General features: G+C 43.4%; 1 protein-coding gene and 1 long non-coding RNA gene across 2 annotated transcripts; one reads left to right on the top strand and one right to left on the bottom strand.

Annotated features, from left to right (window-relative positions):
• Window positions 1–5,240: 5,240 nt before the first annotated feature.
• On the bottom strand, window positions 5,241–60,555 carry LOC309539800 (uncharacterized protein). The gene is made up of 24 exons (XM_082236136.1): window positions 60,367–60,555; window positions 57,229–57,407; window positions 55,804–55,860; window positions 53,434–53,571; window positions 50,666–50,783; window positions 49,900–50,042; window positions 48,931–49,086; window positions 46,642–47,024; window positions 33,910–34,079; window positions 32,059–32,234; window positions 30,473–30,586; window positions 29,806–30,048; window positions 29,044–29,178; window positions 28,720–28,837; window positions 27,406–27,548; window positions 27,013–27,180; window positions 24,611–25,009; window positions 16,235–16,408; window positions 15,379–15,426; window positions 13,710–13,847; window positions 12,424–12,541; window positions 10,774–10,916; window positions 9,080–9,247; window positions 5,241–6,132 (listed from the first exon to the last, which is right to left on the bottom strand). The coding sequence occupies exons 2-24, from the start codon at window positions 57,388–57,390 to the stop codon at window positions 5,728–5,730; spliced, it is 4,017 nt and encodes a 1,338-aa protein (XP_082092262.1). The 5' UTR covers window positions 57,391–57,407; window positions 60,367–60,555; the 3' UTR covers window positions 5,241–5,727.
• On the top strand, window positions 40,482–41,627 carry LOC309538847. Its single transcript, XR_014222388.1, has 2 exons — window positions 40,482–40,551; window positions 41,225–41,627. It is a non-coding gene; the product is annotated as an uncharacterized lncRNA (long non-coding RNA).
• Window positions 60,556–64,780: the final 4,225 nt, after the last annotated feature.

Genomic DNA, 64,780 nt, shown 5'->3' with positions numbered 1-64,780 from the left:
TTGCCATTAGAATGTTAGTCTACCAACACTTCTATGATTGATTAGAACGCGCTTTGAAACATAAAATGTGTTAAGCCCAATACATAACACTGATTTATTGTATTTCCTTGGTGGTGAGAGAGGTTGTGTGTTCGGGGAGCTAGGGTTATTCTACGAACACGAATGTCTCCCAACAAATGGAATTGATCCCTATAATAATAATAATAATAATAATTTATTATTTGTACCCCGCCCATCTGGCTGGGTTTCCCCAGCCACTCTGGGCGGCTTCCACAGAAACCAAAAAACACTAAAATATCATACATTAAAAGCTTCCCTGAATAGGGCCGCCTTAAGATGTCTTCTGAATGTCAGGTAGTTGTCCATCACCTTGACATCCAATGGGAGGGCATTCCACAGGGCGGGCGCCACCACCGAAAAGGCCCTCTGCCTGGTTCCCTGTAGCTTCGCTTCTCGTAATGAGGGAACCGCCAGAAGGCCCTCGGCGCTGGACCTCAGTGTCCGGGCAGAACGATGGGGGTGGAGACGCTCCTTCAGGTATACTGGGCGGAAGCCGTTTAGGGCTTTAAAGGTCAACACCAGCACTTTGAATTGTGCTCGGAAACGTACTGGGAGCCAATGTAGGTCTTTCAAGACCGGTGTTATGTGGTCTCGGCGGCTGCCCCCAGTCACCAGTCTAGCTGCCGCATTCTGGATTAGCTGTAGTTTCCGAGTCACCTTCAAAGGTAGCCCCACGTAGAGCGCACTGCAGTAGTCCAAGCGGGAGATAACTAGAGCATGCACCACTCTGGCCAGACAGTCCGCGGGCAGGTAGGGTCTCAGCCTGCGTACCAGGTGGAGTTGGTAGACAGCTGCCCTGGATACAGAATTGACCTGCGCCTCCATGGACAGCTGTGAGTCCAAAATGACTCCCAGGCTACGCACCTGGTCCTTCAGGGGCACAGTTACCCTATTCAGGACCAGGGAGTCCTCCACACCAGCCCGCCTCCTGTCCCCCAAAAACAGTACTTCTGTCTTGTCAGGATTCAACTTCAATCCATTAGCTGCCATCCATCCTCCAACCGCCTCCAGGCACTCACACAGGACCTTCACCGCCTTCACTGGTTCTGATTTGAAAGAAAGGTAGAGCTGGGTATCATCTGCATATTGATGGACACCCAGTCCAAACCCCCTGATGATCTCTCCCAGCGGCTTCATATAGATGTTAAAAAGCATGGGGGAGAGGACGGAACCCTGAGGCACCCCACAAGTGAGGGCCCAAGGGTCTGAACACTCATCCCCCACCACCACTTTCTGAACACGGCCCAGGAGGAAGGAGCGAAACCACTGTATAACAGTGCCCCCAGCTCCCAACCCCTCTAGACGGTCCAGAAGGATGTTATGGTCGATTGTATCAAAGGCCGCTGAGAGATCCAGCAGAACTAGGAAACAACTCTCACCTTTGTCCCTAGCTCGCCGGAGATCATCAACCAGTGCGACCAAGGCAGTTTCAGTCCCATGATGAGGCCTGAACCCTGATTGGAAGGGATCCAAATGGTCCGCATCCTCCAGGCATGCCTGGAGTTGTTCAGTAACCACACGCTCAATCACCTTGCCCAAGAATGGAAGATTTGAGACTGGGCGATAGTTGGCCATACTGGCCGGGTCTAAAGATGGTTTTTTAAGAAGCGGTTTAATGACCGCCTCTTTCAGCGGATCTGGGAATGTTCCCTCACAGAGGGAAGCATTCACCACCCCGCAGAGCCCATCGCCCAGCCCTTCCCGGCTTGCTTTTATTAGCCAGGATGGGCAAGGATCAAGGAGACAGGTGGTTGGTTTCACGCGTCCAAGCAGCCTGTCCACATCCTCGGGGGTAACGGATTGAAATTGATTCCATGCAACTTGACCAGACAGGGCTCTAGCACTCTCCCGCCCCGGCCCTGCTCCCACGGTGGTGTCTAGCTCCTTCCGAATATGAGTGATTTTATCTGCAAAAAACTTTGCAAAATCGTTGCAGGAGATCTTGGGGTCTTTACAAGGCCCCGGTGGTAAAGGTGGTTCCGTTAAATTGCGGACCACCTGAAAGAGTCTCCTGCTACTATTTTCTGCAGATGCAATAGAGGCGGTGAAGAAAGTCTTCTTCGCCGTCGCTATCGCCACTTGGTAGGCTCGACGTTGAGCTCTAACCTGTGTCCGGTCAGATTCGGAGTGAGTTTTCTGCCACCGACGCTCTAGCCGTCTCAGCGATTGTTTCATCGCCCTCAGCTCCGAAGAAAACCACGGGGCTGTCCGGGCTCCATGCAATCGGAGAGGGCGCTTCGGAGCCAGACAGTCGATAGCCCTGGTTAACTCCGCATTCCAGCGGGCCACCAGGGAATCAGCTGAAAGGCCATCAACATGGGATAAAGCATCCCCTACCACTCTCTGGAAACCATTTGGATCCATTAAGTGGCGGGGGCGGACCATCCGAATTGGTCCCACCTCCCTGCAGAGGGGAAGGGTCGCGGAGAAGTCCAGTTGCACCAGGAAGTGATCTGACCATGGCACTTCTTTGGTTTCACTTTTACTTAGTGTCAGATCACCCACGTCACTAGAGGTGAATACCAGGTCTAAGGCATGTCCATGACTATGAGTTGGGCCCAACTTATTCAGGGACAGCCCCATGGAGGCCATGCTTTCCACGAAGTCCCGAGTGGCCCCTTGTAAGGTCGTGTCGGCGTGGATGTTAAAATCCCCTAGGACAACCAAACTAGGTGTCTCCAGGAGAACATCCGCCACGACCTGAAGCAGCTCGGACAGGGAATCCTTGGTGCAGCGGGGAGGTCGGTACACCAAAAGGAATCCTGTACTGCCCCTATTGCCCAACTTCCAGAACATGCACTCAGAAAACTGGGTCTTCCCAGTAGGACGCCTGGTGCAAACTAATGACTTCCTAAAAATCACTGCAACCCCCCCTCCCTGCCCACATGACCTGGGTTGCTGTGCATAAGAGAAACCTGGTGGGCAAGCGGCAGCAAGGACAGGCCCATCTGCCTCATTCAACCAGGTCTCTGTCACACAAGCCAGGTCAAATCCTCCATCCACAATCAGGTCGTGGATGGCAGTGGTTTTATTCATCATTGACCTGGCATTACACAGCAACACCTTCAGGTTATGTGGGTTTCCCCTGTTGATTCCAGTATCCATCTGGTCAAGGCCAGACCCGGAGGCAGGGATAGTCTTCAAACAACGACTAAACCTGCCTCCTCGGTAATGACATGGTCTGGTCTTAGCGTAACTCCGCCTCCTGCCCATGATCACCGAGATCGGATGTCCCAGTGCTTCCCCCCCCTGTGGAGCTTGCCCCAGCCATCGTGTTGGCTGGGGCCTCACTCCCAGGCAGCCCCGATCCCGCCCCTTAAAAACAAAACACAAACTATACAGAACCAATAAAACAAAAGAAAACAAAAACATAACAATTATACTAAAATTAATCCCCAACCAAATATCCATTACACCCACCCACCCCCAACAAGAGAAAAAAGGGAAAAAAGAAATACAAATTTAAATTGCCACCGACTGCTTGAGGACATTTTAAAACACATTGGAACAGGGAAGCAATTGCAGAACACTTCCCAGCTTCCCCAAAATACATTTTCCCTAGAAAATACAACCTGAAAAAAGAGACGATACACGTACTTCTGTAAACCAATGAACCACTATGACCTTCGGCTGAGATCAGCTTCTTTGAGGTGTACGATACAGATATGCAGGTCTGAATCCTTCTGGCAATAGTGAGTGTTGAAATATCTTTTTCCTGGGCATGCTGGGGGAAGGATGGGAACATCCAGTCTGATTTTTTGAGGACTGCAATATTCTCCGGAAAGGCTGGGTAAGCTTGTACAGTTCAGAGGAATCTCTGGGTATGTGGTGATTAATCTGTGAACTGTTCTGGAGAAGTGTTGGGATTTGGGTGTCATGCCCATAAGAGTGTGTTTATGAGAATTATGAGGAATGTTGAAGGAGTCCCATCTCTTCAAATGAAAGCACTGTGGGACACTTTGATCTACTGAAAGTGACCAGATTTTTGTTAACCATGTGGGGAACCTGGGCAATAAATGATATTTATGGCTTCAATTTGTTGCCCAATACACACAATTACGATGCTTAAAACAAAGGTCAGACTACCTGCGTGAGATTATGATGCCCTGTTAGAACCATGTTGAGGCCTGAGAAGGAGATCCTGCTATAGTTTCTAAGACCATTGGTAGTGGGAAACGAGGATGGGAACCAGTTAGGATTCTGACCCTGGTGATGCTGTGTTGCAACTGAGTAAGGTTAAGCATAATGGACAGTTTGTACATAAATGCAGAGGACAAAGTTCTAATGCCTGAAATGCAAGCGAGCCGTGAGGAATCAGAAGTACCAGAATGTGCCTATCAGTGATGCAGAAGGAGAACTCAGATCACAACGCTTGCAGAAAATACAAATTTCTTGAGACTCGAGTCAATTACAACTTGCCAAAGGACTTTCTCCCACAAGCTTCTGGATTTTGCATGCATTCCCAAGTGCAGCATAGTGTCTCAACTGGTCTGTAATATATCCTCCAGTTTGGAACATGTTTCATCTAATTGCTCTAGCTTTCTACTAATCAGCTAGTGAGATGATGAATATATAAAATAAATAGGAGTGTTGTCAATTATTTTAATTGAAGTGGGCTGCACTCCGTGTCATGTAGCACAGGGAGAGAGGATAAGAGCTTTTAAAATACGAATGTTTTGCATAGTGGAAACATACCAAATTTTTCCGTGTATAACACGCCCCCATGTATAAGATGCCCCTATTTTGGTGGACTCAAAATTTAGAAAATTGTGGGAGATTGCCCAGAATTGTTGAGCTTTTTGCGGGGAGGATTGCCAAAGTTGTTGAGCTTTTTTGGAGGGCGATTGCCCATTGCCCACAGTTTTAAAGTTGTTTCGGGAGAGGGGGTTTAACGATAAACACTCATCCACCGGAACAACGAAAACAACCACTCACACTGCAGAAGAAAATCTCCTGCCCGCACGCTGAAAGCAACAGCCTGCCCAGTTGACGAGGCAGCACCAAATTTAGACTAGCCCTTGATGCTGCAACCAATCATCAGCCAAAATGGCCGCTGAAATGCTCCGTGCCAGCGACCAATCCCATGTCCCCACTCAGCACTACCCATGTATAAGACGACCCCCAATTTGAGAGATTCTTTTATCTGAAGAAAAGCTCATCCAATACACGGAAAAGTACAGTAATTTTCTAAAATAAATTTATTGATTTAAAATGCATGTTTTACAGACAATGATGACTGGCATTTAGAGAAGAATTAAGAATGTTATGCTGCACACTCTTGTCATGTACAGAGACAGATTTGGGCAACAGAAGGAAGGCAGAAAAGCTTATATAGGTTATGCCTAAAACAGCATTAGGCCTAAATGTGAGGCCTATGGCATTTCAGCCTGCTCCTAAGCATTTATATTCAGATTGGTCCAACCTTTTTGGACCAATGAGGACATTTGGAATTTTGAGAAACTGCTATGGTGCCAATCACAAAATGGCAGCCATGGGGCGTGTGGCATGACACAAAATGGCTGTTGGCAGAGGAGAGAAAGAGAGGCAAAGCTGGTGTCAACATTAACTTGGGAGGAAGGGCAAGAAGTTCTCTTATGCATTTTTTATTTTTGAGGGTGTATTTACCAGGGGAGGTACTGGTAGGTTCATTACATTGGCAACCGCATTCTATGGAGAAGAGAATCTGCCCAAGAAGAGGGTGTTTTTTGTTGCCTTGTGCTTGATAAAGAAGATAAAAGGATGGTTTGCTTCAAATTTTATGGGCTTCTGAGATGACCTTATTACAACGGTGGCTGCTGAGGCAGCTGCTGCCTCAGTGCCCTCTTCATTGATCTCCACAAAGGACTTGTGATACACCTCTGACAAAGCCAAGTCACCTTTTTTTGACATTCCCAAGAAGTTAGCTTGGCCTGGAATGAAAGCATCCTTCATCCCCATACTGCTTAGGGTGGACTTGAGGTCGAAACTCTCTTCCAGTTTGATCCTTGGTAGGTGAAGCTCCACCTTCCTTTTCTGCATCATATCCGAACTCGTCCATATCGACAATCTCTCATATGTCAGTTCTTTTTCCAGCTGTGGTCGTATAATAAAGCAAGTTAGACAGCAAAACGAAAACAAAAGTCACTCTTAAAAACAACATCCCTACAACCAGTAACTCTTCTCACCACAAAGTTATGAGGGCTTTCGAAACAAAGCCTGCTGTTTACTTTGCTAGGGAATGTGATGCAAGGAGAAAAGGCAAGTGATGTGGGACATAAAATAATGTTTGAAGACTGGGAAAGGTTGTGGAGGAAAGGGGTCAAGTTCACTGCATGTACTGTTAGAAGGGGATTATCCACTGGTGGCAGATGACAGAAGACTGTGACACCACGAGACTGGTGTAAAACCAAATCAAATAAGGACTTTATTTCAAAACAACAAACAGCAAAGCTTGTGGTTGTTTTTCCTGCAGGCAGAGTTCAAACTGCAGCTTTTCTCTTTTTGTAGCCATTGCCAGCTGCAACCAATGAGCCCAGAGCTCACAAAAACTGTTCTTAAAGGTACAAACATCTTTACTGTTTCTGTGCAGAATGTTTCTTTCCCAACATGTACAGTGTTAAAGGAAAATATTATGAAAATGATGTATAGATGGTATTTAACCCCTGTAAAATTAGCAAAGATATATCACAATAGTGATAATCTATGTTGGAAATGTAAAGAAAAAGAAGGTACCTTTTATCATATGTGGTGGACCTGCCCCAAGGTGAAAGACTTCTGGGAGAAGATTTATAATGAATTGAAAAAAAATGTTGAAATATACATTTATTAAGAAACCAGAGGCCTTTCTTCTTGGAACAATAGGTTTGGAATTGCCCAAGAAAGATGTTAGATTGTTTTTGTATGCCACAACTGCAGCTAGAATTTTGTTAGCCAAGAATTGGAAAACACAAGAAGTGCCAACACTGGAGGAATGGCAGATGAAGATGATGGACTTTGTGGAGCTAGCCGACCTGACTGGAAGAGTCCACAACCAGAAGGAGGAGGAGCACCAGGAGGAATGGAGGAAATTCAAAGACTATTTAGTTAAATATGCTAAGATAATTTAAATAGGAATACCTGCAAACACTAGATAGGCTTAGGATTTAAATATGTGATGTTATAGAATAACATGTTTAAATTTAATATGAAAAGAAAGAAAGACATTAATTGATTAAGTAAATTGCATGAGAAATTTGTTTTGGAAAACTGTTACAATGATATATTTTTAAACTCAACCAGGGGGATTCGAGGAAGTCATGTAACAATGTTATTAAGAGTGGAATAATTACAGTTAGGATTTACGTTTGTTTGTTTGTTTATAAATTTTGGAAAATCAATAAAATTTTTGAAAAAAGAAAATAAAAGGCATTTCCAAGCTTGAAGAGCCCATAGTGCTTTCACCACCCCACTCTACCCCCAAATCTGGCCACTGTATCTGCAACCCGCTCTTGTCGCTGCTAAATACATAAGGTTACTGCATGTTATTTTCTTTCGTTTTTCTTTTAAAATTGGGTGATTATGCTCACAATGCAACAAGCCCTTCTATGCTGATTCATATACAGTTGTACCTTGGAAGTCGAATGGAATCCATTCCAGAAGTCCGTTTGACTTCCAAAACATTCGCAAACCAAAGCACGGCTTCTGATTGGCTGCGGGAAGCTCCTGCAGCCAATCAGAAGCCACAGAAGCCCGTCGGACATTCGGCTTCCAAAAGAACATTTGCAAACCAGAACAATCACTTCTGGGTTTGCGACATTTGGGAGCCAAAAGATCCGAGTTCCAGGGCGTTTGGGATCCAAGGTACGACTGTATGCACTTGAGATTAAGCCCCACTGATCACAATGGGAGTTACTTCTGAGTAAACAAGCAAAAAATTGTACTTTCGTGGACTTGGGCTAGCCTGTGGTTTATAAGGCTCCATCACATTCACACCTTACATTTAAAGCACGTGGCTCCCCCCAAAGAAACCTGGGAACTGTAGTTCATTAAGAGTGCAGGGAACTGTTGCTCTTTGGGGAATAACCTGCAGTTCCCAGGATCCTTTGGGGGAAGTCATGTAGTGATCAGGTGGGATTGTTATGAGGAATTATAACAATAGAGTAAGCCATCTGTGTCAGCAATGAAAGCATTGTGTTGACTGGGTTTAAACTATTTTGATATGTTTTTTGATCAATCCACACCTCTGCACCCCTGTTCCATTTCTCTGGCTTGACAAGTCACGTACACAGCCAGGTGCCAGTTGCTGCATCATGCATCCTGGGCTGTGGAAGATAGTGGGCAGCTTCTTTGAAGTAGCCTTTCCAATATGTTAATCTCAGGATGTTGATCTTAGGGTCTGGAAATAGTTTCACAGGAAGGTGATAAAGATGCTTATCTCCTTGCCATCCTTCCATCCTCTCCTGTTTACTCCTGTTTGTGATCTCCGGAGTTTCTCTAGTCCTCTTTTATTTACTCTCAGATTATGTATGCATGCTCAGAGTAGTCTTTGTAGTTAAAAGAATTTCTTTTGATCTGACTTTGTCCTCACGTGGGGTTTGTTGAAATGCTCAGAAGAAATCTGATTGGTTCTTACGAACACTCTGTAAAAAGTTCTTTTGTGAATAAAACGACATGGGCTGGAGGGTGGAGATAAATATTATTATATGCACCCTTCCCAGAGTTTTGCTGGTTCAAGCCTCTGTGCGTACTCTTATTAATCAGAGTTCAATCCTTCCTTTACTTTGAGAATGCCTCAAAGTCATGTGCTTTAAATGTATGGAGGTGGATGTGACAATGCGGGAAAAATCAGACAATGTTTTGTGCGTCTATCTCTGTTTATATAAATCAGGGGTGAGGAACTTGTGGTCCTCTATGTGCTAGTGAACTACAACCCCACCACCACCTCTGTCCAAATGTTGTCCAGGAACATTTTGGAGGCTCACAGATTTTCCCACCCCTGATTTATTTAGGAATGAAATGAAATGTCTAACAGTCTCTGGAGACATGAAAGCAAGTGTTTTACCATTTCCAGACCAGTCGACTCATCTTCGATGTCGTCTGGAAGCATGATGAACATGCTGACATCATTGTTCTCATATGGGAGCTCAAGAATACGAACCCTCAGGATATCAATGTAGAAGGTTGGCAATGTACCTTTTAGAAACATCATTTGCACAGGCTTTGACTGGGTCTGTAATAAAAAACACATGCGATCCTTTTCCCAACTGAAATGAACTGCCATTCAGATGTGTCAGAGACCAAGAAGCTTGAAGCATTAAAACTAAATAAAGGGCCTTTCTCTCTCAAACACGGGTAACTTCCCACCCCACCCCTCATTACTTTTCTTTGGGGGGGATGGTTGTTATGAGAATGGGAACAATGGAATAGTGTTGTTTCCACCAGCGAGGAGCACTGAAAAGCTAAAAACAAGCACTCGTATCTAAACCTGGGGCAGATCTACACACATGGTTTTTAACGTTAAGGAATGGTTTTCCTAACGTATTTGGACACATGACACTCTACTTTTTAATGTTCATAATGTTTTATTAAAAATGGGACACCAGGTGGCACTACAGAACAACCAGCAGTAGGGAGACAGTGTTTTGATGGGGGGGGGGGGACAAAGGTAAGAAACACTTTGATTTACAAGTATGCCCTGTTTTAGAATGATGTACCTGGTATCATAGGACGCGGGTGGCGCTGTGGGTAAAAGCCTCAGCGCCTAGGGCTTGCCGATCGAAAGGTCGGCGGTTCGAATCCCCGCGGCGGGGTGCGCTCCCGCTGCTCGGTCCCAGCGCCTGCCAACCTAGCAGTTCGAAAGCACCCCCGGGTGCAAGTAGATAAATAGGTACCGCTTACCAGCGGGAAGGTAAACGGCGTTCCGTGTGCTGCGCTGGCTCGCCAGATGCAGCTTTGTCACGTTGGCCACGTGACCCGGAAGTGTCTCCGGACAGCGCTGGCCCCCGGCCTATAGATGTGAGATGGGCGCACAAACCCCAGAGTCTGTCAAGACTGGCCCGCTCGGGCAGGGGTACCTTTACCTTTACCTTTACCTGGTATCATTCTAATTACATTAAACAGGGCGATGTAGATCTAGCCCTGGGCAATCTGAGGTGGCTTTAGATTAGTCCAAAAGGTGCAGAGGGAGTGTGGTTGAGTGGGTGACATCAGGGTTTTCTGCCGCACTGGTAATTCTTTGGATAGCAATGAGAGCAGCTGCTGGTGCACAGTCCTTCTGTGTTTGAATCCTACTTGTTTCACTATATTTTGCTTTGCTCCTGGCCACTTTAATTCAGAGTGCTATATCATCACATGTTTATTCCCCCCCAACCAAGTTTCACCATCATATTAGTAGCAATTAAGGTAGGCATAAGTCACAATGCCAGATTTAAGCAGAATTCATTCTTTGTAAGTTTAATAAGAATAAAGCCACAATCTAAAACACGCTTTACCTGGGAGCAAGCCCTCATTGAAATCAGTAGGACTTACGTCTGGATAGACATGTTTAGAATTGCACTGTAGCTTTTCAAGAGATACACTCAATTAACGACAACACTTTCAAACCAAGAATAAACCCACAATTCTCTTTCTTAATATAAACATTTAGTGGTTTTCCTTGTGCACAGAGCTCTGAATAATTTTACAGAGAATTGATACCAGCAGAATGTGTCATATTCATGGAAAAACACACCTTTTATTTTATTAACACATGCGTACCTTACTCAGTCTGAAAGGCTTCTCAGTAGTGTTTGCTTTCTCAAATCTTTTCTCCCACTTTCCTTTGAAGTAAATGGCATTTACTATGACCAGTGCTGTTTGAGCACCAACCGAATCTTTAGGCAGAAGATTCTTGATTTTGTCTTTTGGAAAACAGAAGGGTGTTGTTAATGTACTGGCATCCCAGTGTTGCTATACAAATAGGATATGGCTCTAAAAGGAATGGTGTTCTTAGTCAAGCCTACGAGTCGCTCATCTGAACTCTTTCCCAGTTCTTCTATAAATCTCATGACTGCTTTCCCCATGACTTGTGGGGTGCTTCAGGTGAAATGGAAAAGTGAATTTCTGTCATTAAAGAACCTTGCTTTTCCCAGACCCAGGCCCTAGCTGGCTGATTCACCTGCATGAATATTACTTGGTGCTTTAAAGGGGAAGCAACTAGCATGATGGGAACCAATTATTAAGCCATTACAGGGAGAAACTAAATAGAACAAATGGATTTCAATATTTAAGCAGCTAGGGATTGCACATTATGCCCAGAAAGTCAGTTCTTAAAAAAAAAAAAACTCAGAAAAATGTGTCGGTTCCTCAAATACATTTACATTGGAATTGTACATGGTTTCCTGTACAAATGGGACGATTTGGATGTAGAACTAGCTTTAGCAATCCTCAGTTTCATGCGCTTCCCTTGCCCCCGGTGTACCTCCAAGGAAGAGTTAAGAAGCTTTTATTTAGATTACTGCAACTTGCTGTATCAACTAAACTCAGACAAGCAGAGATCTTTAGTTAAAACATAAACTGCACTTTTTGAAGCTGACTTGTTTCAGCTGACTATAGTTAAGATTAACCATGGTTCAGGGTTTGGCTAACACACTAACCCACGGTTAATCCCAATTGGAAGTGCAAACTTCTGATCTCACAGGTGCATCAGAGAAGATGGGGGTGGACAAACCAGGGCCGCCTTACCCATAGGCGCTAGGGGTGTGGGGCACCCGGACGCTGGGCTCTCAGGGGCGCCAGGCCGAGAGTCCGGGGCCCAAGAGTTGAGTCCGGGGAAGAGCCCGCCCGTCAGTTGGAGCACCGCGGCGGGCTCTTCTGCTGCGCACGGCTCTGCGCTGCAAGTTCGGGGGCAACTGGACCAACAAGATGCTGAGGTGGCTGGCTAGCTCCGCCCTCCTGTGTGCCTGGGACTGGGCAACCTGGGGGGGGGGCATCGGGCGGATCTTTGCACCCTGGTGCCGTATATGCTTAAGACAGCCCTGGGACAAACCCAAGATTTGCTGTAGCTCTTTCTCATAACGCTCATCAAGGGTATCCTCCAGATGTTTAAGATTAAAACACATGTCATCCCTGACCACTGGACATGCTGTCTAGAGGTGATGAAGCATTTTCAGGGTACCAGAACTGGACCATTCTATCCCTCTATAGAAATCAGAATCCAGTTTTCAAGCCTGGAGATACGGTGGATTTTGTAAATCTTTAATTAACTTTAAAACTGTTTTCTCTGCTTTTCTTGTAGCTTAGGGTTTATTCCCTTGACTGCCTAAGTGGTTCTAAGGACATTAAGACTCAAGGACAGGTCTGGAACTGAGCATTCAGTGGAGTAATACTTGGAATTACAGTCTGCAGTGGCTGAATAAATAAGCTTACTGTCAGTTTGTTTTTCAACCCAAACGTTGATCTGGTCTCTGACTTGTTCTGCAGCATTCAAAAAATCAACCGGTTGTAGTTCTGCATGATAGTACTTCTTAGTGAGCTGAAGGTACTCCTGAAAATTATTGGGGCAAAAATATAAATTGTTATGAGTTTCTCTCTTTTGGGGGGAAGGGGGAAGGGGGAGCCCGGTTGCATGCAGAGACCCTTCTAACCCCTGGATCCAGAAAGTGTCAAAATAGAAGACAGCTTTCTATTAAGGTGATAGCCTGGGTGATGGGTCATTGGGGGAACAAAGGAAGTGGATTTGGGTGAGGCAGCAAATGGCTGCCCACCCCTGTCCCTCAACTGGCTGGTAGAAAAAGACAAAGATGAGAGCTGAGAGTCTGCAGTGATGTGGGCCAGATATAAACCAGCAAGCTGAGAGAATGCGGAGAGACAAGACCAATGTTTGATTTTGGTTTGAATTTAAGGCAGAAGTTTTATACAATCTGAAGAGAAACCAAAATGTCTAAGGTTGCGGCTATGAGAAAAACATAGGTGTAGCTGTCAACTTTTCCCTTTTCTTGGAAGGAATCCTATTCGGAATAAGGGAATTTCCCTTAAAAAAAGGGAAACGTTGACAGCTATGCCCATGGGGTGTTGATGCTGTGAACCCCTCAATTTTAGGCTAAGGTTGCAATATGCGTAAATAAACCATATAGCATAAAGACGCCACAGTCTGTGCAGTGCCTCATTTCCAAAGGTAACACAACCCCTGGAATCTCCAGAATCTCACACCGCTCAGAGATTGGGGTGGTGTGCAATCCACATATGGATTCACCACAGAGCAGGATATCAGACTGCAGTGGAAACTCAGGTTAGAATCCGGACTCATTTGTAGCTGCTACTCATTGTCTTTGGAAAGCCCAACCTACTTTACAGAATGGTTGTAAACACAAAAAATGAATAAATCCATATATATCATTCTGAGATCCTTGTAAGAAAAGCAGGATACAAACATGTTGAATAAAAGCAAATGTTTAAATTGGCGTCGTGAAATTATTACTGTGAAAAACAGATCTAGAAATAAGCACCACACAAAAAAAGTATATTAAATTTAATAATGATCACCCTCTAGCTCAGTATTATTGCATCACATACCGCATACAACACTTTCAGTTTTTCTTAGCACCATATTATCTAATGATACTGTGTGGAAGTAATCTTTGTGATTAGAACTATATTTTTATATATGTAACTATTTTCAAATGAAACATGGCGGCTTAGTATAAAATACTCACGCTGTTAAAATCGAAAGTCTTTTCTCCATATACTCTATTAGCAGTTTTCAGCAGGTAGGTGTTATTGGGTTGGTTGATTTTAGAAATCAGTTCCTGGAATTGACTGTTGATGGTTTCATCTTTACTGAGTCCTGGTTCCTTTACAGGGAGACACCATTGCATATAAAAATCTCAGTTGCATTAGAGTTGATGGTACTGCATAGGTAGATAACAATTCCAAATAGTCGTACCTTGAAAGTCGAACGGAATCCATTCTGGAAGTCCGTTTGGCTTCCAAAATGTTTGGAAACCAAAGCACGGCTTCTGATTGGCTGCAGGAGACTCCTGCAGCCAATCAGAAGCCGCAGAAGCCCCATTGGATGTTCCTCTTCCAAAAGAACATTCAAAAACCGGAACACTCACTTTCGGGTTTTGATCATTCAGGAACTGATTTGTTCAGGTGTTTAAGATCCAAGGTATGACTGTAGCAGTTTAGTTGGGGGTGGGGATTTGCCAGGGGAAAATTGAATGATTGCCATTTGTGATTAATTTAGTCTAAGAATCAGCAACTGGAGGCTCTAGGGCCAAATCCAGCCTTGCTTGACATCATTTTAGGGTAAATAGTGTGAAGGTCTGCCTCACCATCCATATCTTGTTCAGAATGACAGTCATGCAAAACTAGTTGCTGCCCAGAGTTTAGCTTTTCTCTTCCATCCTCCTTTGGAAAATGACTAAACTTTAGCATGCTCAATGCAATAATTTATATTATGTTCTAATTAACATATGTTATGTTTTATGTTATGTTTTTATGATATGTTATGTTATATGTTCTGCTTGAACTGGTTATGTTGTACGGATGCCTGATTATCATCTTCCAGAAGAACTATTTCATTCCAAACTTAAAAATGGAAAGTGCGTTTGTTGCTGGTGGTCAACAAGAGGTTTAAAGACTCACTCAAGGCAAATCTTTTTAAAAATGTAATATAAACACCGATAATTGGGAAACACTGGCCTGCAAGCGCTCCAATTGGAGAACAGCCTTTACCAAAGGTGTCATGGGCTTTGAAGACACTCCAACTCAGGATGCAAGGGAGAAACATGCTAAGAAGGCACATTTGGCAAACCCTCACCATGATCAGCTCCCGCCCAGAAACCTATGTCCCTACTGTGGAAGGACATGTGGATCCAGAATTGGCCTCCACAGTCACGGAATCACTGCTAAGATAAGGTTACCAGACATCCCCATTTCCCGGGAACAGTCCCCAGATTTACAGATCAGTCCCCTGACAAAATCCACTGAATTTGACTGAAGTTGAAAAGTGTCCCCAGAGTCATTGGAAAAATACCTGGTAACCTTATGCTAAGACTGTGTTCATGGGAGACAATCTTACTCAGTTACAAGTGATTGCCAAAGAAGAAGATGGAGAAATTTAATTTTATTTGCATTTGAATGAGAAGCTACCTAACTCCCACTTGTCCAGCCAATATGCTAACCTGAACACAGCTATCCTTCAAAATGTCCACATCTCCAAATTTTGCAATGCAGCTCTTCAAAGTGTACAAAAACACAAATATTGGAGGGGTTGTAAATTTCATAGGACTGCTGCCTTACCAGTAAATCCCATGGAAGGCAACATAACTTACTTCCAGAGTGTTTAGGATTGCCAAACCTGTTATAGAATGATATTACCTGTGAAGGCCTTTCAGACTCTTCTGATGAGGCATTGAAACGAAGCACCTGTAAGCAGAGTTGTAAAGATTTATTTTTAAGATAATTACATAAAACAGATACATACAATAATTTCTTAGTAATTCAGCAATTGAACCTAGACTGATAAAATATTTACATGGCATTCAAGATTACGACCAGCTTGTTTTCAACACTGAAATGTTTTTCTCAAATCGTAGTTTTAATTCTGACAATTTCAAATTATAGTTTCATTTTCTTCTGTGGCTAAGCTGTGGATTTGTTTGCACGTGCATGTTGACATTATTAGTATCAGTTGGTTATCTGGTTTCCCATCTTCCTCCTGTTCGTGTACACAACAATGTTCTTCAGATCAGTGTTCTTCAATCTTGGGTCCCCAGATTCTGCTGGCCTACAAAACCCATCAACCCCCAAAAAACTTAATCAATGGTTAAGGAAGATGGTAGTTGTAGTCCAATAACATCCGGGGACACAACGTTGCAATAAAGCACTTTAACAGATGGCGTATGTAGCAACAGCATTTATTGTACAGTGGTACTTTGGTTCCCGAACAGCTTAGTTGTTAAACAAATCAGCTCCTGAATGCTGCAAACCTGGAAGTAAGTCTTCCGGTTTGTGAATGTTTTTTGGATGCCGAATATTCAACACAGTTTCCACTTGAGTGCAGGAAGCTCCTGCAGCCAATCGGAAGCCGCGCCTTGGTTTTTTAATGGTTTCGGGAGTCAAACGGACTCCCAGAATGGATTAAGTTTGAGAACCAAGTTACCACTGTATTATATCTCCAAACTATGTGCAAGATTGAAATGTGCGGTGGTCGCAGACAAATTCAAGAGCCTACCTCAGCCATCTGGCTGGCAGTTCTACCTCTTGCTCCCATGTGGACCATGGCTAGAACAGAAGTGATGCTCCAAGGAGAAAAGAAAATATTGCCTTCAGATGTCTGGATCAGCTTTTTGTAAAGATCTAGAAGAAAGCTGCCGTTGGCTACTGAGAGGGAGTCCATTACTGCAACCTGTGAAAAATGCAATAGACAGGACAAATCATTGCTCTGACAAAAGAAGTGTTTCTTTCTTTCCCACAAAAATAGCACTTTCGTTAGTTCGTCCCAACGTTAGATGCTAAAGCATTCATGCAGCTGGATAAAAAATAACCCCACCCCATACATTCCCAATCAATCCATGCGCTCTGTATATGACACCTAATCCTAATGTTCTGTAAACCTCATTGAACTCTAGATTTGTTACCACACATAACTTGGCAATATTGGTGCCTTAGGACCCAATTCTCTGTATGTTAACAAGGAAGAAAGGCTAGCTGTGTTCAGTGGGATTTTCTCCCAAACAATTTTTTAAGTTTGCAGCCCCAATGAAATATTATGTGCTGTGCCTGCAATTTGTATGTTCTTAATAAATTGCAAGTACATTTCCAACAAAGGATGAATGGATACAAGAACGTATGGAATATACAGAAACTTACTGGAAGAATAAGAAATCAAGACAACAAACCTTTTTATTAAAGAATGGAAATGGTTTATTGGGGATTTACAGATAAATTGTAAACAGATAAGAACATTGGCAGGGTTATTGCAATAACCTGCAGTTTTATGAGTATATAGTGGTACCTCGGTTTAAGAACAGTCCAGTTTAAGAACGATTTGGTTTACAAACTCCGCAAAACTGGAAATAGTGTCTTGGTTTGAGAACTTTACCTTGGTCTAAGAATGGAATCCGAACGGTGGAAGGGTACCGGCAGCAGGAGGCCTCATTAGAGAAAGCGCTCCTCGGTTTAAGAATGGTTTCGCTTTAAGAACGGACTTCCAGAACGGATTAAGTTTGTAAACAGGTACTACTGTATATTTAAAGAAGATGAATAAAAAAGCAAATTGAGTTAATTTGGATATGCAGAAGATATTAAAAATAAATTTAAGGAACCACAGAAAGAAGGGGAAGGAAGTCAAGTTTTGAAATGTTAAAATGATTGTAAAATTAGTAAAATTTATAATTCTGAAAAGCATAAATAAAACAAATAAAATAAAAAAATTGCAAGTTCAATGCAGTATACCTTAAGAGAGGTGAAGGAACATACCTGGTCTGTAATACATAGAATTACAGCGCATTAAGTTCATCAAGGAGGTTCTGAAGCAGTTAAAATCTTTCTTTTGTTTGGTGATGCAATGTGCAACCATATGTGTTACCACATCCTTTGAAAACCGCCTGAAAATAACTGTCTTGGTAGTTTCTGCCTGCTGTGTGCATGAAGAATGTAGTTGACCTGAGCCATATGGCAAGACTTCCATGTTATTTATTAGCAATTACCAGCAACCTCTGGTGGTAGCACAGAGAACCTACACGGTGTGGATGATCCATATGGTAAGTTAGAGACACTTTCTCCTTTGCAGTTGCAGCCAGGGCCAGCCTGAGACATTTTTGCACCTGATGCAAACCACAAAATGGCACCCTCCCCCCCCCCCGCCAGGGAAGAAGGGGTGAGTGAAGATCTACATCAGGAACAAAAGGGAAATAAAGATCTACGTTGGGTTCTGCTGCCCTGCGGATCCTGCCGCCTGAGGCACCTTGCCTCACCTTGCCTCATGGGTGCAGCGTGGAGAAGTAGGGTACACAGAGCCTTGCAGTTGGTTCAGTGAGCTCAAGGTCCTTGTATTTTGCAATCTACTGAACAGCAACAGCCTCTCAAGTCATTTGAGAAATTGTGTTGAGAGGCTAGTGGGAGTTTGAAAAGCAGTATGTTGCAGATCATAAATAGCTGTTTGGTCCTATTTGGCACATATGTTTATCCGGGGAGCTGCAGTGGGGACCGTCAGCCCTTACCTAGAATCCCCCTGCATCCCCCCAGAAAAAGCACTCTATCTATCTATCTATCTATCTATCTATCTATCTATCTATCTATCTATCATCTATCTATCATCTATCATCTATCTATCTATCTATCTATCTATCTATCTATCTATCATCTATCTATCTTTGTTCATTTGAAGTTTCACCTTTCTACTTATAATGCCCAAGGACATCCTGGTCACCCTATATCCTTGCCTAGCATTATCTACTTGACAAATGAAGGCACTGTTGCCAATTGTTTATGCACTTTTAATAAGCAAATTAAATCCTGCTCTTCCGTTCTAAGCACAAGGAATATCTGACACTTGCAACATTGCTTTTTTCACATTTATAGATAGCAATCTTTTGCCCTTTTCACCCAAGTTTAAGGTTTCGTGGCAAAACAAGTTATACAAGCTTAAAATGTCACAGTACCTGCAGCTGCTACGCTTTCGGCGATTCCTCTGACAGGTTGTGGTGTTTGTGAAGACACAGTTCTGTAGCAATAAATACAGAGCAACCTTCACTTCTCCTCTTTTATATCCTCCATTTCAACACCTTGCCCATCCTCTCTGCCTCTATCAACTGACAGCATTGTCTGCTGCGAAGCTGAAAGACTGTCAGCTACGTTGTATTATCAGAGCTATTACTAAACTATTTTATTTGTTTGTATAAGAGCAGTTCTGCATTAGTCTGAAAGAGGAAAAAGTTCTTCAAATAACACATTTAGAGATCAATCCTATAGCAAGATCTGCTGGAATGAGAGGGTTGGAATCTAGTGAATATCCAGTTGACCTGGGAGGTTCCTGGCACAGTCAGACTAAACCAGATTAGATCCCTCATCTTTGGCACAGTCAGAGAGATATGTCAACATATCTCCTCTATCCAAGCTCAGATGGGACAAAGCAAATCGTAAACTGGCATAAGGCTTGGGAAAGGGGCATTCTGGGGTTGGACCAGAGAGGGTGTGGTTAGGCTTGACCCATTCAGGTCAGACCTGGAAATCCAGTGTAAATTAAGCTGGCGAAAAAGGTGGTATAACTCAAACACTATTTTAAGGACTGGCTTTCACTCTGCCAGCCTTAGGCCTGCTCAGCCAGCAGTACTCCCACTACTGAACAGAGTTTGGATCCACTGTAAATTTACATCAGCTTAACTTATACTGACTTGCTTTACACCAGTGTCTTGTGGATAGGATTGTTCACTTAGCTGGATCAAATGTAGGAGTAGGATAGCAAGCTTTGGAATCCCATAGAACTCTTCTTTACTGCATGAAATATGGGAATTGGATAGCAAGCTTTGGAATCTCGTAGAGCTCTGATTTACTGCATGGAAAATGGCTCCCTGCTATTCAAACCTTGTGTGCTATTTGCTCCTGGTGCATCCACCCAATAATTTTGGGGGGCTGCCCCCCAGTGTTCCCTACTGTCGGGGCAGAGGAAGCTGAGTTGAGTGTGGCTTTAGTGACTGGCTCCACGTTCTGCCATGGAAAACTGCATAGCGTGAGACAGGAAGAGCCCTCGGCCTCTGCATTCAGCTCCATCCCCTGGCTCCTCCTGAAACGTCATGTGACATTGTGCGTTGCATGCCATGTGGGTGACATCACCCATCCCCCTCGATCTTTGGTGCAAGTTGGCACCTCTGTGTACTGTAGTGGTTTGTATCACAAATCGGTCTGGCATTTCTGAATCTTTCATGAAAAGGAGAACCAGGTTCAACTTAGTTTGGTTTAAATAAAAAAATTCCTTCCAGTAGCACCTTAAAGACCAACTAAGTTAGTTCTTGGTATGAGCTTTCGTGTGCATGCACACTTCTTCAGATACACTGAAACAGAAGTTGCCAGATCCTTCTATATAGTGAGAAGGTGGGGAGGGGTATTACTCAGAAGGGTGGTGGGAATGGGAGATTGGCAGATAGCTGAGATGAGCCTGTTGACGACTCTTAACGACTGTAATAGGTCTTACAGGAAAAGGCAAGGGGTGAGAAGGTGAGAAATGGCTTAGTCATGTATAATGAGATAAGAATCCAATGTCTCTGTTCAGGCCAGGTCTCTCCATGGTTTTAAGTTTGGTAATGAGTTGCAATTCAGCAGCTTCTCTTTCCAGTCTATTTCTGAAATTCCTTTGTAGTAAAACAGCTACTTTGAGATGTTGTATAGAATGTCCTGGGAGATTGAAGTGTTCTCCTACTGGTTTCTCTGTTTTGTGATTCTTAGTTTGGTTTGTAAACACGTTTGGAGTTAGGCAAGGGTTCAAGCTGCAAAACTAAGCAACCAGCAAGGTTTCCTAAGAGCCGAACTGAAAAGAGGGGAAGAGGATGGATGCAGGTTTCATTGGTGTGTTGTGGTTTCATCTTCCTCTTCTACACCATCCTCCTTTCAGGCATGACTTAGCTGAAAAGTGGCAAGGCTTGTCTCCAGTACCAACCTGCCATTTGGATCCACCATTTTGTTTCAATTCCCGCATCTACCAGACATGAAACATTCTGCATTCCTGATGGTGTAGTAAAACTAATTTTATTTGCTATATTACACATTCTGTTTATCTATGTACACAAACACATTTCAACATGGGGGGAAATGACAAGTGATCGCCACGCACAATATAAATTACAACCCTACATTTATGGTATTTAATGCAACATTTATACATGAATGCAATGCAATAAATCTTCTTCTTCTTTGTACACCTTTAGGCGCAAGGTGAAATCGTTCCTCTTCAACCAGGTGTTTAGCTGATTAATATCCCATAACACGGGTGGATCTACACGGGGGCGGGGGGGGATGCTATAAATAAGTCAGAAATTAGATAGTTGTAACAAATGGGGGGGGACTATGGGAAATCATGTATAAAAAATTCCTGCTCCTCATGTATAAAAAAATTCATGCTCTTCTGAAGTTTACTATACAGCGGAAAGGAGCAGCCAAGCATACTAGGACTCAATTTCTTGACTTTAAGAAAGCCGACTTCATAAAACTTAGGGAAGTGCTGGGTGAGATCCCATGGACAACAATACTAAAAGGAAAGGGAGTTCATGATGGCTGGGAGTTTGTTAAGAGGGAGATACTAAAAGCACAACGTCAGGCAATACCAATGAGACGGAAACATGGAAGGTGCCTAAAGAAGCCAGGGTGGCTATCTAAAGAACTTTTAACTGAATTAAGATTAAAAAAGGATGTGTACAAAAAATGGAAAAGGGGGGAAACCACCAAAGAGGAATTCAAACAAATAGCCAGCACATGTAGACACAAAGTCAGAAAAGCTAAAGCACAGAATGAACTCAGGCTTGCTAGAGAGGTTAAAAGCAACAAAAAAGGCTTTTATGGGTATGTTCGTAGCAAAAGGAAGAACAAAGAAACTGTGGGGTCACTCAGAGGAGAAGATGGTGAAATGCAAACAGGGGACACAGAAAGGGCTGAACTACTCAATGCCTTCTTTGCCTCAGTCTTCTCCGATAAAGAAAACAATGCCCGACCTGAAGAATTTGGAGCAAATGATTCAGCAAAGGAAACACAGCCCAGAATAACTAAGGAGATAGTACAAGAATATTTGGCTAGTTTAGATGTATTCAAGTCTCCAGGGCCAGATGAACTGCATCCAAGAGTATTAAAAGAACTGGCAGATGTGATCTCAGAACCACTGGCAGTCATCTTTGAGAATTCCTGGAGAACAGGCGAAGTCCCGGCAGACTGGAGGAGGGCAAATGTTGTCCCTATTTTCAAAAAGGGGAAAAGAGAGGACCCAAATAATTACCGCCCAGTCAGTCTGACATCAATAGCAGGGAAGATTCTGGAGCAGATCATTAGGCAAACAGTCTGTGAGCACCTAGAAAGGAATGCTGTGATCACCAATAGTCAGCATGGATTTCTGAAAAATAAGTCATGTCAGACTAACCTGATCTCGTTTTTTGACAGAATTACAAGCCTGGTAGATGAAGGGAACGCAGTGGATGTAGCCTACCTTGATTTCAGCAAGGCATTTGACAAGGTGCCCCATGATATTCTTGTAAAGAAGCTGGTAAAATGCGGTCTTGACTATGCTACCACTCAGTGGATTTGTAACTGGCTGACTGACCGAACCCAAAGGGTGCTCATCAATGGTTCCTCTTCATCCTGGAGAAGAGTGACTAGTGGGGTGCCACAGGGTTCTGTCTTGGGCCCGGTCTTATTCAACATCTTTATCAACGACTTGGATGATGGACTCAAGGGCATCCTGATCAAATTTGCAGATGACACCAAACTGGGAGGGGTGGCTAACACCCCAGAGGACAGGATCACACTTCAAAACGACCTTGACAGATTAGAGAACTGGGCAAAAATAAACAAGATGAATTTTAACAGGGAGAAATGTAAAGTATTGCACTTGGGCAAAAAAAATGAGAGGCACAAATACAAGATGGGTGACACCTGGCTTGAGAGCAGTACATGTGAAAAGGATCTAGGAGTCTTGGTTGACCACAAACTTGACATGAGCCAACAGTGTGACACGGCAGCTAAAAAAGCCAATGCAATTCTGGGCTGCATCAATAGGAGTATAGCATCTAGATCAAGGGAAGTAATAGTGCCACTGTATTCTGCTCTGGTCAGACCACACCTGGAGTACTGTGTCCAGTTCTGGGCACCACAGTTCAAGAAGGACACTGACAAACTGTTCAGAGGAGGGCAACCAAAATGGTCAAAGGCCTGGAAACGATGCCTTATGAGGAACGGCTAAGGGAGCTGGGCATGTTTAGCCTGGAGAAGAGGAGGTTAAGGGGCTATATGATAGCCATGTTCAAATATATAAAAGGATGTCACATAGAGGAGGGAGAAAGGTTGTTTTCTGCTGCTCCGGAGAAGCGGACACGGAGCAATGGATCCAAACTACAAGAAAGAAGATTCCACCTAAACATTAGGATGAACTTCCTGACAGTAAGAGCTGTTCGACAGTGGAATTTGCTGCCAAGGAGTGTGGTGGAGTCTCCTACTTTGGAGGTCTTTAAGCAGAGGCTTGACAACCATATGTCAGGAGTGCTCTGATGGTGTTTCCTGCTTGGCAGGGGGTTGAACTCGATGGCCCTTGTGGTCTCTTCCAACTCTATGATTCTATGATTCTATGATTCTATGCTTTCTGGCATCACCTGGTGTTGCATGTTTATAGAGCATTCAAACAGTTGTTTCTTTACTAATGTAGCCGAGTCCAAGTTAAATATGTTTTTAGGAAATGAGGGTTATTGTTTTGTTTTTGTTTTTATTATGTACCTTGTGTCACGAGTGCCAACTTGAATAAAATATTGGGGGGCAGGTAAGCCCTGCCCCACATAATCACATGATGTAGCACATGCACACCATTTGAATGGCAATGCTCTTTAACTTGGGGGGGGGCAGCACCTCAAATATTTTATTGGGGGGCTGAAGACCCCTCGGCTCCAATGAGTTGGCTCCTATGCTTTGTGTTCTTTTATCTTGTATTTTTATGCTACGAACCGTCCCGAGATCTTCATATGAAAAGTGGTATACAAATTTAATAAAATAAATTTGAAAAATATATAATTACTAGGGTGCAGGTCCACTGACAGCCATGGGCTAGTTTTTGTTTTTCTCCCGTCAGCAAGTCTATTGTTGAAAAGGATTGCATCAAGGCCCTGTGTATACCAAACAATGCAATTTAGAAAGAGACATAGCAAAAAAACCCAAGAACCCTAGAGACTATTTTATGCATGGTTTGAGAGTGAGTTGACTTGTTGCTGAGCACATGTCAGCTGTGGCCATATGCACTCCCCCTGCAAGCATAAAGGAAAGACAGGCAAGAACACCATATTTAGACGTAACTTTGAAAAACAGTGCCTCTATTGTGCCACATTCCTGCTGCCGCAAGATCCTTCCTGTTTGCTAAGAGAAAGCTGAAATACTTTAAATTCCCCCCCCCAAAAAAAAATTATTAGTTTTCTCTTATAACACATAGACAAAATGACAAAAGAAAAACATTACATTTGACACAACATAAAAACTTAACAATAATAAAAACCCATAAAATAACATAAGAATTTTTTCTTCTTATTCCCTGGTGTATTTACATTGCTAAAAGACTTCCTCAACACCCTCCAATCTGGATTTCATCATATTACATATTTAGCAGTTCCCAATTTCATATTTATAACATCAGCATCTTCTTTCATTACAAACTTCTTAACCTTACTTCTGATTGTCATCCATAATCATCTTTATTATTAATCTTTTTTCTATTCCTTAGCCTAATCTGTTACTTCTAGGGATTTCCTAATTATCTTATATTACAGTAGATCACTAAATCTTCTTTAAATTTCTTCCAGTCTTCTTGCGTTTCCTCCTCTTTCTGGTTGCGGATTCTTCCAGTCATGTCGAAAGCTGAAATACTTTAAGGGCAACAGAATCTGCCCCAGAAGAGGAGGCTTTTGGTTTCGTTATGCCGGATGAAAAAGAGGAAAGGGTGATCAGCCGCAAACAAAGTCGCACCCCCAGTACTTCGCCCATCTATAGTAGCACCTGTCGAAGCAGCAGCCTCTGTGCCCTCTTCGTTAATGTCAACAAAGCACTTGTGGAAAACTTGGGACAAAATCAGGTTCCTTTTTTCAGACATTGCAGTGAAATTGGCTTGGCCTACAGTGAAGGCGTCTGTTATCCCCATGCTGGTCAAAGCTGTCTTTAACTCATAGTGATCTTCTAACTGGGTCCTAGGAAGATACACATTTGCTTCAATTTCTTCCATTTCTTCTGGGCTGGTCCACTTGGATAAGGCTTCATAAGTCAATTTATTTTCTAGCTGCAGACACAAAGAAAATCAAACGATCAGTAAGTTGGAAAAGTTATCCAGGTTTGCTAAATTAAATGTACAGCTGTGTTTGAATGCCGTTTTGGGGAATATACACTAAACTGACTGATGAACAGCAAAACACTGCAAGTATCATTATTTCTTGAAGTCCAGGCTAGTTTACAGAGCCTTTCAGCTATGATGCAATGCATTCTTCTAGCACTGAGCGCAATGTCAAAGGTTTTCAACAGTCAACACAATATATCACAAGATGAAATATACATGTCTGCAAAAAGAAGAGGTGAAATGGAACAGGATTTTCATCAACAAATATCTATGGTGTTATTAAAGCAGGATATGACTAATTCAGATGAGAAGCTAACACTTGAACAAGCCCAACTGAATACAGTGGTACCTCAGTTTTCAATCGTAATCCGTTCTGGAAGACCATTCGAGTTCCGAAATGTTCGAAAACCGAAAACTCAATACAGAAGCCTCAAAACGGAAAACTCAATAGGGAAAACTCAAAACAGAAGCCGCGGGTCATGTTTGACTTCTGAAAAGTGTCTGAAAACCAAAGCATTTACTTCCAGGTTTACGGAGTTCAGAAACCAAAGCATTCATCAACGGAGATGTTGAAAAACCGAGGTACCACTGTATAAGTCATAATGCCAAGGAGTGGCATTTTAGTATAGTTGCTCAAGATAATTTGAAGAAGCAAAGAGCCTTTGCATTAAGAAGGAGAAAGAGATTGGCTGGAGACCTGTATGCAGTACAATGGGATAATCTTCAAAAACTTCACACACTCCCCTAGGTAGAGGCATTGATTGTTAAAAGACTCTGGGGATCGTAGCTCTCTGATTAGGGATTTGAACTTGAACTCCTAAGTTCAAGACAGGTACTGTATCCACTTCACCACAAGAACCTAAGCAGAGTTCTCACAGTGGCTAATCAAATGTCTATGGGGAACCTGAAAGTAGGAAATGAGCCCGCCTGTAATTCCCAACAACTTGTTTTCAATAGAAATAGTGCCTCCAAATGTGGTGGTGGTGCATAACTAGCATGGTTAGTAGTTACTGGTTGCCTTATCTCCCATAAATTAATTCAAACATCTTTTAAAAAGCTGAGACCATATAACACTAGTCCTGAAATCTACATTGGCTCCCAGTACATTTCCAAGCACAATTCAAAGTGTTGGTGCTGACCTTGAAAGCCCTAAATGGCCTCGGCCCAGTATACCTGAAGGAGCATCTCCACCCCCATCGTTCAGCCCGGACACTGAGATCCAGCTCCAAGAACCTTCTGGCGGTTCCCTCATTGCAAGAAGTGAAACTACAGGGAACCAGGCAGAGGGGCCTTCTCGGTAGTGGAACACCCTCCCATCAGATGTCAAGGAAATAAACAACTATCTGACTTTTAGAAGACATCTGAAGGCAGCCCTGTTTAGGGAAGTTTTTCATGTGTTCCTGATGTCTCTCCCAAATCTTCCAGCATTCTGATTCATTGGATCCCCCAGGTCCAAGTAATATGGGTGGAGGTTTCCCTTTCAACTTTCTCCACGCAACACTGGCTGCCGAAATGATTACACAAAATCTGTATTCTTGGCCCAAACACACGAACGTCTGTTGAGAAATCAGCGTGCAACATCCATATACACCCATCACCTTTAGATGTGTAGAAATGTTCTTTGAATGTTATGAAAACACACTCATTTGCAAAACCTTCGGAAAGACAAGCTTTTTCTCTCAATGTTCTTGGGTTTTGGATAACTAGAAATGAATTTTCTCTTCTGAGTTTTGTGTGATTCCCCACATGGCATGATGAATGAACCCATTTTCAATACATCAAGGGTCATTTTCAATCAAGACAAAGTTCCAAATCCATATCTTTCTATATCCTAAGCAATTCAGTCATTTTCCTACAAAATATGCCAAAAGAAGCACTGTCTACACACACAGTGAATAACTGGAATTTAAAAAAATCAAAAAAATCTAAATAGTACTACTTTTCTTTACCATTTCCAGGCCAGTGGTGTCATCAGTGATGTCATCAGGGAGGAGTATAAACATGCTGAGGTCATTGTTGACATATTGGAGCTCAAGAATCTGAGTCTTCACTTCTTTTATGTAGTTCCAATTGAAGTTACCGTGCTGGAACATCATCTTCACCGGCTTACTTGTTCGCTGCAATATGACAAATATGCTTTCATGTCCATGAGCCTTAAACTTCATGGGGGAACTGGGGGGAAATGCATTTTATATATGCTATTTGGAGAAGAGATCTCTCTCCCTTACATTACTTCACAGTGCAGAACAAGGTACATGATACCATCATAGGCATGGCAATGGACTATAGTAGCTTGAAGTGCCTTATTGCCTTTTTTTATTCAGCAGTATGAAATTATTTACCTTGTTAAGTCTGAAGGGCTGCTGTGTTGTGTCTTGTTTCTTAAATGGCTTTGCCCAGTTTCCTCTGAAGTACAGTGCATTTACCAAGATCAGCTGGGTAAGCGAATCGATAGACCCCTCATTCAACAGATTCTGTATTTTACCTTGTTTGGGAGAAGAAATAGGAGAGAGAAAGAAGTCATCATATGTTTTGTCAGCTGCACACATCTGAAAAAGTGTAGGGTTTTCTTTAGATAACAAGAAATGTGACTTTACCTTAAAACTTTCTGTGGACTTGCCCCAACCTATCTTTCTAATGTTTTGCTAAATATACACATTTTTGCACAACATTTCCCACTACAAGAATGCATTTTCTATTTCACTAATATGTGTGTTTTTGCCAACCTAGCAGTTTGAAAGCACGTCAAAGTGCAAGTAGATAAATAGGTACCGCTCCAGTGGGAAGGTAAACAGCGTTTCTGTGCGCTGCTCTGGTTCGCCAGAAGCAGCTTAGTCATGCTGGCCACATGACCTGGTACACCAGCTCCCTCGGCCAATAAAGCAAGATGAGTGCCGCAACCCCAGAGTCGGTCACGACTGGACCTAATGGTCAGGGGTCCTTTTACCTTTTTACAGTGGTATCTCGGGTTACATACGCTTCAGGTTACAGACTCCGCTAACCCAGAGATAGTGCTCTGTAAAACTGCTCGGCTGAGGCAAGGGCAGCTGCACGCTCCTCAGCCAAGCAGCTTAAAGAAGCAGAGGAAGAAAGAAACTGTACTGGCACATCACCGATTCAGCTTGATCCTCCCTCTGCTGGGGCAGAGTGCAATGGCTGTTTCACCAGCGGTATATTGCTGGTGAAACCGGCACTGCTCTTGAGTCCCGCTGCCTCCAGCTCCCAGCTAGTTTCTTTGTCCCTCAGCACACTGGGCAGAGGGACTCAAGAGCAGTTATGGTTTTACCAACAATATACTGCTGAGTGAAGTTGTCATCACAGTCTGCACCCACATATCGGTCCTGGGCGATATATCAATATATCGCCCAGGCCTATAGCAGAGCAACCATTTTGTTTTTGTTTTTTCCAAAAAAAATATTGGTTTTCTCTTATAATACACAAACATAAACACAGAAAAGAACATTACATTTAACACAACATAAAATCTTAACAACAATAAAAATGCAAAAGATAAAATAAGATTCCCCCCCCCCCTCTTCTTATTCCCTGGTATATTTACATTGCTAGAAGACTTCCTCGACACCTTCCAATCTGAATTTCATCATAACACATATTTAGCAGTTCCCAATTTCGAGGAGAAGCCATTTTGAGCTCACCTTCTGTCTGGTGTTCAACCCAAGAATTGATCTCTTTTCTGACTTCTTCCGCAGCTTCTTGAAAGTTTACTGTTTGTGGCTCTGCATTATAGTATTTCTTCATTGACAATATGAATTCCTTAAAGGTAAAAAAATACTCTTAAGGCATTGCAGCCATGCCAATGAGGGTGAAACCAAAGTTTACAGGATACTAAGATCATCCTACACACACAGAAGCAAATTAAAATTTTGAATACACTCCTATTGTTGTAATAGGCACTTATTCCACGTTTTTATTAAATTCTCAACTCTGATCCCAGAGTCACATCTACAGGCTCCACTCACTTTTTGGAAAGGCACCAATTTGTCTGCGTATAGCTGGTTGACGCTTCGAAGCAGAAAATGCTTTGTAGGTTTGTTGATTTCTTGACTAAGTTCCAGGAATCTTGAATGTATGTTGCTTGATGTTTGAGGAGAGGGCTTAAACAGAGAATTGCAACATTGATTAATCCCACATTCAGCCATTACCTCTTACTGCAGTTTGTTTTGTCCCCGCATTACCTCTCATTTATCCCCCTTAGGCCACACATTTATGTTAACCCGCATTGTCAACACATCTTGTCTCCTTTCCCCTTTCCCCTTCTTTTCCCGTGGTCAGAATTTGAAATTCACAATTCTCTGGATTTTGTGATTTACTTCTCCAACCAAAGAAGTGTTCATAGCAGCGGTAAATTTGCCTAAAATGCAGGTATTAGTAAAAAAATAATATCAGATGCATTGAGTGAGGGGAAATTGCCTGCAAAAAAAGTATGTGAGAAGCAAAACTGCATCTAAAAAGATGTATGTTAGGAGAATGCCGATGAGGTGGACTCACGAAAATCCCAAGCAGATGCAGAAATGTGGAGAACTTTATCAAAAATTGGAAAAAATTAGAAACCAAAATTGATAGATTCTCCTGTCTCCACAACAGATGCAATAAGGAACCACTGCTGGAATAGGGTGTTAACATGCAAACAGCTCCACTTGTGTGAAGGCTCTTAATATTTTCCTTGTTAGCTACAAGATGAAGCAAAGAGTTCTCCAAAGTTTGTCTGGGGAGGTTAATACCTTTTTAAGTTTCCACGTGGAACTGGGGTGTGGTCTGCGCCAGTTATTTCCCTTGGAATATATCCCAGAAAAGCATACCCAGATACCCATATCTAGGTTTCTCCATGACAAGATACATCCGGAGAGACTTAAGAATGCCCAAGTCATATTCATTGCAATGGATGTAAATGGGAATATATGCTTAAGTTCCACAGTTCTTTTATTGCAGCTTATATTTCTGTTGACTCTAAGACATCCAGATTTCTGTCAAGTAACAAAGCAGTGTTGTTAAAAGAGACTATGGCTGCTTCCCTATGCACACTTAGCTGGGAGTAATTTCTTACAATCTTGCTTGCCAGTAAACATCCATATATTCAAGCTGCATGTTACTCAATTGCCAATGAATGTACATTGCATGGTATTTTTAAAGGGAGGGGAGACGTGTCATGGTTGCTCTGTCACGTAACAGTGATAACTATTCTCTCTGTGCTTGTCCACATACTTGATGGTTTAAAGTGTTGGGTTTTTTGAAAGCTAAAACTGTATCTACTCGGACATTCTTTCCAAATCGCCAAGGACAAAGTAGGCTGGAAAAGAAGTTAACACCAAAGTCTGTTTAAAACAAAAAACAAAAAACCTGGCCTGCATACATTCGTCTGAAATGAATTTTGGTTTTTCCAAAAATTACCTTCCGAATAGTGATGCAGGGGTTATTCAACAGCTCCTCCATTTTGGAGTACACGCGTGGGTGTCTCATAGCATGGGCATCCTCACTTCTCCCAGATTTGTTAAAGTGAAGCACCTGCAATTCAAAACAAACCCAAAGAAAAACATAAGCAATAAGAAGTTGTTACGTGAGGCGTATAAAGTCATGCGCTTACAATTGCACTCATTAACTGTGGTATGTAAGTTGATTTATAAACGTTAGTTGATGTTCACCATAGTGAACCCTCCCAAAAGCTAAAGATCTCTCAGCTTTATCTATCTCCAATTGTCTCCTTTTTCAAAATTAAGCTGTTCACATTTCTGTACAGTGGTACCTTGGGTTACATACGCTTCAGGTTACATATGCTTCAGGTTACAGACTCCGCTAACCCAGAAATAGTGCTTCAGGTTAAGAACTTTGCTTCAGGGTGAGAACAGAAATCATGCTCTGGCGGCGCGGCGGCAGCAGGAGGCCCCATTAGCTAAAGTGGTGCTTCAGGTTAAGAACAGTTTCAGGTTAAGAACGGACCTCCAGAATGAATTAAGTACTTAACCTGAGGTACCACAGTATTGGTTTGCATTTTTAAACAAAGGGTTCGCCTGAAAATTTCCCAGAATTTTGCGTGAATTTCTTCCATTATACCCATTCTTGTATGCAATTTTGCCGAATATACACATTTTTGTTAAGCAATTTTCTTAATATAAAGTATTTTTCTGTATGGTTTTCACTAATATATGCATTTTAAAGCAGACCTTAAGCTAGAATGTGCATTTCTGTAAACACTATAGTTTAATTAGTTGACCACAAAATTCAGATGAGTGCAAATTTCAAAGGATCATTGTGTTCTCATATTGGCTCTCGCATTACTCTGGAAAGTTGAAATGGATACATTGGCCTGTACACGCAAACTGAATCTAATTTCTCCCCAGCCTCAAATGTTAACTACGGCTTAGCAATCTGTGCAAAGCAGGACAATGCAATTCCAGGCACAGCGGGATCCAACGCTGCTGGTAGGATTTACATGCTCCAGAAACTATGCAAGTAGAATGAGTTAGGCCTCTGCTCTTGAGAGTGCATAGACAAAATGACATTACACCCCGGGGACCAGGAGCAAGGTTGAGCAGCTGTTTCTCTTGTGTGTAATTTATATATACCACTTCACCCCATATGAAGTCTTAATATGTGCACTCTGCATGAGAAAAGTGTGGAAGGTGACCACATGAGAACAGGTCTTTTCAGTGGTGGCCCCCCATCTATGAAATGGGAGATCTACCTGACGCCATTTCTGTCAGTTTTTAGGCACTGGGCTAAGATTTTTCTGTTTACCCAGGCCTTTGCTTAATGGAGGTGCTCATCTTTTTTAGCGGGGTGGGTAGGACTTGGTTCTTATCCATTCATTGCACAATGGGTCACCTGATGTCATTCTGAGATCAAGTGGACGACAGGTGGAGATAATCTCACCCACTGTCAAACTTGACCCAAACTTATCTACAGAGATAAGACTCTAGCTCGTTGGCCACACCCAGTTCCCTAACCCCGATTTAAGTTATTAATAGCACAAAGCTTACCTCTGCTATCTGCTCTGCAGTATGGCCTTTAGCCCCAAGGTACAGTGTGGCCATAACAGACGAGATGCTCCATGGTGAGAATAGGATGTTTTTGTTGCTTTGAGCCTTGCACACGTGTTTGAAAAAATCAATGGCAAAACCACCATTGGCTGTACTCAGTTCCTCCATTGCTATTTAAACCTAGTTAGAGAGAGAGAGAATAAGCTTTAAAACTGTTTGTATGTTCACCAGCGACCGTTGTGCATGCCTCTTTCCTACTGAAGAAATTCTGGAAGCTTTTGATGATCAGGCAACTGGCCTGAAAGATAAGCAGTCCGGAAAAAGCCATCAGTCATTTGGACCACAGAAACTGTCTTCCTGCCTGTCTTGCGTTAATTTTGTAGCAGTAGATACTAGTAATGTGGTTTGAAGTCTTTCTTCTGCCAAAAGTCTTTCATTATGGCACATTGATCCTGACTTAAGAAATTAAAAAGGCCAAGCTTTCGGTTTAGGAGAGTCGCAAATAGTTCATTTATCTGTTCAGTTCTTAATTACATCATATATGTGGATGCAACTTGAACAATGCATTCCAGATGTTTCTACACATTTTGTCAAGGGCTGTTGCCACATGACTTGGTGACGGACTGTTTACACAAGCAAGTGCTAAGAATATAGAACCCCTCTGGCACAGTATTATGTACTCTATGCTGGCAGTGGCTCTCCAGAATTTTAACCCTACCTGGATATGCAGATATTTCCCGGACATATCTGGAATACTGCATTTGGAAGCAGTGTCTGGGCAGAAATCACAGAAATGTCCTGGAAAATCCTAACGTATGGCAACCCATGTCGGCAGTGTCGTTTTTGCCACTTTTCCTTAAAAAAACGTCTAAAACGCCTTCTTTTGCAAAGTCTCCAAAATAGCTCAACAACTTTGCTCAAAAATGCAAACAAATTAAGCTCAACAACTCCCCCCCCAAAAAAAAAGCTCAACAATTTATCTGTCTGGATTTTCACTGATTGAAATATGGCAACCCTATCATGACCCTACCAGTATTCCATCTTGGTGAGAAAAATATACATTGGCTAGAAAGTTCATATTCTCTCTGCAAGAAGAGATGGACCAGTGTTTCAAAAACCTTTAAAACCCCAGGGCACAGTTCTTTTCCTGCATAATAAATGGAAGCTCATGCCATTATTATTCTCAGTTGTCTACCTGAACACATTCTACCTGGGTACACATTCTCCTTTCAATGATGGCCCTTCCCTTTCCTCATTCAAGTCAGGTTTCAGGGTAGGACCATGCTTTCCAGACAGTGGTGATATTTCTAGAGTTCCTCTGGGCCTGCCAGCTTAGTCCCACATCCTTTTCTCACAGTAGCCAGCCAGGTGCCTATGGGAAGCCCACAAGCAGCACCTGTAATGATCTCTGGCATGCAAGCAGCTTGAGAAGCAGTAACGACTCTCCATCAGTTTTATGCAAGTTTATTTACAAGAAAAACACACATTCAGAGCACGGCCTCCTGGATGCTCTCATTAACAGTAGTTGCTCAGTCTGACTCACCATCTCTCTCCCAATAACAACAACAAGAAGAGTTTGGATTTGACATCCCGCTTTGAGACCCAAAGGAGTCTCAAAGCGGCTAATATTCTCCTTTTCCTTCCTCCCCCACAACAAACACGCTGTGAGGTGAGTGGGGCTGAGAGAATTCAAAGAAGTGTGACTAGCCCAAGGTCACCCAGCAGCTGCATGTGGAGGAGCAGGGAAGCGAACCTGGTTCATCAGATTATGAAACTACCACTCTTAACCACTACACCACACTGGCTCACAGGAAGAACGCCAAAATATCTCCTTTCTTCTCCTTCCCTTACGTCGTTCACTGAGCTTCTTCCGCCTCCTAGTACAGGGACTGAATGTCTGGTCCGTCTCCTCCTCACTCCCAGAAGACGCAGCCTCAGACTCTGGCTTATCTGCTAGTTGCCTGGCAACACTCGGGCCAACTTCCAACTCTTCCTCTCCTTGGTAGCTAATAGCTTTTTCGCTGGGAATGAGGAGGGCTGGGCTGTCCTCTCTAAACTCTTACACACAGCTCTCCTCTGTCCCTTGCTCGCTTAGCTCAATTTCTGAGGCTGACTCTTCCGCTGTGCTCTAGTGGGGCTACGTTCCTGACAGCACCTGAGTGCAACAGCACTCCTCCGATTCCCACAACTAGTGTACAGATGCAGACTGCCTTAGACAGTGGGGTCAGAAGAAGGCCATCACAACTAGAATGATGGGGTTACTCACCATGTGTGTTTCTCTGATTGTGAGGCAGGGTATGCAATTGTGCCACAGGGTTAGGAAATCACAGCAGTGGCAGACCTTGGGGTCTCAAATTTCAGCGCCACCCTGTACAATGCCAAAATCCATCACCTGCCTGCCTCTCGCCTTCCGTTATGCATCATAATTGTGGCACCTGCTGCAGTGCCCTTGAGACTGCACCCAGTGTGACCGAACCAGTCGTGCTCCCCTAAATCCGCCTCTGACCACAGCCCACAGGAAACTGTATCCTGTTCTTTGTATGAATATGTCAAGCAAAGAATTGCTTACCACATACTTCCTGTTACCGTAAGATAGCATTTCCTAGGTTTAATCATCTTGGGACACATGTCTTCATGAACCTAGCACTTTTGTAAACACCAGCAGCTTGCCACTGTTCTTTCCTTGGCAAACACTTAGCTCAGGCACACCAGAGAGGTTGTCTCAAGCTCTCAGCAGAATTTGCCCTGGAGAACTTTGGGCTGGGCCGCTTTGGAAGAAGTGTTGCCATCCGTAGTGCTTGGCAGATTCCTTTGTTTCATGGCTTATCTATCCATTTGAAGCATCCTGTTCTTGTCCTGTCAGGTCTAGTTTTGCCTCTCACGCTCCTTCTAGTTTTCTAACAACAGGTCTTGCCATTCACAGTTCAGTTCCACCCAACTCAGCTGGCTATGTACTGTATTGCACTCTGCCCAACCTTTCACAGGTTACGTCTTGTAAGATGGTTGTGGGAATAGCCCCTGTTATAGGCTAATGGCATGAAGGAGGCCCACGTGCAGTTGGCCCTGCTTCTGAGGTTGTATGAGGTTTAGGGTGTGGCTCAGTGGTACAGCATCTGCTTTGCATTGAGAAGGACACAGGTTCAACCCCCACAGTCTCCAGGCAGGGCTGGGAAGAGCTCCTGATAGCTCCATCAGTCAAGCATGAGACTCTTAATCTCAGAGTCGTGGGTTTGAGTCCCACGTAGGCAAAATATTCCTGCATTGAAGGGGATTGGACTAGATGATGCTTGTGGCTGCTTCCAACTCTGCAATTATATGATTTCTGCCCTGAAACCCTTGAGAGCTTCTGCCAGTCAGCGTAGGCAAAACTGGCAATACTGACTCACACACTTTCCTATATGACCCCCTCACCCTGAACCCCAACATCCAGGGCCCCAACATCCAGGATTAGATGATGCTTAGGTGTCTTCCAACTCTTATGATTCTATGATCCATGTGTGGACCACTCAGAGGTCTTTGCAGCTAGATCTCTCTGTGTGTTCATTTTTTCAGGACTCTGGGCTCAGAGGCTTCATAATCCCAATGTTCTGAGGTATCTATGAAACCTTATCCAGAACAAAGTGAAACACCATCAACACACAAGAGATAAGTACTAGCAGGCTTGGCAGAAAACCCCAGCTTGCAGAAGTGCAAAGCTTATTTAGTGGAAATCCCTAAAGGTGTAGGAATCCCAAAACATCCCAACGGGGACTGAGATTGCTCAGTGGGCATGGAATATTCACTATCTGGGAGGAGAACCAGGTGAGAGGCAGAAGGAGGAAAAGTAGGAGGAAGGCATGAATGGAGAAGTCAGTGAGTACATTGTGCTGAAGGTCCCAATTGTATAATATATTTTCTCTCTTCTCTTTCTAAAGGCAGGTTACCTTTGGCTTGCTGCCTTTTTCTGACTGAAACTGGACCATACACCCTCTACATATAATAAATAATAATAATAATAATAATAATAATAATAATAATAATACTTTATTTATACTCCACCCATCTGGCTGGCTTTCCCCAACCACTCTGGGCGGCTTCCACCAAATATTAAAAAGGCTCACCCTCCCTCTGTGCCATTGGTTCCCTTGTCAAATCACTCTTACCATCAAGAACTTTCTCCTAATATTCACACCACTTAACTCTCCCCTGCTGTAATGTAATCTCATTAGATCTAGTCCTGAGTTCTAAGTCATATTCATCTCTAATAGAGCACATTTTGATGTGGTTTTTATGATAGTTCCCTGTTGAACTGCCGCAATCTTAAGCATATTTACCTGGGAGTAAGTCCCGTTGAACTCTGTGGGGTTTACTTCCGGATAAATATGCACCAGATTCGATTGTAAACTCTGTCTCTGACACAGATTGATCTTAAGACATGCATAAACCTCAGCAAAAACAGAGAGAAGATGAGAATTGTAGTTTTACATACCTTGCTTAATCCAGCTGTTAAAGCAGGCACTCTCTTCACCCAAGTGTAACTCTAAGTGCAGGTCAGGCTGAATATATAGGATTTCTCACCACTCCCAGTGAAACTTTCCTCAGTAAGTGTGATGCAATATATATTTGCCCTAAGGCTGTGATCCTATGGAATGATTGAAGCATCTTAGGCAAGAGTCGGTGACCTTAAAAAAAAGAAAGAATGCAAGCATGACATCACTGTCATAGAAATATCAGTGTTTTCCTGCTGCTATGCTGTGGGGCTGATACACAATGTATCACCGGGTCTTTGAGCAAGAGCTTTCAAAGCAGTTTTTCCCCTCTGTGAAATGTGGAAAATCTCTTGAATTTGTCACCTATTAAATATTGAGATGGCAGTCCTCAAATACACATGGATATGTCGATACATGCAACAAATATGAACATTTCTCACAGGTCATTGTTGTTTAGTCATTCAGACATGTCCGACTCTTCGTGACCCCATGGACCAGAGCACGCCAGGCACTCCTGTCTTCCACTGCCTCCCGCAGCTTGGTCAAACTCATGCTGGTAGCTTCGAGAACACTGTCCAACCATCTCGTCCTCTGTCGTCCCCTTCTCCTTGTGCCCTCCATCTTTCCCAACATCAGGGTCTTTTCCAGGGAGTCTTCTCTTCTCATGAGGTGGCCAAAGTATTGGAGTCTCAGCTTCAGGATCTGTCCTTCCAGTGAGCACTCAGGGCTGATTTCCTTCAGAATGGATAGGCTTGATCTTCTTGCAGTCCATGAGACTCTCAAGAGTCTCCTCTAGCACCATACAGTGGTACCTCGGGTTACATACACTTCAGGTTACATACGCTTCAGGTTATAGACTCCGCTAACCCAGAAATAGTGCTTCAGGTTAAGAACTTTGCTTCAGGATGAGAACAGAAATCATGCTCCAGTGGCGCTGAGGCATCAGGCATAAGCCTGCATTTTATTAATGTTTGATCAGGACTTGTATATTAAAGAGAGCTCAAAGATTTTCAAAAGTTTCATGCCAGGCAGAAGACCAGCAGCTCACAGAACCTTGGTAATGTTTTCCTCCTAGACAAGGGGCCCCTTGATTGATAGCAGAAAACAATTCTCAAAGTCGTAAAAGCTGGAATTACAGACTGAGTGAGGACACTGACCCTACATGTTACAGAAGATAAAAAGGGCAGAGACCAAACATAATTAGGAATGGGTAGATAGTAAAATAAAACCGTTAAACTTGAGCCACAGGACAAAAGGCCAAGAGCACATGGAAATGAGGCTGTAAACTGTTTCTTCCTTTTTACTTTGAGGAAGTTTATCCTTTTAAAAGGCTACCTATGTTATGTATTAAATATATTGTCTTAAATGTAATTATGCAAAAGATTTAAGAAATGCTAGATTTCATATAGTTGTATTTTGAAATTAAGTCAGCCATCAGCCTAGCCCCCCCCCTGCCAGACAGGAAGACGCCATTCAAGCAGTCCTGATATATTAGTTGTCAGACATTTGTTTAGAAACCTTCAAATGAAGGAGATCTTTCAATGTTGATGTGAAACTCAAGATCCTTGACATATGTTTAAGATGAAAATTATTAACCATCTGTTTTGGAGGGCAAGGAAGGCAAGAGGTGAGCTGGTAATTAAGATTCCTTGTTGAGACACATGTAAGATATATTACTACTTATTTGTCATTTATAGATGAAACAATATATAGCTCTTTGTGTTCCATATAAGGACAGGAGGATATGGGTGTATCTCTTAGAATTAATTATAGCAATCAGCCAATAGGAAATCCAACCAGGCTGATTGAACAGAGGCAGCCACAGGAGGAGCAAAGGGGGCTGGATTAAGGGAATATAAGTGCTGGCCATAATGGCAGGAGGCAGGCCAGAGCTTGGTAACCATATACCACTGTGCCTCTTATTTATTTGTCTGACAAATAAATTATTATTTTAATTTCTCTGTTGCTGCGTTGAATATTTCATTCCAGCTAAGCGTTAACCACAAGCAGGGTGCTACAGCGCAGTGGCAGCAGGAGGCCCCATTAGCTAGAGTGGTGTTTCAGGTTAAGAACCGTTTCAGGTTAAGAACAGACATCCAGAACGAATTAAGTTCTTAACCCGAGGTACCACTGTAATTCAAAAGCATCAGTTCTTCGGTGATCAGCCTTCTTTATGGTCATAAAGGTAAAGGTAAAGGGACCCCTGACCATTAGGTCCAGTCGTGACCGAATTTGGGGTTGCGACGCTCATCTCGCTTTATTGGCCGAGGGAGCCGGGGTACAGCTTCCAGGTCATGTGGCCAGCATGACTAAGCCGCTTCTGGCGAACCAGAGCAGCTCACAGAAACGCCATTTACTTTCCCGCCGGAGCGGTACCTATTTATCTACTTGCACTTTGACGTGCTTTTGAACTGCTAGGTTAGCAGGAGCAGGGACCGAGCAATGGGAGCTCACCCCGTCATGGGGATTCAAACCGCCGACCTTCTGATCGGCAAGTCCTAGGCTCTGTGGTTTAACCCACAGCGCCACCTGCATCCCTCTTTATGGTCATATGCTCACATAAAAAAAGAAAACTGAAAATAAATGAGACATACTAAAGAGAGAAATCCATGGACTGAGTGGGACATGTTTTGAAGGCTAGTCAGTAGCAGGCAGTTTGATGGGATGGCGGCGCTCACCTGACCTCCCAACAGGTGAGTCGCTGCATCTTCAGGTTAAGGGGAGGGGCAAAGCTGGTACAGCTGTAGCATTGGGCTGTCTCTGTCAGTGTGTTTGTTCTTTGCTGGTCTCCTCGCCACCTACTACCTCCCTTTCCTGCTTCCCCTCTCCCAGGAAACAGAAATCACCTCCTGCTGAGAAGCTAGCTTAGCAGCTCTACCCTACCTGACTTCTGATATAAATCCTGCAGAGGTAAGCCCCCCCAAATATCCATTCAACAGAGGTGCCAAGTTGCCCCCAAGATGGAGGGGGCCCATCGCATATCACACACATGGTGCGCATGGGATGGAGGAGGCGAAGCTCTATGGAGGACCTGTGACGTGTGTTATGCATAGCACCCATGACGTTGTGTACATGATGCACTCTGGGCTGCCTCAAGATTGAGGGGGTCCAGAAAGATGTTAAATTATTTTTGTATGCCACAACGGCCGCCCTAATATTACTTGCTAAAAATTGGAAAACACAAGAACTACCAACAGTGGAAGATTGGCAGATGAAGATGATGGACTTTTCAGAGCTAGCCGACCTGACTGGAAGAATCCGCGACCAGAAATAAGAGGAGTTTCAAGAGGACTGGAGGAAATTCAAGGACTATTTGAATAAATATTGTAATATAAAAAATTAGAAATTACTTGAAAGAAACAAATAGGCCGAGGATTAAATTAAGTTATAATTAAATAAATGGGATTTAGAATGTTAAGAAAAGTGAATAAGATGGAATATAATTGGAAATTGTTTTAGTTTAATAATGATATTGGAAAGCTGTTACTTTTAATTACAAGGAAACTCAGAAGGGAGGGATTTGAGGAAGTCAACCAAGATGTTTAAAAGGTTGGATTTGTGAAGAATTAAGTTTGTTGTTATTGTTTATCTGTTTATTGTTTCCCCCTTTTTTTCTTTCTTCTTTTTCCTTTTCTGTTTTTGTGTATCATTTTGCTTTGTGGTTTGTGTTATCACTGTGGAAAATCTAATAAAAAATTATTTAAAAAAAGATTGAGGGGGTCCAGCCCCCTTAAATCAAATACTGAGGGACCCAATGCTCCTTCAACCACCTAGAGTTGACACACCTGCCAATCAGTCAAACCCGATCTTTATGAGTTTCAAATCTGGGTATGATACTGTAGTTTGACATGTGCTTCAATGGTTCTTAGAATCAGATTTTCATGTGAAGAGTGTTTGTTCCCTTGTTGCTAGGTAACAAGCAGGCATCAAAGACACATTCCATTCCATATATAACACACCTTTCATCTCTAAGAAACATGACAGAGCCCGGTTGACTTTCACTTTGAACACCTCAGCACTAAAAGTATGCACACGCTATGTTGTTAATATCCTTTCTGAGCGGCTTTCTGTGATTCATACATACACAGAAAGGCAGGATTTACGTACCAAAACCTCATTCCTAATCCTGAGCAAATATTTCTGTAGGTGTGGCTTCGTGGGAGCTGCCTCTATGCTGCTTCAGAAACCTACATGTTGTGTGAATAAGATTTAATTTTGATTTCTCAGAGTTGATTCACCGAGTGTGTGACTGATCCGTTTTTTTTTTAAACTGTCGGGAGCTTGCATGGAGAGAACCAGTCAATATGCAGTTTTCACTATGGACCTAGTTTGCTATCATCATCATCATCATTATTATTTGCAAATGCTCCTCATTTTCCCAGGTGAGACTCACCTGACAACTTCATTACATATCTTTAGGCACCAGGCAAAAACATTCCTCTTCTGCCAGGCCTTTGGCTATTTAAACAATCTATAACCTTTTAAACTGTGTGCTGTGAGGGGGGTGGGTTATTGTTTTGTTTATTATTAAGTTATGATTTTTTGTGTTTTTAAACTGTAAACCACCAAGTGACCCTTGAATGAAGGGCAGTATATAAATTTATAAATAAAATAAATAAGTGGGGGAGAAGTTCTGCTTTTATTAGATGTTGAAACAGTGGAAATTTGTGAAATTGCTTTATTTACAAATACATCAGCAGATCACATAGGATGCAAAGAGACACTACTTCAGCAGGTAGCAATCACCCACCAAGAACTCAGCTGATATGCCTCAATCCTTTTCTCTTTTCGCTGACCATGCCCCTGCTACTTTTGAACTCTTCACTGTTTCTCAATCTGATGATGGGCCAAATCAACAGAAAACTGAAGAAAACCTAACTACGACCTTTTAAACTCCTTCAAGTTCCATGTGGTTCATGCATTGTGCTGCAAGTTCCTCTCTCTCTCTCTTTTTTAAAAATAATTTTTATTGGAATTTTATTTACAACATAACATAACCCCCCCACCCCAATACACAACCCACCCTCATTAAACGTGAGCATAACATACAGTGAGCATAACATACAACAATACAAACAATGAAATAAAAGACTTCCTTTATCCTGTATCTGGCCTCCTTATTTACTTCTTATAAATATGTTTCCTTTATGAATAATTATTAATATTTTTTCTAATTATAACTTAAATATACACAAAGTTTCCTGCAGACATTAATCGAAACAAGTCCAGGTATGTATTTTAGGGCACTGTTTTCTGAAGTATTCTCTGCATTTCCCCCATGCTTTTTGAAACTCTTGTCTAGTGTGATCTCTAATTGCCTCTGTTAATCTAGCCAGCTCAATATACAGTGGTACTTTGGGTTACATATGCTTCAGGTTACATATGCTTCAGGTTACATACACTTCAGGTTACACACTCCACTAAGCCAGAAATAGTGCTTCAGGTTAAGAACTTTGCTTCAGGATAAGAACAGAAATCGGGTTCTGGTGGCGTGGCGGCAGCAGGAGGCCCCATTTCCACCTCCATCATTCTGCCTGGACCTTGAGGTCCAGCGCCGAGGGCCTTCTGGTGGTTCCCTCGCTACGAGAAGCCAAGTTACAGGGAACCAGGCAGAGGGCCTTCTCAGTAGTGGCACCCGCCCTGTGGAACACCATCCCACCAGATGTCAAAGAGAAAAATAACTACCAAACTTTTAGAAGACATCTGAAGGCGGCCCTGTTTAGGGAAGCTTTTAATGTTTAATTATTGTATTTTAGTGTTCTTTTGGAAGCTGCCCAGAGTGGCTGGGGAAACCCAGCCAGATGGGTGGGGTATAAATAATAAATTATTACTATTATTATTATTAAATGGGGAAATGTGGGAGGGAGTGGGAGGGAGTTTAATGGAGGCATGAGAGGATATAGGACAAAGTTAAGCCACACACCCAAATCCTGAAGGTGAAATAAAAGGAAAGTTATGGAGAGAGAGAGAGAGAGACCCAGGAGCTTCCTTGTTCTCTGTGTCTCTGCAAGTGACCTTGGAGTGGGTCTTCCAAACCGGCAGCCTCACCATTGCTTCACGTGGGAGATTTGCTGGGAGGGGGAGGATACCCCCCCCACACACACATGGTGGGGAAGTGAGAGGAGCACTATGCTTAAGGAGAAGGCTCAAAGGAGGAGAGGGTGGATGTGTAAGGGGGAAAGCGTGAGACACCATGGGCTAATCTACACTCGTAGTTTATAATGCTAGGAAAGGGTTACGGAAACATTTCAAAATGTAATGGTTATACGTATTATGTTTCGCTTACAACATTAACGATGCATTGTTAAAATGTGACACCTAGGATTGGAATTGCCCAAAAAAGATGTTAGATTATTTTTGTATGCCACTACAGCGGCAAGACCGCTACTAGCTAAAAATTGGAAATCTCAAGAAATACGAGTAGTAGGAGAATGGCAAATGAAGATGTTGTAGTTTTTGGAGCTGGCCAACCTGACTAGAAGAATCCGCCATCAGAAAGAAGAAGAACACCAAGAAGATTGGAAGACATTTAAAGATTATCTAGCTAAACATTGTAATATAAGATAATTAGTAGGTACTTGAAAGTATCAAATAGGCCGAGGATTAGACTAAGAATGTGGCATACAGTGGTACCTCGGGTTACATACGCTTCAGGTTACATACGATTCAGGTTACAGACTCCGCTAATCCAGAAATAGTGCTTCAGGTTAAGAACTTTGGTTCAGGATGAGAACAGAAATCATGCTCCGGCGGCGCGGAGGCGGCAGGAGGCATCATTAGCTAAAGTGGTGCTTCAGGTTAAGAGCAGTTTCAAGTTAAGAATGGACCTCCGGAACAAATTAAGTACTTAACCTGAGGTACCACTGTAGTAATATGGGGTTAAGCCAATAAGAAAAGAGATGAAGACAGTTAATTGAAGGAGTTGCTGGTATTAGAAAGATGATCTTGGAGAACTGCTACAAAGGTGTCACAATGAAATTCAGTTAGAGGAGATTTGAGGAAGTCAGATAACAATGAAAGTTAATTTGGATTTTAGAAGTAACAAGTGTTTTTATTTTTCTTCCTTTTTTCTTTTAGTGTTGTAATGTGTTTTGTTTTGTGTCTTTTATATGTTATATTTGTTATAAATGTGGAAAATTAATTTTAAAAATTGAAAAAAATAAAAAATAAAATGTGACACCAGAGGGTGCTGCAGAGCTATCCCATTCCAGAAACTGGGTACAGTGGTGCCCCACAAGACGAATGACTCGCTAGACGGAAAACTCGCTAGACGAAAGAGTTTTCCGTTTTGGAGGTGCTTCGCAAAACGAATCTTCTATGGGCTTGCTTTGCAAGACGAAAATGTCTTGCGAGTTCCTGCGGGGTTTTTTACCTCCCCCCCCTTTTCTAAGCCTCTAAGCTGCTTATCAGCTGATCTGATAAGACGCTAATAGCGCTAATCCTCTAATCTGTCAATGGGCTTGCTTTGCAAGAGGAAAAAACCGCTAGACGAAGAGAATCACGGAACGGATTCTTTTCGTCTTGCGAGGCACCTATGCTATATGTATGCTTTTGTTGTTGTTTAGTTGTTTAGTCGTGTCCGACTCTTCATGACCCCATGAACCAGAGCACGCCAGGCGCTCCTGTCTTCCACTGCCTCCTGTCTTCCACTGCTCACGTTCGTAGCTTCAAGAACACTGTCCAACCATCTCGTCCTCTGCTGTCCCCTTCTCCTTGTGCCCTCCATCTTTCCCAACATCAGGGTCTTTTCCAGGGAGTCTTCTCTTCTCATGAGGTGGCCAAAGTATTGGAGCATCAGCTTCAGGATCTGTCCTCCCAGTGAGCACTCAGGGCTGATTTCCTTCAGAATGGAGAGGTTTGGTCTTCTTGCAGTCCATGGGACTCTCAAGAGTCTCCTCCAGCACCAACTCCAGTATATACACTAAGCAGGCTTTATTTCCTCACCAAGTTCTAGGTGATCCCCCTTCCCTTTCCCTCCAGTGTGTTCACTCATCCAGTAATTTTACACAAAACCTGATATCGTTTATTTATGGCTTTTTCATTGGTCTCTTTCTTGTTTGATATTCCTCTTGTCTAAAACCAATAAAAACGATTTTAAACAAGATTCCACATTTGAAAAAAATTCAGATGCTTTTGTTTGTTTTAGATTTTATCCTTTCGAATTGTGCAGGGATGGGGGAGAATTTGAGCTGCATGAAGGGACGTGGGTGGCACTGTGAGTTAAACCACAGAGCCTAGGGCTTGCCGAACAGAAGGTCGGCGGTTCGAATCCCTGCGACGGAGTGAGCTCCCGTTGTTCGGTCCCTGCTCCTGCCAACCTAGCAGTTCGAAAGCACGTCAAAATGCAAGTAGACAAATAGGTACTGCTCTAGCAGGAAGGTAAACGGCGTTTCCATGCACTGCTCTGGTTCGCCAGAAGCAGCTTAGTCATGCTGGCCACATGACCCGGAAGCTGTCGCCGGCTGCCTCGGCCAATAAAGCGAGATGAGCGCCGCAACCCCAGAGCCGGCCACGACTGGACCTAATGGTCAGGGGTCCCTTTACCTTTACCTTTATGCTTTACTGTGGGTCATGCTGCACAGCAGGCCTGACCCCAGATTTCAGGGAGCACTCGGCACAGTGCCCCGCAAGCCAAACCTTTTTGGGCTGCATCAGCTTTTAGCTCAGGGAAGGGTGAAATGCGCTGCAAAGCACTTTGCATGTTTACGATGAATCATGGTTTGAGGCTCTAAGGGAAACCTGTTCTTGTGACAGCCAACGAGAGGCACCTCCTTTGAAAAAGCAACTTAAAAGAGCTTGAAACAATTGCCAGGAGTGACACTTAAACCTGGAAGTTGTAAATTCTTTGGAGCTTTCAGCACTAAAGAAACCACCCAACTTTGTAAGAGGAATTTTGTTCCTCTTTTGAGGACTATGAAGGAGGACTGAAAGATTCATAGATTTCCCCTTCTCTGTTCCAGACTCTTCTCAAGAGTATCCCCTTGCATAATTTTCAATGCTGGCAAAAAATATTTGATACTGTCAGTGGGGCAGGTCACTCTGTAAATTGACTTTGTATCACGGGATTAAGGAGGGGGGAATTTGGCATGCCTCTTTAAAAACCAACTCATGAGGCATTCCAACTCAAGCCATTAATCCACCCCATCAGTTGAACTGGGACTCAGTTCAGGGATATTTTCCACAAATGCCCTCCCTTTTCTCCCTCACAAAACAGAATCTCAAGAAAATATCCATTTCTGGACTTGAAATCTGGGCACAGTAGTCTAAACAGCTCACTCTTCCCTCTTGGTTCCCTTTTGAGATCACCTGTGGTTTCTGCATTCATTTAAACACCAGCAATATGAGGACTGAGAAGCAAATGGTCTCTGCAGGGTCCAGGACCTCCGTATTTAACAGAAGAAAAATCCTGACCATGCAACAATAATCCAAGTAAAGGAATCAAAACCTACATGGCTGCAGAAGATCAAGATGACTTCTTTTTCCTCACATTGGCTTATGGTTCAGTGTGTGCTACAGTCCCTCACTATATTTGAAAAGTCGTGTGAAAATAGATGTGTGAAAGAATTGGCTCTGGAAGACAGATCTTAAAGTGAGGAACATTGAGAGGGAATTGGCATATTTTTGGTGTATGCTTCCATTGAAAACCATTTCTGCAAACATTAAAGAATCAGCACTGAAAATAATCTGTAGGTAGCATTGGATTTCTGTACACCTCACTACTTATTAAGGACCTGGAATCACACAACAAAACCAAATATTTTGAATAGCTCACTTTATTTAGATTGTTGCTTTGGGTTTCGTTTTTCCTTCTTCGAAACTTTGAGATTCTTCTCTTTTGGTTTTTAGATATGCATTTTATTTTTATTTTTTGAAGCAGGGCTGCTCCCTCCTTATCTCCCTCTCCCCATTTCCTCTGTTTAAAGCCCCATGTTGTACATTAAAGTGAGTCTGCCTACATAAGCTGAAAGAGGAGATGGAAACCCGGAAATATTAGCTAAACAGAAAAAAAGTAGAATATATGATTTTTGTTTCGGCACTTCTAACACCCTGGGCTTGCAACAAATGCAAAGGGCATGCATGTGATCATTTAAGCACCTGTTAAGGTGAATAATACCCGCCCAATAATAGGATGCTCTTGGTTTTCTTGTCTCTTACAATGAAAGTGAAGGGGTGATCAGCTATGAATTGCATTGGCATGCTTGTGGTAAAAACGCCCACCCCAGTGGCAGCTGCTGCCTCTGTGCCTTCTTCATTGACCACGACATAAGATTTATGAATGGCCTCGGACACAAACAGGTTTTTGCTTCCTGACATGCCGGACAAATCAGCCTTTCCTCGTGTGAACACATCTGTCATTCCTAAAGCTACCAAAAGTTTGTTGAGCTCATAAGTTTCTTCCAGCTTGAACTTCGGCACATAAATGTCTATCTTTTGCTTTTGCATGTTTTTCGAACTGGTCCATTCTTGAAATTTTGCATAGGTGAGTTCCTTTTCAACCTGTCAAGTAAAAATAATAATCAATGCCAATTAAATATCTGCCCCCAGAAAAAGACGTGAGAAAAAGAGAAAGACAAATGTTTATTTATTAAAGCGTAGGCAAAGAATATGTCTAAAAGCTCCAATATTGTTTACACCCTCCCCCCAAAAAATGTTTTGGAAAACCATTAAATTTGTCTGTGAAAATGGTGGTTTCTTTAAAAAAATATCGGTGGAAATGTTTTCACAAATGAGGAGAGGAGAATCCTTAAGTTCAGCAGCATGTATTGTCTCTGCTTTAGAGTCCTTGATTTAACTTCTGATTTAAAAGACACAATGGGCACATTCTGGGTCATTGAAAAGTGTACTAATCCTATACACATTTCCCAGGGCATAAAGTCCCAAGGAGAACAATGGGATTCTATGAAATTGCACTATAAACATAACAGTCCAAACCTCCTTTGTGCCAAGGGTGTGGTGTCCCTCTGTCCCACCTATCAGACAGAAGTTGCAGAGTAATCAAGAATATGGTTGTTAATAAGTCCCCTTGCTGCAGCCCCATACAAGATGGTAAAGGTAAAGGGGTAAAGGACTTCTGGACTCTTAAGTCCAGTTGAATTCGACTATGGGGTGTAGTGCTCGTATCTGCTTTCAGGCCGAGGGAGCCGGTGTTTGTCTCCAGACAGCTTCCCAGGTCATGTGGCCAGCAGGACTAAAGCGCTTCTGGCGCAACGAGACACTGTGATGGAAACCAGAGTGCACAGAAATACTGGTATGCTTTCAAACTCCTAGGTTGGCAGGAGCTGAGACAAAGCAACGGGAGCTCACCCCGCCATGTGGATTCGAATATAATAATAATTTATTATTTATACTCTGCCCATCTGGCTGGGTCTCCCCAGCCACTCTGGGCGGCCCCCAATCAAGTGTTCAAAACAATACAGCATTAAATATTAAAAACTTCCCTAAACAGGGCAGCCTTCAGATGTCTTTTAAGGATAGGATAGCTGCTTATTTCCTTCACATCTGAAGAGAGGGTGTTCCACAGGGTGGGTGCCACTACTGAGAAGGCCCTCTGTCTAGCTCCCTGTAACCTCACTTCTCGCAATGAGGGAACCGCCAGAAAGCCCACTGCGCTGGATCTCATGGGGGTGGAGACGCTCCTTCAGGTATACAGGACATCTGACCTGATAATCTGCAAGCCCAGGAGGCTTAGTGGTTTAGACCACAGCACCACCTGTGTCCCTGGGCACATCCAAAGATACACTAGTATTAACAGACATTGACAATGCTGGCCTACTGGATTGGCCTGCTCTATGTCTGTTAAAATTACAAAATAAAACAGAATTGGCAACTGACAGGACAAAAGCTACAGTTCATATATCTCTATATTTCTCCAAGATTTCTTCAGTTGACTAATCAGTTGAACAATTTATTCTCATTGATCAGGTTTTTTTAAAGCAATGTATGTATGTATACATTGGGGGGACCCAGGTGGCGCTGTGGGTAAAAGCCTCAGCGCCTAGGGCTTGCCGATCGAAAGGTCGGCGGTTCGAATCCCCGCGGCGGGGTGCGCTCCCGTCGTTCGGTCCCAGCGCCTGCCAACCTAGCAGTTCGAAAGCACCCCCGGGTGCAAGTAGATAAATAGGGACCGCTTACCAGCGGGAAGGTAAACGGCGTTTCCGTGTGCGGTTCTGGTTCGCCAGAGCAGCGATGTCACGCTGGCCACGTGACCCGGAAGTGTCTTCGGACAGCGCTGGCCCCCGGCCTCTTGAGTGAGATGGGCGCACAACCCTAGAGTCTGGCAAGACTGGCCCGTACGGGCAGGGGTACCTTTACCTTTACCTTTATGTATGTATGTATGCCCGCTACAAAGTTTTGAAAGTTGACTTCAATTCCTTGATCCTTTTCAGAAATCAAAGCAAATTACCTGGTGTGCACCTCCTTTCTCGTCTGGCAGTAGAATGAACATACTCATGTCGTTCTTATCATAGGGAAGCTCAAGTATTTGCAGTGATGGATTTTGTATATAGGCCACATTGAATTCACCTTCCATATTCATCATTGGCACATTTTTGCTCTGATTCTGTAGTGAATAAAGCAAGTAGTTAAGCATAAAATGTCATTTTTCATGTGTGTAAAAGAGGTGGCTATAAGTACTGAGTATAGTAGGATAGTTGCAATAATTTCCAGTGTTGTACCTTTTTTGTTTAGCACCTTCGAACATCGGACCACTCTGGTATAAAACACAAATGTATTCTGTATCCCCAACGTACAATGCAATAGTCAGAGCTGGCCCACCAATGAGGCAGGATTATTATTATTATTTATTGAATTTTATACTGCCCTATGCCCAGAGGTCTCAGGGCAGTTCGCATAAAAAGATCTCAGTATATAAAATAAAAATAAAAGCAATAATACCCCCCCCGAAAAGAGCCACATTTTAAAAGGGCATAGGATGTCAATCAGATCAACCAAAGGCCTGGTTAAAAAGGAATGTTTTTCCTGGCTCCTAAAGGTGTATAGGGGACGCGGGTGGCGCTGTGGGTTAAACCACAGAGCCTAGGACTTTCCAATCCGGAGGTCGGTGGTTCGAATCCCCGCGATGGGGTGAGCTCCCGTTGCTTGGTCCCTGCTCCTGCCAACCTAGCAGTTCGAAAGCACGTCAAAGTGCAAGTAGATAAATAAGTACCGCTCTGGCAGGAAGGTAAACGGCATTTCCATGCGCTGCTCTGGTTCGCCAGAAGCGGCTTAGTCATGCTTGCCACATGACCCGGAAGCTGTACGCCGGCTCCCTCAGCCAATAAAGCGAGATGAGCGCCGCAACCACAGCTTTGGACAGATAGCTGGCCATAATAAATGGTGTTCCCATCTCCACCAGCTTTTCGGCATATTGTACCTCATTAATCCAGAAAGGTGCTTCCTTGGTGAGTTTCTTATCAAATTGGGACTTCCAGTTTCCTTTAAAATATATAGCACTCGCTAAGACCAAGATAGTTGTTTCGTCAATAGATCCACTGGCCATCAGGTCCTTGATTTTACCTTTTTAAAAGACAGATTCAAGGCAAAATATTTAATAGTCAAAATGACAATGAAATTTTCAACTGTGTTAGTGTGTAACATCTAAAACATGAAGCTTATCCACCATTAAAGGGTTCATTACTTTTGTATATTTTAGAATTCTGTGGGCTGCTCAGTTCTTCTGGGAAACAAATTTTTCAATGTCATTCAGTTTCTCAATCTTCAATTACTTTCCCCCATTTTAGCATTTAGCTTGTGATTTATTTATTTTTTTAAAAAAGACTGCATGAACATTTGTATGCATTTTTTTGCATGGAATTTTGCCTCATACACTTTTTTGCAAGCAATTTTCTTCAATAGAACACATTCTTGTATGTCATTTTCACTAACCTGCATTTTTCCCCCCCACCTTTCCTCAATATATATGCTTTTTCGTATGCATTTTTTGGAATGAAAAACTACAATAAAAAAATTGTAGATGTGTGGATTTCAAGGGCTAGATGCATTTCTGGTCCACATGTTTGTATCCGAAGTGTGAATTAGGTAAGTTCACGTTAAAATGTAAAGTGAACAGATTTCTCCCATATCCCTTTCCTTAGCTGATCCATTTCCAAATAAGTGAGACATAACTTCTGTTCCTTTACCATTTGTTTGCTTTTCAACCCAAGTGTTAATCTCATTTCTAGCTTCCTCTGGTTTTTTCTCAAAGTCCACTTTTTGCAACTCAGCGTGGTACATCTCCTTCGTACGATGTAAGAATTGCTGTATAGAATAATAATTTAAAAACCTTAATGCAATTATTATTATTAAAACAATTTCATTGAATTTGTATGCCATCCCTTCCTCCAAATCAGCCCAGGGCAGCAGAAGCTATGGCTGTCATATATATGTAATAAACGGGAATTTATTGTTTGGTATGGCATATGAATTTCCCCATGTTGCTCTCCTACTACTGTTGTTTAGTGCCTGCTGTTGAAGAGAAGTAGAAAGCTTAGTTAAAAAGAAATATAGAATACAGTCATACCTTGGCATCTGTTCCGGAAGTCTGTTTGATTTCCAAAACGTTTGAAAACCAAAGCGTGGCTTCTGATTAGCTGCAGGAAGCTCCTGCAGCCAATCGGAAACCATGGAAGCCCCGCCGGATGTTTGGCTTCCAAAAATAGTTCACAAACCAGAACACACACTTCTGGGTTTGTGATGTCCGGGAGCCAAAACTTTCGGAAACTAAGCTGTTCAACTTCCAAGGTACGATTAATACTGTGGGATTTATGGAGCCATTTCCCTATTCAGAAGAAGTAGGTGGTTCCTTTGCTTTTCCAGAATGCTTCTCAAGGAGGTGCCTTCTGGACACTGAGCGCCGCTCAGTTCTTCTGGTAACTGACAGTCTGGAGATGAGACACATGGAGCTCACTGTGGTGAAGCCATAGGTCCATTCTGCTTTTTCTGCTGCACACCGAACTATCTGTGCCTTCCCCTCCCTCTCAGGAACCACCAATGTTGCTCAGTGTTCAGAAGCCAGGTGAGCAATACTGTCCTACCTGAGCCAGCCCATTAAACGCTACTGTGCTCTTCCTGACTCCATTAAACGCTACTGTGCTCTTCCAGCCTTCATTTTCTTTCATGAGACTTCCCCCTCTTAGGTCGAATGTCATACAAAGATGGAGTTGAACTCATTTGCTGATTTAATATATTTGTGCCCCACCTTTCTCCCAAGGGGAGAAACTTGTTGAGCATGGGCTCAACAAGTTTCATTTGTACAATACAGTGGTACCTTGGGTTACATACGCTTGAGGTTACATACACTTCAGGTTACAGACTCCGCTAACCCAGAAATAGTGCTTCAGGTTAAGAACTTTGCTTCAGGATGAGAACAGAAATCGTGCTCCGGCGGCGTGGCAGCAGCAGGAGGCCCCATTAGCTAAAGTGGTGCTTCAGGTTAAGAACAGTTTCAGGTTAAGAATGGACCTCCGGAACGAATTAAGTACTTAACCTGAGATACCACTGTATAACTTCCCCTGTGTCTCCTCACCCTGCTGTGTTTCCCCCACAGTGCTTCAGATCTACTTCAGAAACTTGGGTTAACCCCCAGAGGAGATCCGAGGTGCAGAAGGGAGGAGAGACACTTCTGTTGCACAAGTGTGAATCATTCTACACATGCACTGGCTTTGTTGGATACAATGCACAGCCTATTATAGATCAATAATAACAAATATTTTTATTATTTAAATGCTGTCCATCGGACTGGGTAGTCCAAGCCACTCTAAGTGGCTCCCAACAGAATATTAAAAACAAAATAAAACGTAAAACATTAAAGACCAAACTTCAAGGTCCCCTGGCCAGAACCCCTCTGACACGATTGTATATCTCCTCGCAGACACAGATAAGTATGTGAGCTGGCGTGTAGCACTCTTTGCAACTGACGCTAGGAAAATTAGAGCAAATTGTATAGCCAAGGTAGCCAACTGTAAAGGAGATGAATTTATTTGACCCTATCTACATCAAGCTATATTCTATCATTATCACCAAACTCTGAATATAATTGCATATTGTATTAATTAACATTTTTTAATATATTAGTGGCCATGTGATAATTTTAGCTTATAAATTTTATTGTTTAATGTCTTAATTTGTATATTAAGGTACTTTTATAGCTCTGTTTAGAGTAGGTAATGTCTTGATAATATAAATGTTTTACGTTTTTTGTATCAATTCAGTATATTTTCTTTTAAATATACATAGCTGTAGTGGGTATGAGTTACTCGTGCGTAAACTGGTGCCTTTCTGGGCTAATTTGCCTTGTTAAACCTTTCTGACTGCACAGCCCTTTCTCATCATGGCTGCCTCAGTCGCTGGCAGAATCCGTCAGTGGGCATTTCTTGAACCTCTTCCAACATAAAAGTTGTTTGACACCCAGTCTCTTCCTCCTCTCACTGTGCGGGAGTCTTCTGCGCAGGGAAGGCGTGGGTAGCGGAGGACCTGGGCTCTCCTCACTGATGTCCAGTGAAGAGTCCTGGAGCCCTCTCTCCAATTCCCCCGTCTGCCCCCCTTCATCCCTGGTGTTGCGCTGATTTGCTTCCCCCTCTACTGAGCTGTTTCTCTCCCTGCTGCTGGGTCCTTCGCCAGCATCATCTGGGAGCCTCCCCTTCGCCTCTCCCTCCGGTGTCAGTTCCCTGACAATAGCCTTTGGCTATGTGCAATAAAACTGACTGACTGACTAAAGACCAAACTTCAAAGGCCCTACAACTGCTCCCATGTACCATTTAAAACACCTTCCACTGTCATGAAAAGAGATACTAAATAGGCATCAGTAAAAGGAAGTGGAAGCATTGCTATCAATTTCATGTGGTCTCTGCTGCTCATCCAACAGCAATGTGTCTACACAGGGAGGAGCATAGAAAGTGTTCTTCCTTACCTGTAGAAATGTGTATTTCTCTTCTCCATAAAGCCTATTGGCAATGCTCAGTTCGAAATTTTTGTCATGATGGTTGATAGCTGCTAAGAGCTCCTTGAATTGGATGTGTGGTCCTCCCGGTCTGTCACACTGTGTATCCTTTAAATAGCAAAGGCTGTTTAACAGTACATCGTCGTTCTTGTAAATATGGCTCCCAACGCCCTCCAAACCATTACGTGGACCAATCCCAAATCCTCAGCCAAACCGAGCAGATAATGGAGAAATTGGGGGCTCTTCTGATTGGAAGCAGGTGCCCCCCTCCAAGGCATCCTGAACCAAACTGAATTGCTCCCGAAACTCCAGGACTGCCTTGGAGCAGTCTTTGAAAGTGTGTGTATTTCTGTTGGGATATAATGTTCAAAGTGCTTTCCTTCAGTAGGGGTCAGCAGGGCAGGGCAGTATCCCCCTGAGTTCCAGTAATAATAATAATAATAATAATAATAATAATAATAATAATAATAATTGTCACGGCTGCCTCAGGTCCCAGCTCACAAAGGACCAACACCAGTTTCCCTTTATATACAAAAGTCTTTATTGAAGTCCATTTGCTGTTTCACAGTAGTGGCGCGCAGCCATACGTCTGTAAGCCTAGACCGTTGAAGCTCCCTCTGAGTCGGTCCTGCCCCGACACCAGTTTAAGATCCTTGCCTTGCTCCACCTCCTCCTTCGTTCCCTTTTCCGCTGGGTCCTCCTGCCCCCTGGGGTTTCGCCCTTCCTAGACTCTTCCGACGCTGATGATTCCCCGGATTGTTCCCCCTCCCTCCGGCGTGCTTTAGGACCTGGCTCCCAATCTGGAGGCTCTGCTGTCCCGTGCGCCTGCACATTTGAACTTGGCGTGCGCGCCCAGCCCCCAACCTTTCTTCTGACAGTTACACTACTCCCGTCACTGCTTTCCCTCCCTTCCGGGAGGACGGCTGGTTCTGACCTCCCCTCCATTCCCCCTTTCTCCGATGGAGGCGCGGTCAGCCCTGACTCATCCCCTCTCCCTGCTGGAGGGGACGCTGCCCCTGACACACAGGAAACTCCCCCCCCCGCTATGCTCTGGTGGGGAAGCTGGTCCTGATCTCCAGCCGCCGCTCTGGGAATCTCCGCTGGTCCCTTGTTCCTGGTGCGTCCCCCCCGGGACCCTCCTTGTCCTGACCACCGGCGCCCCCTTCTGGGAATACTCTGATTCGCTGGAGAGACTCATGGAATCCCTCTGATCACTGTCATTCTCCTCCCCGCTGTCCCCCGATTCTTCCCATTCGCTCTCCATCTCCTGTCTCCGCTGTGCCTCCGTCCCTGAACCCCTGACAATAATAATAATTTATTTATACCCCGCCCATCTGGCTGGGTTTCACCAGCCACTCTGGGCGGCTTCCAACAGAATATTAAAATACAATAGTCTATTAAACATTAAAAGCTTCCCTAAAGAGGGCTGCCTTCAGATGTCTCCTGAATCGCTGCCTGCTGACCAGAAGGTAGGAGGGGGAGGGGAGACCATTGGGTGCACAACACCCACCTCCTCGCTTCCTTCCCTTCCCCCCTCTAACTCTCGGTATATAGTAGCAATCTGGTGAACAGGAACAGCATGTGGCCGACCACAACTGCTTTTCATATATGACTTCAGTTATCCAAATTGAAGCCTTTTCAACTGCGTTATAATCTCTGCATTGCAGATGAGGGTGGGACCTGGAGTTGGGAAGAACCGTACCTAAGAGCTAAACCATGGTTCTTGGCTAAGGTGAGATTTTGACCAGGCCTTTGCAGCTTGAATTCTTAGTCACTACATTACACCAGGTTGACTTCCAAGAAAGCTGAGCCTCACAGCTGTACCCAGGGGTGCCACCTTGAATAAAATATTGGGGGTGGGCGTGGGAGAAAGGTATGTCCCAGCCCACAAAATCAGTCACATGCTGTGGTGCATGCACACCATTTCTCTGTAAATTTTGGTGCCCTCTCAAATATTTTATTGGGGGGCTGAAGCCCACTCGGCCCCTAGGAGTTGGCTGCTATGGCTGCAACTGTTTATGATTTCAGATTATCTCACATTTTGAAAGGATCATCTGCTAGATCCATATTAAAGGTAAAGGGACCCCTGACCATTAGGTCCAGTCGTGGCCGACTCTGGGGTTGCGGTGCTCATCTTGCTTTACTGGCCGAGGGAGCCGGCGTGCAGCTTCCAGGTCATGTGGCCAGCATGACAAAGCCACTTCTGGCGAACCAGAGCAGTGCATGGAAACACCGTTTACCTTCCCACCGGAGCGGTACCTATTTATCTACTTGCACTTGACGTATATTATTCCCCCCAAAAAAAGAACCCTTAGTGAAACAGAAATGATATGCCAGTACTTTTTCAGCCGAGCCTGGAGAGCTTCCAGATCCAGTGACCTCATTGAAGTGAAGGACCTGCAACACAAAATGTGGAATGAGAAACCACAGATCTACTCCAAGTCACTTTGCCATCTTCTTTTCATCCTCCTCCAGTACAATGGAAACACTTCATTTGAGCAGGGGGCTTATTGGAGTTTAGGACAGGGGTTGGGAACCACGTGTCCCTGAGCTGTGATAACACATCTTGCTTAGCTTCATGGAGAAATGTGTGTGTTTGTGTAGAAATCTCTGGCTTTTGTGGGGCTGGAATATCGCCTACGGTACAGAGTGTTGGGATACTGCCAGGGAGATGGAGGCATCAGGCAGGCCTCCAAGTCTTCTCCAGACCATCCCGTGGAACAGCATCAGTCAATTAGCAACACGAGCCTCAGAGATATTCCAAGACACTCCACACCCTTTCAGCAGAGTCTCCACAACGAAAGGATGCAGACAGGAGAGCATATTTACAGCTTTATTCAATGTAGATCAGAACAAAGGAAAAACATGACCGCTTGCCTCCGTGTCCAGGAAAACAGCCGGAACAAAAGCTATATACAAAACAGAAGTTCCCAGTGAGAAAGTAAACAGGCATGTGACACACAACAATCATGCCTGACTCTTTTAAGGTGGAACGCAAATTTCCTAACACAGAGGAGAGAGTCGCATCTATCACCCTGCCTCCTTTTCCCTCTGACCCCGCCCACTTTTGTCTCTGGCCACACCCAGCACTGGCATGCAACCCCTCAGAAAGTTTCCCACAAGGGAATGCTGCACTTGGACTGAAAACCACTTCCCACAACTGCCAATGGGTATCATATAACTAATAGCTGGTCCTTCACCCCACCTCAGATTTTTTTGGGGGGGTAGACTCTTTTTTGGGGGGAAAGCCAGTGTGGTGTAGTGGTTCAGAGCGGTGGACTCGTAATCTGGTGAACCGGGTTTGTTTCCCCACTCCTCCACATGCAGCTGCTGGGTGGCCTTCGGCTAGTCACACTTCTCTGAAGTCTCTCAGCCCCACTCACCTCACAGTTTGTTTGTTGTGGGGGAGGAAGGGAAAGGAGAATGTTAGCCGCTTTGAGACTCCTTCGGGTAGTGATAAAGCGGGATATCAAATCCAAACTCTTCTTCTTCTTCTTTCTCAGAGTCAAAACTAACACATTTCCTTTTTATCACAAAGGAACCTAATGAAAGCCATCAAGGCGGAAGAGTGGCTAGCAGGAGAAGATTCCACATGGTTCAGGAGAATCGGGTGGCCATCTTTTCCCTAACTTCTTTAAATGGGTCTCCTCTGACTGGGACTCAGTCAACTACCACCCATTGTATTATCTGATCTTTGAAATAGGAGGCATTTGCATAATATGACACTTGGCATACACACAGCAGTGGTGGTGGGGTGTTTCCTACCTTCTCCATCTGCTTAGCAGTGTCTCCTCTGGCTCCAAGACAGACCATGCCCAAAGCGGCTGCAATGCTCATGGGAGAGAAGAAGATGTTCCCCGAAGAGCCGTCAATCTTCTTGTGTAAATCAAAGGCAAATTTGTTGATTGCATCCACAAGGGTAGTCATGGTGCTGATGGTAATATCTGGGACAAATATCATCAGGTTAATTCTTCTGGTGGACTCCTTTGTTTATAATCCCTTTTTATTGGGCTTATTTTTGTCTAAAGGATGAATATCTCCATGGAAAGGTATCCACTGTGCCTTCAATACCACGTTACTTCAATTTTATTTAAAACACCTACACCCCACCTTTCTAAAAAGCTCAAGATAGAGAATACAATCTTGATGTCAGTGTAGGTTCTAAACACTGACTTGAAATGTTCCTTGAAAAAGTTTTGCCCTTAACAGCAGGCTTCTTTATAAGGCAGGTTCTGGAGGGGAGCTTTGTGTGTGGCGTACAGGCTGTTGCTCTGGCCAAGATGGCTGAAGAGCAGGGCGAGATAGAATGATTCTCTGTATATAGTTTTATTTTACTTTATTAGACCAGTAGTTACGTAAGTTAGATAAGCTGTAGTGTTAACCTGACAACAAATACTCTAAGAAGGACCCAAATGGGTGAGGTGTTTAGAGAAGAGCTAAACAGTGAAGAAGGATCTAGAAGATTTTCTGGGTGGCACTGCTGACTGGAGGAGGAACCCCAAATGACTGGCAAACTGCGCTGACAAGATAGAGAATACAATCAAGGTACTAAAGCATCTCATTACTTAAAACAGAGCTGCAAAAACTAGAAAACGGAAACATAACAGGTTAAAAAAAAGAAGAAAATCAACCAAGTTCCACTGAAATCACTAACAAGTAAAAGCCTTTAAACAAAAGTTCTAGCTAAAGTTTTTACCATGTATTGAACATTTATTTAAGTCCTCCCCCATCCAGTGGATTGTCTGTTGGTTATTAAGACTGATAACGAAGCAAAAGCAATTGTTTGCCTTCTGCCTGGCTCCATCTTCACCCAGCAGCTCCAACAGTGAGTTGTGAAACAGTTGGTATGACTAATTGCTTTGTGACCACACCTGATGATTAGGGCTATCAGTTTTAAATTATGAAATCTTTATGTGGGACAAGAAGCTACAGTTAGAACTGGAAATGGAACAACTGATTGGTTCAAAATTGGGAAAGGAGTATGACAAGGCTGTATATTGCCTCCCTGTTTATTTAACTTATATGCAGAATTCATCATGCGAAAGGCTGGGCTGGATGAATCCCAAGATGGAATTAAGATTGCCGGAAGAAATATCAACAGCCTCAGATATGCAGATGACACAACCTTGATGGCAGAAAGTCAGGAGGAATTAAAGAACCTTTTAATGAGGGTGAAAGAAGAGAGCGCAAAATATGGTCTGAAGCTCAACATCAAAAAAACGAAGATCATGGCCACCTCCTGGCAAATAGAAGGGAAAGAAATGGAGGCAGTGAGAGATTTTACTTTCTTGGGCTCCATGATCACTGCAGGTGGTGACAGCAGCCACGAAATTAAAAGACACCTGCTTCTTGGAGAAAAGCAATGACAAACCTAGACAGCATCTTAAAAAGCAGAGACATCACCTTGCCAACATAGGTCCGTATAGTTAAAGCTATGGTTTTCCCAGTAGTGATGTATGGAAGTGAGAGCTGGACCATAAAGAAGGCTGATCGCCAAAGAATTGATCCTTTTGAATTATGGTGCTGGAGGAGACTCTTGAGAGTCCCATGGACTGCAAGAAGATCAAACCTATCCATTTTTAAGGAAATCAGCCCTGAGTGCTCACTGGAAGGACAGATCCTGAAGCTGAGGCTCCAATACTTTGGCCACCTCATGAGAAGAGAAGACTCCCTGGAAAAGACCCTGATGTTGGGAACGTTTGAGGGCACAAGGAGAAGGGGGCGACCAAGGACGAGATGGCTGGACAGTGTACTTGAGGCTACGAACATGAGTTTGACCACTGCAGGAGGCAGTGGAAGACAGGAGAGCCTAGCGTGCTCTGGTCCATGGGGTCATGAAGAGTCGGACACGACTAAACGACTAAACAACAACAAAAGCATACATATAGCATAGGCTAAGGCAGGCATCCCAAAACACAGCCCTCCAGATGTTTTGGGACTACAATTCCCATCATCCCTGACCACTGGTCCTGTTAGCTAGGGATAATGGGAGTTGTAGTCCCAAAATATATGGAGGTCCGTGTTTGGTAATGCCTGGGCTAAGGGGCAGACCTGCTCCTACACTCCATTGTATTCAGTGCCTGTTTGCTATCCAGCCTAGGAATCAGATTCTGTTGAGCCAGCTAACTGACAATCTGAGGTTAGAAAGGACTAATCACAACCTCTAATCACAACCCCTTAAATCTCATCACAACAGGTCGGCAGGCTCTATTTTTCACCACGAAAACAGAGTTCAGATAGGTTTCCTGGAGCTTAGGGGCAAGTGAATGAGATCCCCTGACCTCACTGCCATATTACCCCACCTCATTCCCATCCCGGGGAACACAGTGTCACCACCACAAAGAAGACACTGCTGCCGTTCTACCCTCAACCCTGATGCAATCCTATACATATCTCCACTGAATTCAACGACTCCCCCAAGTAAGTCTAAGCTCTAAGGCTGCAATCAACCCTAATTAGACTTACCTGCGAACTCAGTAAGAATTTGTTCTGAACAGAAATGCATAGGATTGCTCTGAAATGCCTGTTTGCCAAAAGAGAGATCCTTTTTAAGGAGCAATGGGTAGTTAGCTTGTTTGGGAGCTACATATGTTGCCCCCTTCCCCCATACAAATAAGCAAATAGCTGAGCCTATGTATAAAATATCTGTGCTAAAGCGATGTCCACCTTTTTTGGGGTGCTGTGTTGATAATTTTTAAAATTGACTTATAAAGTATGTATGGAGAGGTAACCAGAATAAGTGCTCTTAAAATACATTTCTTGAATCTGGTTCCTCTCCATGGAAATCTAGCATTGTACCACCACCACCCCAAGCCTGTGTCCCTTATAGCCAAATATGGATGTCCTAAGATTGAAAACCCTTCCTCAGTTAACAGAAGAGAGAAAAGTCTGTACGAAGCTTACCTTTTCCTCTGTGGGAGTGATTCCAATGCTTTACGGCTGATGCAGCTGATGTACTTTCTTACGAGGCACCACTATTTAAAGCTGGAAATCAATCAAAGAATTGTTTTTGTTACGCACAGGTGCAATTTGGGAAGTTCCTGGAGAATGAGTTCGTGGTGCCAGAAATTGCAAATGAATCTGCAATAGCAAGCCAGATTGTCTAGAGCAGCAGACTGAGGAATCCAGGATCTACTGGTGCTGCAATTTGGGAACAGAGGTGGGGCAGGAGATCCTGTGCCTTCAATAGAATTTCAGAAGGTGTAGCTTGTCACGAAAAGGTCATCTGAGAAGCATTTCCAAAACAAAACAGAAAACCCTTCCTCAGTTAATAATCTACTCGTGTTGCAACTTGGGTTTAGATTTCAGCCTACTTGGCACATCAATTGCAGAAGAAGTTGAAACAGACCAGAAGGTTCATGAAAATAGGAAGGGTTGGAAAATAAGACCGAGAAGGCATTCTGCCAGGTCAATTCCCTCATCCATTATCAAATCATGGATGGTGTCGGTCTTACTAGTCATTGACCTGTTTGCACTTGAGGTCATGTGGGACACCCTTGTTGATACCTGTATCTGCCTGGCCAAGACCTGACACAGAGGCAGGGGTAGTCTTCAGATAGTGACTAAACCTGACTCCTGAGTTAAAACATAATCTGAACCTAGTGTAACTCTTCCACCTGCCCATGATCACTGAGATTGAGTGTTCCATTGTCTCTGCCCCAGTGGTGCCTGTCCCAGCCATTATATTGGCTAGGGTCCATTCCTGAGGAAGCCTTGACCCTCTCCCCTTAAAAACAAACTTAACTTATACAAAAGTAATGAAAAAATGTACATATAACAATTTTTAAATGATTTTAAAAAAAATCTCCAACCCCAGTCAATCATTCAAACTGGGAGGTGGCGGGGAAGGGGTTTGCTGATCTCAGATCAGATGTCTGTATAATTTTATTTGTGTATAATGTTGAATGAGTGGACAAGAGGGTTTTTGGCTTGTATACGGGGCTGTAGGGCCATGAGACTGGGAACTAGGCCGCCATCTTGGCTCTGTGAAGGCCTGGCCCCCTTAGCACTCCCATCCTAAATCTAATAGCACTCCCATCCTAAATCTAATTTCTCTCAAGTAAGTGTACCACAGAGACGCACACAAAGGATGGCAAACGTGTGGTGAATACCAGAAGTCTCTAGAAGTCTGGCTTTGCTGACTGGGGCTGTGTAGGTGTAGTCCAAAAAGTACCTGGAATGCACCAGCTCCAAGACGGCTACTGTCTGGTGAAATATGGTGCCAGCACTTTATTTACTCTCTGACACAATATCAGAAGTGTTAATGAACAGTAAGCTCAATTAGTTGGGCCAGGATGTTTGCAGCCTGAGATAAGAGTAGCCAGAATTACTTGATGAGGAAACATAGGAGCCATCTAAGCAAACAACTGCCTCTCCCCAAGCTGAAGAATATCACTGCTCATTGGTGATGCCCACTGGTAACATTCCCAGATGTCTTTGGGGGACACCAAGTCTGCTTAAAGTTGTATGGTACTGTTTTAACCTTAGATGGATCCATGGACTGGCCAAGCCTAACAAGTTTGGTTTGGTTCTCCTTCATCTTGTTTATCCATGAACTGGCAGGCAACATGTTCCAAACAGTCCTCTTTCTGGAGAGAATGTACACACTAAAGAGGCTTCATTTACTCGCCAAGTTCTAGGTGACCACCCTTCCCTTTCCCTCCGGTGTGTTTACTCACTCAGTAATTTTACACAAAACCTAACATCTTTTATGGCTTTTTCATTGGTCTCTTTCTTGTTTGATATTCCTCTTGTCTAAAACCAATAAAAATGATTTTAAACAAGATTCCAGATTTGGAAAGATTTCAGATGCTTCCAACAGTTTGCTTCAGATTTTATCCTTTCGAATAGTGCAGGGATGAGGGAGAATTTGAGCTGGCTTATGTTTTTGCTGTGGGTTCATGCTGCACATCAGCTTTTAGCTCAGGGAAGGGTGCGATGCACTGCAAAGCACTTTGCATGTTTACGATGAATCATGGTTTGAGGCTCTAAGGCACGGGTGTCAAACACAAGGCCCGCGGGCCGAATCCGGCCCGCCAGACCTCGTCATGTGGCCCGTGTGACAGGCAATGAGAGGCACCTCCTTTGAAAAAGCAACTTAAAAGAGCTTGAAACAATTGCCAGGAGTGACACTTAAACGTGGAAGTTGTAAATTCTTTGGAGCTTTCAGCACTAAAGAAACCACCCCATTTTGTAAGAGGAATTTTGTTCCTCTTTTGAGGACTATGAAGGAGGACTGAAAGAAATGGAAATGTTTTGAGTTTTCCAGGTTGGGATGAATTGCCACTCTTAAAATAATGATCCTGCCTAGATTTTTTCCTCTCTGTTCCAGGCCCTTCTCAACAGTATCCCCTTGCAGAATTTTCAATGCTGGCAAAAAAATGTTTGATAAGGTCAGCGGGGCAGCTTACTCTGTAAATTGACTCAGTATCACGGGATTAAGGAGGGGGGATTTGGTATGCCTCATTTAAAATTAAATCATGCAGGGGAAGAAACCGAGGATAAAATATAAATTGTTAACGGAGACTAAGGAAAGAGGTGGCTTCTCTGTGCCAGATTTGAGATTATATTATGAGGTGTCCTGTCTTTGCTGGCTCTGGGAGTGAATTGTCTTAAAGCATGTGGATACCTTAGACTTGGAAGATCATGATAATAGATTTGTTTGGCATGCATATCTATGGTATGAAAAAACAAAAGTGCATAAAGGTTTCCTAAACCACTTGGTGAGAAAATCAATTTACTCAGTGTGGGGAAAATATAAAAACTTATTGGAACAGAAAACACCTTGGTGGCTCTCTCCATTGGAAGCAAAATCTCTGAAAAAAGTTAATGCTAAAAGTGAGTGGCTAAGTTTCACTTGGCTAAAGCAGTGATCTGTGGGCCTGACAAGATGTCTCGGGAAGTGTGCTGTCTCCCCGGGGCTAAGATCCAAGATGTAACTGAACGACTGCAAGGAATCATAAAACCCACTGACAAATACCCCTTCCTCTTGGTTCATGTGGGAACCAATGACACTGCAAGCAATAGCCTCCAGAAGATCAAAAGAGACTACGAGGCTCTCGGCAGGAAATTGAAGCAACTAAATGCACAAATTGTCATCTCATCTGTCCTCCCAGTTGAATGACGTGGCCCAGGGAGAGAGGGAAAAATAGTGGAAGTGAACAGCTAGCTTCGCAAATGGTGTAAACAGGAAGGGTTTGGATTCTTAGATCACGGACTGCAGTTTCTTGAAGATGGACTTCTGGCAAACGATGGGCTGCACCTCACAACGGTTGGGAGAAATGTTTTTGCCAAAAATCTCAGAAACCTCATCAGGAGGGCTTTAAACTGACTAATGTGGGGGAGGGAGACAGTGCTCCTGAAGGTAGGAGTCTATCAATTAATGAAGATGATCATCCAAATGTCATAGACCAAATGGAGCAAACAGCACGCGGACCTAGTGGTGGGAGGAAAAAATCCTTAAATAAGAGACACGGGGGAATGATTAATGGACTTCAATGTCTGTACACTAATGCGCAAAGCATGGGAAATAAACAAGATGAGCTTGAGCTCTTGGTACAGCAAACTAAATATGACATAATAGGCATCACTGAAACCTGGTGGGATAAGTCCCACGATTGGAATGTAATAATGGGGGGATACAATCTATTTCAGAGAAACAGACCAGACAAGAAAGGAGGAGGAGTGGCGTTATATGTCAGGGATGTGTATACCAGTGAAGAGATCCAAGATTTAGAACTTCAAAGCCAAAGTGAGAGCATTTGGGTCAAAATTAAGGGAGAGAAGAATAACAGAGACCTCATTGTGGGAGTTTACTATAGATCCCCAAGCCAAACGGAGGACATAGATGATGCCTTCCTGGAACAGATGGCCAAGCATGCAAAAGGAAGGGAGATAGTAGTAATGGGGGACTTCAATTACCCAGATATTTGTTGGACATCAAACTCAGCCAAGAGCATAAGGTCAAACAGATTCCTCACTGGCCTTGCAGACAACTTCATTGTCCAGAAAGTGGGAGAAGCAACAAGAGGAACAGCCATTTTAGATCTGGTCCTAACCAATGTGGATGACCTGGTTAGTGGGGTAGAAGTGGAAGGATCATTAGGCGCGAGTGGTCATGCTCTTCTGAAGTTTACTATACAGCGGAAAGGAGCAGCCAAGCATACTAGGACTCAATTTCTTGACTTTAAGAAAGCCGACTTCATAAAACTTAGGGAAGTGCTGGGTGAGATCCCATGGACAGTAATACTAAAAGGAAAGGGAGTTCATGATGGCTAGGAGTTTGTTAAGAGGGAGATAGTAAAAGCACAACTTCAGG

Source organism: Podarcis vaucheri (assembly GCF_965113315.1).
Source record: "Podarcis vaucheri genome assembly, chromosome: 8".
Taxonomy (NCBI): Eukaryota; Metazoa; Chordata; class Lepidosauria; order Squamata; family Lacertidae; genus Podarcis; species Podarcis vaucheri.
This window is presented reverse-complemented; position numbering and strand designations above follow the sequence as displayed.

What these genes read in the sequence shown, in the direction of transcription:
- LOC309539800 (XM_082236136.1), bottom strand. Translation starts at nt 57,390, where the DNA reads ATGACTACCCTTGTGGATGCAATCAACAAATTTGCCTTTGATTTACAC. An exon ending in AGAAATACACATTTCTACAG is followed by an intron (nt 50,784 to 53,433) that starts GTAAGGAAGAAC and finishes TATTCTATACAG; the next exon opens with CAATTCTTACATCGTACGAA. An exon ending in CTGCCAGCCAGATGGCTGAG is followed by an intron (nt 15,427 to 16,234) that starts GTAGGCTCTTGA and finishes CTCTGCTTACAG; the next exon opens with GTGCTTCGTTTCAATGCCTC.